General features: G+C 41.2%; 4 protein-coding genes across 5 annotated transcripts; 3 read left to right on the top strand and 1 right to left on the bottom strand.

Moving 5' to 3' along the window:
- Positions 1 to 27517: 27517 nt before the first annotated feature.
- On the top strand, positions 27518 to 28267 carry LOC139991897 (uncharacterized). Its single transcript, XM_072012296.1, has one exon. The coding sequence runs from the start codon at positions 27518 to 27520 to the stop codon at positions 28265 to 28267; it is 750 nt and encodes a 249-aa protein (XP_071868397.1).
- Positions 28268 to 28434: 167 nt separating this feature from the next.
- LOC139991894 (uncharacterized) lies at positions 28435 to 31962 on the top strand. The gene has a single exon (XM_072012293.1). The coding sequence runs from the start codon at positions 28525 to 28527 to the stop codon at positions 31573 to 31575; it is 3051 nt and encodes a 1016-aa protein (XP_071868394.1). The 5' UTR covers positions 28435 to 28524; the 3' UTR covers positions 31576 to 31962.
- Positions 31928 to 33108, top strand: LOC139991898 (uridine diphosphate glucose pyrophosphatase NUDT14). Its single transcript, XM_072012297.1, has 3 exons — positions 31928 to 32370; positions 32632 to 32705; positions 32873 to 33108. The coding sequence occupies exons 1-3, from the start codon at positions 31928 to 31930 to the stop codon at positions 33028 to 33030; spliced, it is 675 nt and encodes a 224-aa protein (XP_071868398.1). The 3' UTR covers positions 33031 to 33108.
- Atg6 (Beclin-1-like Atg6) lies at positions 33098 to 35049 on the bottom strand. Of its 2 annotated transcripts, none has more exons than XM_072012294.1 (5): positions 34828 to 35049; positions 34429 to 34589; positions 33957 to 34369; positions 33394 to 33882; positions 33098 to 33317 (listed from the first exon to the last, which is right to left on the bottom strand). In XM_072012294.1, exons 1-5 carry the CDS (start codon positions 34937 to 34939, stop codon positions 33200 to 33202), a joined length of 1293 nt encoding a protein of 430 aa, XP_071868395.1. In that variant the 5' UTR covers positions 34940 to 35049; the 3' UTR covers positions 33098 to 33199. The 2 variants fall into 2 exon arrangements, with proteins under 2 accessions (XP_071868395.1, XP_071868396.1); XM_072012295.1 differs by having other exon boundaries at positions 34824 to 34943.
- Positions 35050 to 72089: the final 37040 nt, after the last annotated feature.

The following is a 72089-nucleotide window of genomic DNA, read 5'->3' as shown; positions in this document are numbered from 1 at the left end:
TTTCTTCCCGTTTGTTCTCTTCCTCTCGTTGCTCCCTTTTTATCGTCACCTCCCGTTCGCTGAACATAAGACAGAGCCAACGGAGAACAGCTCGGAGAGCAGCCCAAGCAATCCGCCTTTCGTGTTGCGTCGATTCCACGGTGTTAGGCACGGGAACGGCCTTCTTGGACCGCCTAGCGTGATCCCGAATGCCCACAAAAAAGCACTCTCTATAACCGTGATACATGCTACAGATTTAATTGGACCGCCGGATACCTGGCCGGTTTTATTCTCTGTTCGTCGCGTTTCTGCCCGTCAATGCCATGCCGACGGTGATCCCTGGGAACTTTTAGCACGTTTTCCGACGGTTGAACGCTTTGGATTCTTTTCTTTCCACTCGAGACGACGAATCTTGTGGTTCGATAGGTTTTATCTGCGGATTGACGAGACAGGTATAACTGGACCCGAGAAGCAGAGATATAGATCGAAGAAAATCGAGGGAACTTGTTAAAAGTCTCTTATTTTCAATTAATATTCTGTAGGATTGAAATACTTGCTGTAGATTTCTTAACATCTTTGAAACACGCGATGAGAGCTTCTCCTATTACTTACTACTTATTATGGAGTTAAAATGTTGTTTACTTATATTCTCTTCTAATGACATGAAATGAAAAACAGTCTTCCAGTACATCATGCAAACTAACATTTAACTTCTTTCATTGTCAAACATACGCGCGCTGCTTACTGAGGCGACTTTCTATTTTCTCGACGTTAGAACTTAATAACTTTTAAACGATTAATACGATTCTAGGAAACTCTGATCATAAAGGAATAAGAAAAAGCAATCTGAATTTTTAGCAAGCATCCCTCATAAATCACTTCATTTCTCGAGCTTGCTTTCTAAGAATTCTAGAGCTGCGTGCTCGATATTGAAAGCCATGGAATAATATCCTTAATAGAGCAAGAATTTATCAGGAACGACGGAGCAGTGCGCGTTTCCGTGTTTCGTCTACAATACGCCTTAATTAATCAATTAAACGCCGGTATTATCCTACGCTGCGTCAACGGTAAGGCGAATTCAATTAAACGCCAACATAATACCTTGGAACCGGCCGAACAAAAGCAATCGCGACGGGAATACGACTTCGAATTTCCGTCCCTTTTGTTTGTAGAAATCCACTGCCAGTCCATCTCCCCTCGGGGATTAGCCTGTCGTCTGGTGAACGTCTAAGAGAGCCGTGTGTATAACGCGTAGGCATCCTCCTACGTGTTATCATTCAGTGGGAATTGGCCACGGTGAACAGGCTTGTTTGCTACAAACGCGGCACGCAGTGGCGCTTATTGTTACACACCGACTCGGCCAGCACGTAGTCGTACAGCTCGTGAATACCCATCGAAAGTGGATGGTGTACAGCGGCGGAGGCGTACGATCGAACAATGATTCCTCGGGTCTCCATAGTTAGATACGTGTTCATCGGCCACTCGAATTGGATTCAATCGACTTCGCTCGGCGGAGACGTTCATAAATCATTCGCGTGGCCGGCCTGGAAAAAGCAGGTAATCCACGAAACGAGGCGCGTTTAAATACAGGAAAATTAATGATCCAAGGAGATAATCCCGGCACGGTATCCAACGCGTCTTGGCCGCTTAACGAGACGATTAATTAATCGCTTACATAACGCGGCTGGAAAGTGGTCGGCTGTCTCTTTCGCCGACAATTTCATCATTCCAGCCGGCGGGCTTGACAAATAGTACACGAATTTCTTGCTAGTTACCTTCTACTTTGTAACCTCTATTGACACATCCGCGGGCCGAATGGCAGTCCTCGAGACCACGCATCAGTGCGGTTTGCTTTCTCCGATTTTTGGTTCGGGGATCTAGATAATTTGTGATTAATTAGACATTATAAGCGTTATTGATGGGAACAGCGGGGTCGGGGTGACCGAGAGCAAAGCAAAGTACCCCACGCGCGAGACGGACAGACGGACGAGCGTTACGAAGATCGGATCAGGAACGGTAGGTGGTCCATCGAGGTTTGCCAGTTTCGTTCTCTTTCTTCACTCTGCTTGAAAGACGGAGAAAAAGCTCTGGCATCTTCTCGAGAGCTCTCCCTCTTCAGGTATCTCCTTCTTTACCCATCTTCCTTTTCGTATTCCGATCGTCTCTTCTTTCTTTCCCCTTTCAACGTCGTTGCTCGTCTATCCTTCTTGAACTTCATCCTTCTTCCTCCATCGCGTCCACGTTCGTTCTTTTCTTCTTCCGTCTTCTCACAACCCTCGTTCCCTCTCTCTCCTACCTCGATCGATCGCGATACTCCTTTCCTCTTCTTCGCAGCACCTTCCCTTCCACCCAAGGTAAGCCACGGTACACGGAACTTCTCCTCGACTACCAACACACAACCACTCGACTACCATCGGGTACGCAGCGCGCCGAGAAAGAGTACCAGAGAGGGGTACATGCAACACACGAGGGTGATCCTGGTTGAGCTTCTTCGTCGCGACGATCCCTCGATACGGACAGACGGAAGAGCGGGACCACCGATCGAATCTCAGTCGAACATCTCCTTTTCCCTCCCTCGCCCAATCTTGCTCCGTGCCGATCCACGATCTTTGAGGCGCGACTCTGGCGTGCGCGAGCTTTCCCCCTCGACGTGCCTCGTCGCGAATGCTTGGGCTCGGGAGGATCCTTCTTGTGACCCCGTGGGTCGTTACCTCTCGACCGACCATCCCGGTGGCCCGTTGACGAGACACGACCGCCCCTGGTACGCTGGACGCAACGCGCCGATCAAAAAGACGACCAGAGACGATCGTCGATCCCTGCCTGGCTGGTGTATGGCCAGGAGGAGAGCCTGTCGCTATGTTTTCGTGTAATTCGACGTGAAACGACCACTGGCTTGGATGGAGTGTTCCTCCTCAATGTACAGAGATGCTTTCGTTGCTTGAAAGTAAGCTCGTCAAGGTGTTATCAGAAGGGTGGTTATATTGGCTGATTTGAAAGGATATGGTAAGACTAGAAATGCGGCTGTTGAAATTTTAACAATTAAAGGACATTATTAACGCTGCTATTGAAATTTTAACAATCGTATCGATATTCGTAAGCCTTTGTAAAGATATTTTAGAAACTTGTTCCTTTCTGTGAGATCTTTATTGGCAAAGATAGAAAAAAGAAGTGGATATATCCCGTGAAGATTTCGCAAGTTAAATACTTTTTCTAAATACATGTGGAAGGATTTATATAGAATGCCAAATTTTTACAATACGCCTTTATATATCTGTTGAAACGAGATATTATCGGAAATTACACTTTAATCGAACGGATATCGTTGGTAAATATAAATCGATTATCTTTCGTTAGGATAATTGAGTAAGATCTTATATGCACGCATATCCTCTCAACGAGAAGTGACGACCTTGGTGTTCGTAACTTGGTAACAAAACCCGACCTCGCGGGATGCACCGAGGAATTCCATTCAACAGGAATCCCAGCGATGCGCTCGCCTCTGAAAGAATCGAACGTTGCTTGTCCCGCGGCTATGTCCTCGACCCTGTTTCGCACCATTTTGTCGCCACTTAACCGTTGAAGTCATCGCTAAATCGAAACAATGAAGCTCTTATAAACATAGAAGAATAGTTACAAAAAAGAGCTATTAAATCACCATTGGATAAGAACAATACGAGTATAATTGTTTTGGAAGTTAATTGAAGGCTTCAGCTAGAATTATTTGACAAAGCGTCGCGACAGATGTTCCGACGAGTGAAACGAGCGACAGATTATCGGATCAGAGAGTCCCGTCGATTGGTATTTATTCCATTCGTTTGTCCCCTGTGTTTATCTCGATTGAACGACTGCTCCGTTGCTAATACGATAATTCTTATCGGGCGCCTCTCTCGAATGGACGAAAATTAGGCCCAGGCGCGCCGCAGCGAAATTTCGATCCTTGTACATACACGGTATCAGTCTGCATCGTTTGTGAACATGATCTCGGTAATCGAGACCGGTCCAAGTCCTGGTATTACTATTTTTAACGCAAAAAATCCATGGATCCGTACTGTAAGCGGACACTGGCAGTTTGCCGTTCGGACATTGAATGTGAAAGCTATCGTTAACGCGAAGAAAGGGGCGAGTTCGAAGAAACGAGAGGGAGTATTGAACGTTCACTTCTAGGAAAAGTTCATTTAATTCGACGTTCACTTTCGAGGAAGGTTTGATTCGCTTCATTTAAACTAAAATGGAGGAAATCGTAAGGAAGTCGTTTATTGATCGTCGCGAGGAACAAAGAATGATACAGGATGGAAATTTTGAGTGATCAGAGGAAGTTATGTTTTGTGCAGAGTTTCCCAAATTTGGAGACAACCTGTCTGCATCTAGGGGTTATATAAGAAATTCTACTAAAATCGATATGTAACATTTAACAGGAATATCATAATTAAAAATAAATAATATTAAATAAATAATAATATTAAAAATGCTCTAGAATATTAAAGATCTCTACGAAAGTAAAGAAAAATTTCAACACTCTATCGAAAAATGCACAAAATATGCGTAATATACAAAAATACATAACTATAGTATTTTCCATTATTTAGTACCTAGTTAAAATAATCTTCTATCTAAATTCGGTCTTTTTATTTATATTCCTAAAGTATGAACGTGCATACACATTCCCAGTCTAATAATTATAGGAACAAATAAAATCCCGCAGTTAGTTATCACTGTGTAATCTAGCGCATTAGACCTTCTGATAATAACAAAACTTAACGACACTGTCTCCAATTGCTCATCGTATTAATTAGTAGAAAGACTCGCCTGTATGAAGTCTCCATAACGTTCCAACCTTGACCCTAACCACCCCGTCTAAGACGTGTTTTTCCAAAGTTCCCTGATGGTCGATCGTGATGAGCCCGAGGGGAAAAGGCGGTTCCATCGACTGGATCGGATCCGTGTCACAAGCATTATACACGCGTGTACCCGCGTGCGGCGATCGCGCCTGATCTCCTCGGCTCGTTTTCCACGTGGATGGGCATGAGCATGAATCATCTGGTAGGTGGCCGAGCGTTCACACTAGTCGGAAGGACGAGGAAAGGTGGCCGGCTTTCGAGCTGGCGTGGAAGCGGCTAGTGGACAGCTTTCTCATTAGAGACGAGGCTAGTTGCACGGATCTCTGAAATTCCTCACAGAGATGTTACGATTATTGGCTGCCGTGGCGGCACGAGAAAAGAAGAGAAAAAAGGGGAAAACTAGACGATGGGATATGGGAAACTGAAACGAGGACTGAGCTCGGCTGTTTCATGGCAGACGTTCAGGTGCCGTCGTTTTAATATGAAAATATTGCATTTTGACGAGCGCCAGGCTCGCTGAGTCAGTTTTATCTGATTTTGCAACAGGACGTTTTGCAACATGTTATAACACGGCTGTGACTAAGATAGCTTAAAGCCAAGTAGTCGCTGATTTGCTTAAGAGTCGTTTTTACAGGTTTTAAGCGGGCCGTATTCGTATGTAGGAGAAATATTAGAAATTGTTGTTGGATCGCATACATGTGTGTGTTTGTGTGTGTGTATGTATATATATTTGATAGGCGACAGTTGAGAACTCCAAATACTTGATAATTCTTACAGATCTGCATATATATATGTATCGTATATATATACGTATATATACATAAATATATGTATACGTCTATCAAATTTCATGCACAGCATAAAATCAATTTTGAGCATTTAAATAATGTCCCTGCTTAGGTCGCCAAAATTAGAGCTTTCAAAATATCACAATTTATACACACATATTTCTACCAACAATATACAAGCCCTCTTTCTTGTTCCAATAATACAAAAATGTAAGATTTCAGAATTTTCAGATTTAGAAATTTCTTAAAAATGTTTACAGGTTTGCCTGTACTATAACAAATCTATTGTCAGACATCGTACAAATACTTAAAAAGGTGATGGTCTATTAACGATATACAATAAGTAAGAAAGACAAGAACGATAAACACGTTTCACAGTTCGATTTGTTCACCTTCTAAAAATTTAACTCTGATACAGGTGGGCGGTGTTATCGTGTAAATGTCGTTGGACTTTCCCGGCATATTAAAACTACTTGTCTAATACATCATCTTGTCAAATTTGTAGTACGTACCTATACAAAACTTTAAATTGTCAAATTGTCAATTGTCGTTGTCAAAAATCGCAATTTACACCCAGACAAGCAAATAAAGCAGAGCGAACGATCCCGAAGAGTCGAGAGGAAAGATAATGCGGAGTATTGTCCTGAGCGTGCAGGTTTCGCATCTGCTGGCCGGAATTCATCAGGATGGATGGCATGGTTATTGGCTGCAACGAGGGAAACAAGAAACGGCCGCAAAGGTGAATGTAACAAAGAGGGAATCAAGAGAACAAGTCACTCCTGGACTCGTAATTACCCATTGATCGTTTCGATCGACTCGTTTCGTCTATTTCGAGACCAACTTTTTTCACTTTGTGATTTCTGCTTTTCTTTGCCTGTGAATTTTTTCTTCCTTCCACCCCCTTGATCGGACCTCTCGCAATCGTCTTCGATTCCCACCTTCTTCACCTTGCTACGTGACCGTTCGTTCCGTAGTTCTCGCTCGACAGCTACATGTCGTCTATCTTTAGCCGACTTCGTGGTAATTACGAGGAGACGTTGAACCTCTGTCGCACGATTACGTGCGCCAAAAGTGCCGATTGTCTTCCCGGAGTTACGTGTGACGACGATCGTCAGTCGATCGAGAGTAAACTGAACTGAAATATCGATGCTTAAGGTACGATCGAGGGGAACAAAATAGCATGAATTGTGTGAGAAAAGGTAAACTATATGTTTTGTAAAATCAGGCTTATTGCTTTTAATGTTACGTGTCGTAGGCAGGTTAAGAATCTTGATAAATTCTTTCTGAATGATCGGTTTTGTAGATAGATGGTAATCTACAAGAGTTCTGATCAAGTTGTTCAATTTTAGAGCACCTTATTTTAATTTATATTCTGCATTTTACGTGACAATTGAATATGATATCGAATACAAATAATATTGAAATATAAATCCAAAATGAAGTAAGTTAAGTCTAATCCAAGCGCTTGTGATCACCTAGGATTCAACAATAATAGTTGAAAGTTACTCATATACTCGTTACTATATATTAAGAACATTGATTTGTATGTAAAAAATTTGATATTATATATTTTAGCAGCACTAAAACATTTCTTTTAAAATCACATCAATTACTATGTCTCTAATCTTCTTTAAAAATCTAACTGGAGTACCCTGTATGGAAGAATATATCTATTTCCTTAACTGACGATAGTTGTATCTTTCGTTTGTCACCGATAATGCGCAGAAACACTACTACTCATTATCAAAAATACATATCTCTTATATTTCCTTATCCTATAACGACAAAAGGGTCAAACTGAGAACCACTGCTCCCAACACTGCACGTTAACCAGGGACGTTAGTAGATCCTTAATGAGGCGTCGATTAGATCGAACCGATATCGAGGATCCGGAGGATCCACGAAGCATCGCGATGACGAATCGCGAAATACGACCTGGAGAATCTCTTTGTGGTGCAAAAAGATCACACTGAGTTCTGTCCTTCTTCCTCTTGCTCCAAACTCCGCATAGCTTTAAAAATCTTGTTCGAGCTTGTTCTCAAACAAAATTCATCGTTCCCGATCTCATAAAACCGTCAGCCCACGGTATATCGGAATCTCTATGCAACCTTGGCATCGCTGAAACAGGACCCTGAAACGATCGGTGGGCCAGGATCAAACGTGACAGATCATTAATTGCATTTATTGGAGCCGGCGATCGAAAGACCACTCTCGAAGCGTGGGTCCACGAGGATGAAACGTCGAGGAGGTCGGCGTAGGTCGAGTCAGGAGGAAAAGAAAAAGACGTCGGAGAAAGAGAAAAAGGAGTATCTCGAGGCCTCGAATCGGTTGGACCCGGTTTTCGTTCGGCAGCTTTTACGAGTCCGATCGCGGCGTTATTAGTAGGACGCTTTGTGGTACCTGTGTTCCTTGAGTTGGACCCTCCCTGCGGTCGGTGTTTCGCGTTTACAGGTGCACCTTATACGAGATAGTCTTTACACGATCATTCGAATAAATTAGACAATGGTCGGTTGGAGGGGATAAAACGGGTTTCAACGGTGAACGCCGAGATTGATCTTCGAGTTTCTCTTCATTACGCTCTGCATCCGATTAACCGACGATCGAACCTCTCGGGAATGCTACAGAGGATAGGAAACGCGTTAATCGTACGGAATGGTAATGGGAATGCATCGAATGGCGCTAGCATGGGGGAACCAAAGCGCGTTCAGACGTAAAGATTTTGTTTTCATATTTATAAACCCTTGGGATTGAGACCATGGGATATTTGTTGTAAAAGAAAGTTTTAAACCGACCTTCGGGTAAAACTCCTTGACGATGGATTCCCTATTTTATATTGACTAGGAGGCTTTTATAGGGCTCACCAGCAAATGTGTAAGAAATACAAATTTACATAACCGGTATTTCACGTTATGAATATTATTTTTGCAGTAATTGTTTTTAATACACAAATACAAACAAAGAAGGATGCATAATTGGTATGTGAAATTATTCGACGGATCTCTGAATGCTACAATCTTATAAACGAAGTAATATCAATAATCATGACTTGACATCTAAATTCGATTCGTTAAAATAATTTTTTTCGCAACTTTATGCACAATCCCACGGTTTATGAAGAAGTATTTATTAAGAGAATAATGTAATAGATATGTATACTAAACGAGATAAAGACTAGAACTTACTACAAAAATTATCATAAGAACCCTGTGTGAATGAATACTTCGAAATTTACAGTACGAGAATTAACTCCTAAAAATAGCTACTAGTTCAATAACATATGTACTATACCGAATTTTCTTCAATTTTAATTACACGAGCCTAATATGTACTTTATGCAAATAATAATTGCTATCAGTCAAACCAGTATGAGTTCCAGTGATCGTTTTCGACGTCCACATTCCTTATTTAATTACCCAAAAAACAAAACCAGCAGATAAATTCCAACAAGAGATAAAATAAAAAGAAATGGCGATTTAACCGCGAAATAAAGCAAGCTGTTGATCGTTTATACAGGGTAGACCCTTTCGCCGGTTCCATTCGTGGTTACTGTTATTGACATAACAGACGAACGAGCACGGGAAGTCGAGGCGGCTTTCGATTCGATTTCGAGGGCAAATCGACAGCCTGTACTGGAAGATTGCCCCTCGAAATAACGGGAACCAACTCGTCAATACTCCGCAACCGTTCCATCGACGACCGAGTAATTGGCGCCGTAAAGAAGGCGCGCGAAACGCGCCATGAAAAAGAATTCTCCCAGCGGACGGTCGAGAGTTTCGTGATAAAACAGCGAGATCACTTGTGCGGCGCGACAACGCGTCGTCCTCGTCATTCGCGGATTAGCCGGCAGGAAGAAACGGCCCGGATTTCGATCAAGTTCTCACGAGGCTGAGGCCATTTTGACGGACGCTGCAGGCACGTCGATACGGAGGAACGATCGGAACGGGCGTAAAACAATGCGGCAAGAACGTACTCAGAGAATTATAACTGTTTTCAAAATCGAACAGACAAAATCGTAATTTCCGCTGAATGTTGAAAGAAGAAGTGAAGAGAACGAAAAAAGGATCTGGTTTTTTGTCGAACAGTAGATTGCTTCAAGTTTAATCGAGTCGAGCAACAGTCTAAGACTATTTCTATGTAATTGTTTCTATGTATATCGAGTAGTTTGCAATTGGTTTAAAAAAATTTTTCCTGGATGAACTTCTCGGTTTTGGGATGTAGTTTTATACCTATACATATCCGAATTTTGCAGATGTGTGAAGAATATGGAATTATAGATCGTTGGAATTATTTTAGACTTATCTATTTCGCGATTGTCACAGCAAGTAGCCTTATTTAAGGAAATAACGATCACAATGAAATGTTAAAAAGTACGAGCTTGGGAAAATTTGTTTGCTTATCGTATTTATCTCTTCCTCTGACGTCTTACCTTGTGATTGAAAGTAAGGAAGTTAGGTGGAACACCGTGTAAAAAGAATAATTAGGTCCATTCACCAAGTACAAATTAAGCAATTTTTAAAACTATGCGATGGATGTCTGACTAGTACAAGAAAATTCCATTTCTAGATTTGAAAAGAATTTTTTTGAAGTTACTTATCTCCCATTACATTACTTTTATACAAATACACAAATTTGTTCGAAAGAATCATACGAAAAAAGTGAACAACTCGTACATGGCGAATTACACGCCTTCGCTCATTACATTTTCTCCGCCTCTTACAAACCTCGCCGAAAAACCAAAAGAAAAAGAACCCGGGAACGAAAAGAAAGACGAAAAAAAAAAAAAAAGAAAAAATGCAGTTGAACGAAGATCTTCGAAAGTATCTACGTAGTAATATTACTCACGGAGCCCCGCTGGAAAAGGTGTTTTAAATAAACGTTCGGGGCAGCATATCGGATACACCTTTGCCTGTACCAACCTGTACCTACCTGTCTGACTGGCCGACGTTCAGCCGAGAGCCAACGTACGCCGGTATCTGCGCTAGAATCGTAAAGGCACGAGTTTTACGAGCCGTCCCGTGAAATTAATACACGTGTCTCGCATTCTCTCGAATTCGGTGCCGATTATATACCCAAGGTTCCTAACTTCAGTCCACCGATGTTTCTCTCCTCTCGTAAGATATCCCCCTCTCACCCTTCTGGCTTTTATTTATTTTCCAGTTTCGGGTTACCTACTTCTCCTTGTCGTGGCCGGCTACTAATTGATCGCCGGCTAATCCGAAATGCAACAGGCAGGGCCGCTCATTACCGTAATGAACAATAAAAGAGGACCGTACCGCGTAATGAGCCACGTCTCGCTGTCCTGAGTCTGCTCTCGACGTAAAGGGTTTTCGAGGCGGAGACGACCGAACAAGAGGGTGGAACGGGGCTACGTTGGTAGGCGACTTCCATGTCGACCGGCTGAATAAATGAGCCGGTGATGTGGGTTCTTGCCACCGTGTTGGGAACGAGCGCGTCCGGATACGTTTTCGCTCGGCTCTTAAGATGCCTGGCGTTATCGTCGCGAATCAACGCGATCGTGCAACAGCTTCGATTCCGCGAACCGCGAGTCCCAGCTTGATGGCTTCTTCCTTTACCTCTAGTTATTGGAACGCGTCTAGTGGAATGTACAAGCTTGCTGAGAAACGGGACACCTAAACTTGTCTTGTTCGAATACAACGAAAAATGTGAAAAATAGAAAAGCTTCTCTATTTGAAATGGGAAATTAAGCCAACTTTGTGCTTGATTTTATCTTCGAAATTATTTGGAGGTGATAGATAGTATTTTAACTATGTAGCACTATATAGTTTTAGGCTCAAAGTATTATGGTTCGGGGCAAGACAATGTTCGATCGATGTAAACGTATATAATTTTTAAAGCAACAGCGAGTTGCTGAAAAGATTGGTTTATGATGGAATAGTGAATATCCTTGAAACAGTCAGCATGAAGAGAAGGTAATAATTTAAGCTGTACTTACGACTTTCCTAGGATTGACAATGTCATTATTTATACTAGCAATAAGTGCGCGTTAAGAAACGCATTTAAAGAATAGATTTTAGAATGTTCATAAAATTCTTTGAAAAAAGTCTACTTTAACATATAATAATGATATATCTGTCATCAATAAAGTTTATTGCGAAAATCTAACGCGTTTATTCATGCCCGCTTATTTCACACAGATATTAAACTAATTAGGAAGTGAAAATCGCGACGATATCTGTACAATAAGCATAACAAGAGTTCATTACCATATAGAAAGCCATACGATTCCTAATAACCAGGTAATAATGATTTGTACCTATAACTTACATGCTTATTATGATCCGGCAATTATGAGTATTATAGTTACGTGAAGATATCTGTAATTTATATACAACGATACCGTTTTCGAGGCACCGCTTCGAAGAAGAAGAAGAAGAGGAAGAAGGAGAAGAAGAAGAAGAAAAAGAAAAAGATGGAGAAGAAGAAGGAAAAGAAAAAGAAGAGAAAGGAAAGTATTTTTACGTAACGAGCCGATTACCGGATCGAGAGCGTAGCCGTGCCGGATCGTTCCGTTAATTTTCGATCGACGATCGTTTTATATCGAGCAACACGACGACTTACAGATGTAAGAAAGGGTATCGCAAAGATTTTCTGCACTATCTCTCAGGGGCCCCCGATGGGCTTTTATTGCCTTCAGATCGAGAACAGATAAAACAGTTTCCGAACCCTTTGTTAATCTCGCTGACCGATGATTTTGTAACCAGAACGATCGTAGGCGTAACCGAGCCGATTGGTGCCCGTAATTGTCTGGGACGCGGAATGCTCTGACGGTTGTTGCAACTTTTCCAGTCAGCAGACGCTGGACTTGGCCCGATGACGAAATTGATTCAACCGTACGATTCCCTGCGCCCGTTGTGAATCCTCGTCTTGTGAAACATTGATCAAGAATATATCGGTTCTTTGGTAAGAAATCGATCGTTCGAAGGAAAGAATCGTATCACATCGTATCGTTGCTAAAACGAAGAAAAATGGGAGCAACATTAGCAAACTTGTCGAACGCGCGGAAGCGTTTCGTAAGTCCTGTAATATGTGCCACGAGACGTCACAATGAGATAAAGCGTACGTCAACTACCTCGACGGTGAACGTGGATTCTTAAGGTTGCGTTTACACAGTCGGGTCTGTGTAAAGATCGCTACATTTTAATTAAAATGAATCACTGTTAAAAAGACACCAAAGATCAAATGTATGATGCTAAATATTATGTAGAATCGTGAGAGTTTACTTAGATAGGAGAATTGTAGAATCACGTACCCATCACGTACTGTATCTGTATAAGGTGTCTTATGAATTTTTCAAATTTCTAATTAGAATTGAAGAAGCTGATCGGAAGATAGTCAGACAAAAATTTTAGTTAGGTAGTTTTTATAGGATTTACTGCCTAACTATGTAAACAAACCTTAATAACCGGGTTCGAAGACAATGGCGGGACATTTCAGGGAACATAAAGTACCCACACAGTTCTCCTTGTAGAGAGTTTAAAATGGGTGGCGCAACGGATGCGCCTAGTCAGTTTCCGTCTTTTTAGATTTGCGTATTTTCTTCGCGATTAATTCCCAAGATTTAATAAATGTGTTGGACATAAATAGTGGCAATTGCAGGAAGTAAGATAAGGAGAGCGGTCTTCATGAAAGTAGAAAACGTGTAAGACGTTAGTTACTTTCGCGATGTTCTGGCATCTTGTACAAAATAACTGATACTTAATCTATGTACCATTCCCGAAGATGTTGAAATTAAGAAGATATAAGAAGGCAACCAGCAAGATACTCATGTACATAAATATATTGTCATAAAATTTTGTTCTTAATAACTCATGCAGGAATAGCAGCTAATAAAAGGACCCTGCTCATATTTCCATCTAATCGTTTCATCAAATTCATTCCTGATATTCTCCCAGATACCAGAATATCTCCTTATCTTCACCCTTTAACGAAACGCTTTCCTCTTATCCCATCATCCAAACTGTCTTCGAACGTCCATACGTCAGAATTTAGTGGCGATCACGATCATGCCGTAACACGTTCCCTCATAAACAGGCGTAAGCTTCTCGTTAACCCCATTACAGCGCGAATACAGGAACAAAGCGATCTTTAAACGAGAAGCCGATAATCCCTGTGTAGTTTTAAAAGCTCGGGTAAAGCTTCGTGAATATTAGACCGCTACAGATAAGCAGATATGGATATAATGACGCTCTGGTTCGTTTGAATGAGCTACGTACGCGTCTATTCGAGGATGCTAACTAAGATGCTATCTAATGACCCCCGCTGTGTCTCCATGATGTATCGATCCTATATGCCCCTGTCTCAACCCCATCGGTATTTGCTTCACCACGAATCGTTTCAGTTCGCTTAAATTCATTGGCCAGCTGCTGCTGGAACAGCGACATCGACACCACAGGTGCCTGTTCCAGAATCGTCTAACAGAGAGTCCCAAGACGAATCTGGAATTTGGAAGCGGGTCAACGACAAACGTCCGGGACTACCATTTATGGGACTCACAGATCCGATGAGAGATTGACTGATCGATGGGTGACGCGACCGATGATATCGAAGCCAGATAAAACTGGTATGACGGTCTGGTTGCGCGTGCAACGGTCCTGACGACCATTCAGGGATGTTGCATGATTAACGAGGAAGACGAATGAGGGAATCCGCGACGTTTAAAGAAACTTAAGTGAACGAGGATCAAATTTGAAGTCGTAAAGAATAATATCGCATGTTAGGATCTATGTTAGAAGAAATCTCAATAGGTTACCTCCTAGTGCTCTTTGACACATACGAGCTTGCGTTGTATACGTGATATCTGAGTAACTTTCTAGCAATCGCAAGAAATATCATTTATTCTTATATAAAAATAGAAACGTGTGAATTAGGCTTCTCATATCATGACAATGTATTCGCGTCAGTTAATTCTCGTTAACTGAAAGTATCGAAATGTTTGGAAGTTGAAAAGATAATTGGAGAATTGCAAAAGGGGTAAATAAAAATTAATCGAAAAAGGTTAATTGTGAGGTATCATTTAGAACAATGATCTACATGGTTCATGTTCTTCAGAAGGTCCCTTTAAACCTCTGGAGGGAGTCACGCATGATCAGAGCCATTAATGACTCGTTAATGGCCACGGTTCTTCTACTTCAAAATTATATCAACGACGAGAGTCACGATTGCGTTGCGTTCTATCGTTCCGTCGGTGGTCCACAGTCCCCGGAACACGTGAGACAGCGTGACACGATGAATTTGTCACGGGTTTGGGTCACGCTACGTGCTTCAAACTACTTGTTCCGTCTTTTTTCTTCGTAGCTCTCTACGATCCCTCTTTTCTCACCTCGACTACCCACCGCGAGCACGTGCGATAAATTTCTCAAATACAGTTGCTTTTTATCGTACCTGTGGAAAATACTAAGCTCAAGCTCATCCATGAAACTGTGAGATTGGAACGAGTTCGATTAAAGACTGCCGCGAACCGCGCGAAGAAACTCTGGCTCTTTCATCATTACTTTCTTTTTACTGAACAATTTCTTGCTACCTGAACAAAGTATATACAATCATAATGCTACAAAAAATATTCTTGCACTCATTAAGATTAGTTACAGATAAGAAAATATCTTTATGTCGAACTCACATTAAATCAGTTTATTTAATATTAAATTCTAAATATTTCTTAAAAATGGAGGGAAAGTGATTTATTTGCTATCACAAGCGACCAAAACGTCTTTTTTATACTCTGTGATACTTTTTTTCCTCGCTTAGTTATTAGTGCGTCGGTCTCTACTTCAACAGCTTCTAAGCATTTCCAATACGTATCATACTTATCGAATTACTTAACAGAAGACACCATCCGTCGTACCTTCCCTGAAAAGTAAAACATGTAGCTACTTGCGAAACTAATTTGTGGAAGCTGAAGACGTACAAGGTTCACGGGAAGGATGTTGAATATCTATACGACACACATCGCACTTAATGACCCGTGGAATCGTCCAGACACGATTCCATTTCCTACTTTTGACCAGCAATTAACAGTTCTCTTGGAGCGTGCTCCAGTCGTGTCTTCCGCTGGTGGATACTAAATTACAATCACCGATAATAAACAGGAGACCGTTCCTATTAATCCGACATTTAAAGCTAGTTTCAAACGAAAGATGTTGCAAAAGCGGCTCTAATTTGCCTCTGTAACATTCCCTGTATCCATGAACATTTGTAACGACGATCAACCGAACTCTTTCATCCAGAACACTCTCGATATCGCTTCAGCCTTCTGTGGAGCGCAATATTTAATGCGTTAATAGCGACATGGCTGCTAAACACAGTGCCTTTAACCTACGGTAGTTATTCTTGACCACTCGATCTTTAAATCGTCTTATCTTTATTTCGTTTAAAAGATCGCGTTAACTGGTCGCGAAATTATTTGAACGAAAGATGCGGACACGACATCGACTAATGGGAATGGGAAATTGCTGGCAGAAATCACGCTCAAAGCTGATCGTCTGTATGAAAGAAGCGTTAAATCAAAACCTCTTAAAGATCGTCACGGTTTGCGGATCGAGATGAACGGCTCGAAAATCGTTCCTTAACCTCAGCTTCTTTTTCACGGCGACAACGTTGATCGTACACGTGCTAGGGTAGGATCGAGTGTATCAGCTATCTCGGGGGCGATCGCCAAAAACGGAGAGAAAAAGAAACTACGAGCTGCAGAATATCGGGATACAAAGAAGAATCGCGGGCAAGGGCATGCGCGAATCCGCGCCTAATCACGAGTTTAACGCTTTTTACGACGTCTACGGACCTTCTTTTGCCGGAGTCGATCGTTTTCCCACAGTCAGCACGCTGGCTCCTCGCTCGGCTAGAATCGTGGCGGTTCTTATCGCTTTTTCGTCCGTTGCTCCTTTTTCTCTTACGTGTGTCTACGACCGTCGATCGTTCCACTTTACACGATTTCGCGGCAAACCACCGAAACACTATTGCTTACTAGGAAAGAAAGAATGATCGGGAAAAGAAGTTTCGTTGAACGATCCAAAAGTTATATTCTCGGCTTGTTAGAAGACACGCAAAGTCAATTTTATGATATCAGCAAAAAATTGTAAAAGTGAACTACGTATTAGTACGACAATGGTACACGTGTTTTCCCAATAAAATTATATTCTTTAATAAGAACAATGTTATAACCTAAAATAGAGCGGATTTAACTCTTTCTTTAATAGCAAAATTCAACCACTATTAGCTACACTGTTAAAAAAATTTGTTAATTGCTAAATAGTTAAGTACTTAACAAACTTTCTATTCCAACCCAGTTTCCCTATAAGTTTATTTTTCTTACAATTAGTTGTGTTATTCTTCTAGCAAATCGACGATACGGTTGCTTGATCGATCGCTTCGCGTGTCGAGCTATGACTCAAGCCAAGTAGAGATAAACATTTCGCAAGTTGAGGGGTTTTTGAACGATTCGATATTAAACCGTCCGATCGATGCCCTAGTTGCACCGAGCAAGACATAACCAGTTATATGTTCCGTATGATCCTGACTAAATTCTGCCCCACTAAATTCTATCTCTGTCATCCTATATCTTTTCTGTATCCTATACATGGATGTATATTTCAGACCAAACGTTGTTTTGATTCAAAGCTACTCCAACAGTACTGATCGAATTATGTAGCTATAATAGAGCTACCAGTACCTTACGCTTACGCTATCTTTCACTCCACATCTTCAGCGGCACTAATTAAAAGCTAACGCCGTCGTGTAATTGAAACCACCGATTAAATCGTATCACACTTTGAACAACCAAGAATTAGATCCAAAGGTGAGAATCGATTATACCAATCTATCGAACGTCCGGTAGCAAACTTCGATCTCTTCTCGAGTATGCACAGTCTGTCAAACGTCAGATACCCTATAATTATCACTTTACATGTTCTAATCATTGTCGTTGATATCGTATAATTAAAGATATAGAGAGTCGTTGTACAGGGGATCGATAGATAAAAATCGATCGAGAATCAGTGATCGCGTTGTTATCGAGCCTCTGGCAAATAATCCTTGCTTTTTCACTGAGATCTGCTTTTCTTGCACGCATTCATTCGTCCGCATGATCGAGTCCACGCCACCTTGATTTTATCGTAGACGCGTGGAAATAAATAGCTTACTCGAAAGAGAAAGAACGGTCTGTTTCAGATTATGTAAGTCCACCTTGATCATATCGTTCTGGAATCGTTGATTCGTATTTTAAACTCCTTTTTCTTTTCTGTCGTGGTTTTAGAAACGCGTACTGATCGGGGATACGTCGACTGTGAAAATAGGAACGATGAGGTTTCTAGAGTTCCACGAAGATCCATGGCCGTGGTAGACAGCCGCGTCTAAATCGTAGGATACGGCGTCTGAAATTTTATGCGATCGCGTGATCACGCCTCCTCCACGTTTTCACGAGTCCTGACTTGGATGCAGCGAAACCGCTGGCTTCCTTATCGCTATTAGAATTACCATTTCGCGCGAGTTACATGAAGAATCTCGTTCCAACTATTTTTAATCATGTTTCAGGCATATCTTACATTGAAGTGCCACTTTTTGCAAACTTAATAATAATGATATAATGGTAATGTGTATATTAGTTTAAAAATATTGCAGTTCATATCAAATGAAATAAAGAAAATATCCGAGGAAGTAATTAAATCTAAAAAAATCTTTCACTTGAAACTTTTTAATGAAATTTGCGTGTTGCACGAAAGGCGACCTAGTTATTTTTAAGAAAATTAATATAGAATATCGAACTATTTTTGTTGTTAAAGAATATATAATGAATCAAGAATGTTCAAGAGTGAATGAGAAAGTAGAAGTGCCAAATACAGCAGCAGACTGAGTCGGAAGTTAAGGAGGCAATGCGATCATTCTCTATGGTTCTTAAGCATTAGCAACAAGCAAAAATGTTCTCACACCGACCACCGTACCGTGTTTGTAGACACTGGTCCTGTGAACGTATTATAGTCAAGTACATGGTGCGGAGGACCACGGGCTGTATAACACATAAAACGGGCGCATAAACGAGATGCTATCGGAGTTGGAGGAGGTTCCGCGTAATCTATCCAATTATCGTTCGATCAGAGCTGTATTCGTGATTGTTCGGACCCTCAGCCACCGGGAGAGACTTGACTGCTATGAAGAACTAGGGTTGTCTGTGCAAGAAATGAACACTCTATGCAAAACGACGTTGGAGAATGCTATTATTTTTATGGGAACTTTAACCTTAGGTGATAAAATATAGATTCTACGTTTAGAAAATAAATTAGTACTTCGTTGCTGAGATACCTTGTCGACTTATCTATCCTACAAATTTTTACATTATATATAAAATAATATCGAAACATTTTTAAAAATACTTATGTTAAATAACGAAACGCTATATTTCGGAAATAAATTAGTCTTTCGTTAGTTGGCTATACTATTTTCTTACTATCTTCTATATTTTTCGCTGTATAATTACTACAATGAAGACAGGAAATAGAAGCTTACTTAAGTCGAAGCACGATTACATAAATTAGATGTTATAGTAATACCACTAATCATATCTGTTCCCTTGTAATTAAAAATGCTGAAAAATAATTCTGCTACTAATAACCGTGGCTACTAAATTTACAAACAACTCTCCCTCTTTCCTCAAATACATTAATCATCCACATCGTCCCTATTACAAATCTCCTGTACAACGTAGCCAGCCACTCGTCGCCATCTAGTTATCAGCAATTTATTAGTTATCGAACATAGAACCACTTGCTTCTTCATAGGTCTCGATTCGCGATGTGGTTTCACAGGGTGGGGTCACCGAAGGTTGCGCAACTCGTGGCTATTGCGCGGCGGTGCTGCCTTCCACACGATTGCCACTTTAAGTGCGCCATAATGGCAGTGGGCTCGCTAAGAAGAACGCGATCTTAAGAAACGGCTCACGGTGCCTCGGCACAGGACTCGCCGTTCGTCTCGGTTTCGCTTGGTCTCTCGTGAGGTTGCCTGTCTCGATTGCTCAGGGCCCCGCGGATGCGGATCGCCGTTGGGCCTTTCACTAAGGCCTGCGGGCTACGGGTCGCGACCTCAACGTGGTCCACTCCCTCTTCCCTTCCCACCCCCTGTTCGTTCTCCTCTTGCCTCCTTCGCCTCCTTCACCTCACTTCATCTTTCTCCGTCTTCTTCTCTTTCCTATCTTCCCGCTTTTTCTTTTTCTCCAAACATTTTTACCTCCCTTCTCTCTTACCTTTGTGCTTTACCTAACCCGGCTCCCTTTGCCTACTCGTTCTTCTCCGGCTTCACTCCGGCGGCGCGGCGGCGTCTCGTTGCCTCTCCTCGCGTCTCGTCTCAACTGTCCAGGATCCTTCGTAGTCGTCTATTCTTAGTCATTCTCGTTAGTAAAACCCAAGACGATGACCAATAGGAGTTCCCGACGGCTTAACTTCACCCGCTGGATAGATGCATCTCTCGCGGCTATCCGGATAGATTTGGGTTATCGGCGGTTAGGAGGTTCGGATCGGAGGTTGACATCGCGGCAAAGAACGGGTTCTTGGGAATATAAGAGAGGAGGACGATATACTGTTCGTGAGGTAGATGTCGACGTAAGTTCCCGCGACGTTCCCGCGAGAAGAAGTAGCTTGCCCTGATTTTCGAGGCGAGCGCATACATAGATCGAGCGGCTCGTGATCACGACCTCCGCGATCGGAAGAGCTTAATCATGCGGGAACGTGTAGAGTCCTATGCGACGAGTGGTATAACTCCGCGGAGAGAGAAGAATCGATCGTTCCACCGTAGGAATCAGGTACCCGGTCAAGCCACTTAATTTCTCCTGACTACGATTAACCCACGTTCCACTTCTATTCAGTAACCGGAATTTAATCGCGCGTTCATCGACGAACGCACAGGATTACGTGAATTTCTTAGCTACCGGCACCGTACTTCGACTTTACTTGCGCTTCGTCGCTGTTGCCTCGTTAGGGGAAACACTTGCGGCTGTAATTAACTTTCCGCCAGCCGCGGACAGAAGAATTCATGACGCTGCGCGATATGATTTTTGTCATCAGCTCCGCTACTACTTCCTAACTGATGTACGTATCCATCGATGAGCTCCGTTATCGTTGCGTAACGAGCTTGAAAACGCGCGAGAATACGCTTCGTCTGTAGCCAGCCCGACCGCAATTTCTTCAAATAATCCGAACGCATCGGATATATTAATTTCACGCGGCTGAAGGGTACCGCGGTAATTTTCAAATTACAAGTTGCCCGCAGGCGAAGTTACAGGCTGTGGCCGTTCGAGGCACCGGCCTTTAAGACATTGTCTAAATAATAGTCTAATGGATAAGGTATTCCATGGCTGAGGCCCAGTCGGTGGTGCCGTTTCCAAGACTTGCACCACTGGTGGTTACACTGGCAACGATAGTCTATATTCCCTTACGACTAGTTTCATTCCCCTTTAAAGTGTTTTAGAGGTTCTCGAAGTGGGTGCTCGGCCGTTTTCTCTAGCAAACTGCCTCTCGTCTCTGGATCCCGGCTTGCACTTCACTGGCCGCTCAACGGTCGTTGCTAACCCGGTTCTTGAAGATTCATCCCGTGTCTCGTGCCGACGTGGCTGGAGCTCTTATGGTTCCTGGTAACGATCTTTTCCGATAGGTTACACGATTTAAACGCGAGCTGCACGTGCATACACGGCCCAGTGCGGCCGCATAATTTCTAGAACGTATTATATTTACGCGAGAAACTCGAACGATCGTTGAACGGAAGTCCTTGGTTTCTGGAAAAAGTGTTCGTATGCAAAAAGTGTTAATTTCATTACGAGATCCTTGAAATCTCGTTGGCTGTCGAGGATCGAAAGGTCTCTCAATACAAGGAAGCTCAAAGCAAGGAAGCTCAAAGTCGAAAGAATTGACACTAGCCATCGTTGGTGAAGCAAATAATCATCTTCTCGATATTCTTTCGATGGTACGAAAAGAAACGCGACGCTTCTCTGCTGAAGAAGCACGGTAACGACGAGTGGAAATCATAACAGTTACCTTCCAGGAATCAATTGGATCGCCGTGGTAAAAACGGATTTGTGGTATCGAATGACGCCAAACCGCCTAAAAGAAATTCAAACATTTTCTATCCGCCTTTCTTTGGATTGAACAGTTATTCCAATGCCATTCTCTGTCCTAAACAATCGTACTTGACAGCATGTTACAGCGATTGCAATGATTTCTTATCCAAGGTTGTTCGATTTTTCCCCCTACATTTCTTTCACTACAGCCGATAGTCCAATTAAAATTTCTGGAAAAATATCAGGAAACCTATGGAGTTCGTTCACATCCGTGTCTTTAGCGGCCGAACAAAATTTCCCTTTAGAGGCGAGGCTGAACGAATTGACCTTGAGATAAAAACTGCCCAATTCATTTCGCCGATAACTTTTTTCGAGCGTTCCGACGAAAACAATTGTTACACGTCCGAGTTAACCGGTTACGAGAGATCGTCGTAAAATAAACGTCGGGGTTAACGCGATCATCCTTTCATCTCTCGAATATTGTAGTGACTGTTGTCACGAGTCACGGTCGTGACTTTGCTCATTAATTCTGTTAATTTGTGACGCAATCGAATGAGAATCTGGAAGTGTTATCTCCAGATGGATATATCCTACACACATCATAGCGTTGCTCTTTCCACGACTACTGTGTATGAATGGATCCAACAGTCGGAGAGAGCGAGTCGGTGAGAATTGCATAACGATTTCTCTCACTTTTTTACTCCTCTTTTTCCTCTCCACATTTCGTGAAGGATTACCATACAATGAAGTACACCGGTGAACGTCTAGAATGGTAGCGGGCTCAGGTTTATGACGTTGAACAGTGTCAAGCGGTAAATAACTGGCTGTTAATTTGTAGCGGCCATCTGACGCGCGGCTTAGCGCGTTTACTTACGGTTTCCGGCGAGCAAGAAATTGCGCCGTCCGATAATCATCTGCAACGTTATCTGGCTTACGATCACGGACCGTGTCCCCCGTCCGATACGGCTAAATTAGTTCTGGGAACGCGATTACCCGCCACCATGCAAATTGAAATAACATGGCGCGTTACGCCCTCCGTATCTTCCTTTATATGTATATGTATACGTCCGTATGTATAATATTCCCTTGGTTAACGTTATTTTCGTCGCCTAATTACGCTTGATAACGTCATGATTTTAATCGAGCTACTCGGATCTTGATTAAACGGTGTGCGATAAAAATAGATACATGACGTGGACTTTGACGTTGATTCTTAATTCGTTTCACGGTAGCACGTGTCTTTTTGTACAGAACAAAGGAACCAATCGATATCGGAAGATTTATAAATGTATCGAACGAGTCAGAGACACGATATTAATCCTCGAGCTTTTAATAACCTAATAAGATCATTGGTAGCAACGATAACGACCATCCACCGATCGTGCTGCGAAAGGATCTCAGAGAACCACCTACGGCTCTTTCATCGTGGTAAAGACACGCAGCAGAACAAATTGGGGTCCGCTGGGTTGTTTGACAAATTTCGTCTAGCGCCGCGGGAGAGTGCCTTCTAATATCCTCCCGGTTGATTCTTCCTTGTTCTCCGGCATCTCCCACCCCCCTCGCGCCTTCTTCCCTGCCCTCTGTTCCAGCACAGTTGGTTCGCCGCCGCCGGCCATCCTTTAGCATTCGTTGCACGACCACTTTTCTCCTGCTCTATGAACAGGTCCGTGTATTTCGTCTGTACTTGTGTGCAGAAGAATCTGCATGTGCATGTGTATATGGATGCGCGCGAGCACGAGCTCGAGGAACGTTCGTACTGGAGCGTGCAATGCATACTAGCACGATAGGTGGTAGGACGTGGAGGATGAGGCCTTCCTTGGCTCTGAAGAAGGTACCGCTATCACCCTCTGACCTCTGGAGGCGAGCGAACGAGGCCTCCTTCCACTGGCACCGGTAATTTTGCCTTCGGTCCTGGCTTCCTGGTGCTACCCAGATCTAGATCATCGAAAATCGGAGAAGAGGGTCTCCCTGATCTCGCGAACCTAGCTCTTCACGCTGAAGATCAACGTAGTAGATCGATTTAACCAAAGAGACTCCCTTGAAACTCTCTTGTGCACGCGATATTTCGATCGCCAAACAGATTCGGAGAGTCGATAGTTTGCTTCTGTCCTTTTATTTTTCTCTTGCCATTTGTCTGGGATATTTTAGGAGGCACTACATTGTTCTGTAGACAACTCTTCTATTAGGTCACTTTACGGATGTTACATAAAGGAAGTAAATGTTCGTTGGTCTTAATGAAAGGTGGACCCTGAATGGGGACACTCACGGACTTTTACTTGGAAAACGGAAATCGGATGGCAGAACCAGGGAGTTGCTTCGCGGACTTTTCTCCGTGGGAATGGAACATTTACGAAGTGGCGTGGAGCAGAAGCACTCGCATTCCGAGGTAAATAGCGAGCGAGCCGACCGGTGCAACAAAAACATCGGACGTTAGGCGAATTCGAGATGAGAAACCGTTCCTTTCGAGAAAGAATTATTCAAATTGCCGATGAACCCGCCAGTTGGAACAGTATTCCGCGGCGAGCACAGTAACAAGTACGTAGAAGCGGTGGGCGCGCGCGCGCGAGCAAGCCCAAGAACAACTGGAAACGGGGAGCTCTGCAGAGGAAATAATGTCGTGGGATTGTTTCGCGCGCTATCAAGGTTTCAACGAGTTGCTTCGAGGCCACGCGTCCCTCTGAATGCTGAATAAATGAATGCACCGCTGGATATCGGACGACAAATGATTCGATGGATTATAAAATATAAATTGAATAAACGAACGTGAATAAGTATCGAGGCAAAAATGTTTAAGCTGTTGCTAACTGCATTGCAATGAAATAAAGATTCTGTAAGAAAATACGATAAAATACTAGATATATAAAATTCTCCTAACTGAAAAGTGGAAATATAAACAGAAAGAAAAATTTCTATTAATGTAAGAAACTATATATGCTTCATGTAAATAACTAGCTATAGACGCTACAGCAACATTCCGCAGTGCGCAATATTTTCTGAAATACCCTAATATAATACTATATCCTCCATGTTAAAATTAGTAGCAATATGTTAACCAAATAATGTTGACTTACCAATCATAAACATGTATTGAATGTACAAATCATGCCTACGGTGTTCGGATCGAAAATCGATATGTTCGAGGATAATGATCAACATCATCCATGTATATTATCCATGTATGTATAAATGAGCGAATCGTTTGCGTGTACAGGCTCATCATGGATTAGCAAGATGACTAATCCCAATACCGGACATCGGGACAAGGGTAACCGCTTTCGAGCAATACCGAAATAACGGTTATCGGCGAGAAGGCAAATTAACCTGACTGGATTCGAGACCGCTACCGTGGAAAAAATCGCAAATCACAATGGTCGATCCTTAAGTGGCCGCACAGCATTTAATTTCACTCGAGCTCGCCGTTTTCGCTATATAATTCTGATCGTTGATACCGAGCCGCGAACAAAAGCAATCCCGCGAGAATCTTGAGTAAATAGCAGGCGTGCACGTCCTCCGGTTTCTACCACGATTTAATGGGAGTCAACATTATAACCAGGACAGCGATCATGTGTAATTTCTTTATAGAGTCCGGAACAGACTAAAATGTGTCAAGGAATTCGAATCGTATGGTTGCGGAAACTGTTACTTATCGTTTTCAAAGTTGTTGGATATATGAAGTTATGATCCTGTTTCACGATGTGTTGCAGAACTTTTTGTGTAAATTTTATAAACGCACGGTGCTATTTATTACGGAACAAACGCTGAAATCTCTCCTGGCATCGCATTTAAAATCGTGCAAAAGTTTAAGATTATAAAGAGAGAAAACGAGTATCTTATATAATCCCTAACAAGACTTCGGCAGCTTGTATTATCGAAGCGTAAAATGTGTTTTTACTTCGAACCAATTAACTCTTCAATTTATATACTGTACAAACTCTCTTATATATTACAGACAGAATATTACCCGAAGCACCCTTCTTTAAACACTCCATATACCTGCTGTACCGATGCAAAAATAAATACTATTATTTTTTTTTGGAAACAAGCCGATAGTAGAACCGATACCATGAGAATTTTAATACCGTTCTAAAAAGCAGCATGAAAATTAATAACCGTGGCCATAAAACGCAATTAAAAACAGTGGACGTCTGGCGACCAATTTTCGGCTTAACAAGCCCCCTTTTGAGGCTAAATACGATCAAATTAGTGTCCAGCCAGTTCGGTATTTATTTCCGGTCATCCGGATGCCGGTAACCGTTCGCGCGGATTGCGGCCCGCTTGGATTCCCAAGCAAGCGAGCAAGAAATGTCTCCCAATCCCGTCCGGAAAGTGATCATCGTTGCCTCGAGTCGCACGATTAAGGACGCCATTCCCCGTCTCCCTGGTCTCGCGACCGGAGAAAAGAAGCTTCAAAAACGGCCTGGTCGAGTGTCATCGTTGCCAGGTAGAAGATAAAATCGGCCAATCTACACAGAGACCTCTTTTCTTGTCTCTTTTTCTCCTTTTCTAAGGTGAGTCGATAAAAGGCGCTTTATACGAACGTTACTCTGTCCACGCGGTCGGGGACAGTGAAGAAAAGAGCAGTGACAAGAAGACGACGCGTTTCGAACGGTGTAGAAAGAGAGAAAGAGATGTTCGTTCGTTTTAATCGCTAATCGCCAATTACCTGGAGCGTCCCGCGTCCGAAACCCCCAGAAGCATTTTAACGAGCCGCCGTGTCGCCCGGTCCGGAATTTTACTTCTGCCTGGTCGGCTTCCAGAGCGTCTTCCGAACCAGAGGCCACAGCGCATTCACGATATCTCTTCTCTCTCAGCTCTCGCTTTACAAGCCTTCCTCGACCATACGACTGGGTCGCCCCTTTCCGGCTGCCTCGATCTTTACGTAGGATTCGAGTCTTCTTTCACGTGTGTGCGTGCGTGCGCCCGTACCAATTAGCGCATATTTCGGCCCTCGGTGTTCGGCTGGTCCTAACGTTGGCCCAGTCGGTCGCTTTCGGTGGTCAGAGTCCAAAACAGAAACCGCGGCCACGGAATGGAACGAATCGTTCCAAGGTTGTTGTTTCACATTTCGGCATCTTCTGAAAGTCTTAGCTTCCGAGGAGAAAGGAAACTATCGCGCGGTTCCTATGGCTGCAGGTTGTAACGGACGTAAATGGTCAGCTTGTTCGTGAATAGGCGGCGATTACGGATTATCACGGACTGATGAGAAAGAATAGGGATGTAAAAGGTGTAGAGCTACCTGGGATTACGCGATGTTTCGGATACATTCGACGACACCGAGTAGCGGGATTATCACGCGGCTAGCAAAAAAAGTGACGGTTTTGCGACGAGGCTTCCCTTTAGATTTTCGTAACGGTTCTGGCAAGCTGTTTCACGGCGCAAGATTAAGTATACACCACTGTGGGAGCTAAGTAATAACTGCCAATGGAATTAGAGACGCTGTACGGTCGCGTATGCTAGATGGGATATACGTGACTATACGTCGACGCGATTTTTATCGGTAGACTGATGATGGGATATCTATAGACACGGAAGCGAAGTATAGGAAGAGAGTCATTGGTGTATCGGTGTTTAGATTCCCCTTGGAGAAAATTGTCGTAAGAGATAATCCATCGACGCGCTAACTCGATGATGCTGAGAATTTGTAGGAATAAATAGATACATGTATAAATTCACCGATGTCATCAATCATACATCGTACTCGCGATTCGATTGTTATGCATTCGATCTGCCATTCACTTTCGACGTACTGAACCTCCAAAAATTGCCGGTATGAAAATTATTATATACATATAAAATATCATCCTACCTCCTGGATCTTCCGTTGATGCTAATTATTTTCAACACCATCCAATTCCAAGATGTCCTGTTTCGGTGGTAGCGACGATCAAATCTACATGGTCGAAATCCTGATTCACAAGTTGACGTTGACAAAGAGTAAAATCAAAGACATCGGTGAATATCCAGTTACGGTGAAGGTCTCGTTCCTTGATTTCCCCACATTTGAGATTACGCGGGATGACTTTTACTCGGTAAAACCACCACCACCAACCGAGGATGGAACCTTATACTTCATGATAGGCAGAAGTTGTCTGTTTATCAAGCAACCGAAACACCTGGTAGCAGAATTACAATCAACTGCGATGAAAGTCGGTGTGTTTCGCCTTGGGGACACATATCCCATTGCTGAAACCGAAATAACGTTACCTGGTTGTTTATGCGATCAAGTAGCGATGGCTCAAAACGATCCAGAAAATCTGCCAAAACCGTTCAAGGTAAAAGGTAGTTTCAATCTGCTGGATCCTGGCGAAAATCCTTCAGGAACATTGGAAATGGAAATGAGGATGTCGTGTTTCGGTAGCTCGATCATGACTCACTATGAACTACATCCTAAGTTCTTCGCCTTTAGGAATAAGGACCGGGAAAGAGAGTTCTGCGTTAGACGCTTAGTACCATCTAGTTATCAGGAAGGCGTTGCTAAGAATATTTCGGAGTATCCGGATAGAACGACTCTTGATGAACTGAAAGGAAAGGCAAAAGAACAACCATCAAAAAAGAAGAAAGGAAAAGGAAAGGGGAAAGGTGCAGAGGACAGAGGGCGAGCCAGATAACGGCTTTTAAGGAATTATTTATAAGATGATCACCTGATATAGGAATTCTGTTAATATGGGTTGCCATGGTAATCATAAGAGGCACATTAAATACAAAACTGACCGATTGGCGTGGTTAGGTACATAAATTTATTGGCCATAAAACGACCACAAAATTAATGGCGCGTTTCGGCTAGTCTCTCCAGAATTTCCCGCGGGTTCGCGATTCTTTTCTAAATTCCCGTGTGCACCGAACATCGAGCAAGACAAAACGGAAAATGGCTCTAAAAAGAAAGATTGCAAAATCGAATGAGGAACAGCTCTATATGCTCGAGGTGTTCGTCGACCAAGTGACTTTAAGTCCCGAAATTATAGACATCAATAAGGATAATTTACTCGTATGCGTGAGATTCGTCGATTTGCCCGAGTATGAGATAAGTGTCCCACAAAGTAAAGAAAGTGATAATAATAAATCACCTGGAGATTCTAAATTTGGAAAATCGTGTTTGTTCGCCAAGACTCCTAATTCCCTGATTAGAGCTATAAGATGGTCACCTATGTATTTAGACCTGTATCGTAAAGACGTTGCTTGCTCAAACAAAAATGGTGCTTTTTTGGGAACCGCAAAAGTGTCTTTGCCTACTTGCATGTGTAAGCATGTGGTTGCTTCACAAAATGACACTAACGGTTTATTTACGCCATGTACAATAAAAGATTCGTTCGATGTAACCGATTCTAGTGGGAAAACGTCTGGTAACATAGCCGTAGTTTTAAGATTATCGTGTTTCGGAAGCAGTATCATTGAGCAATTTTCTCTGAGCGGCAAATCTTTTATGCTGGAGGACTCACCACTTCAAAAATTTCTATGTCCTTATATTCTTCCAGAAAGTTCAAAGGTCGAAAAAGATCCGAAAGATGAAAGTGGTTTGGATAAATCATTACTGAAGCGACCAGGCTCTTCTCCACGTATTCCAATGGACCATCCCGCTTTTAAGACTCTAACAATGGCCGAAAAGCTTAACGATCCTAAATATAGAGAACTGATATACAAAGCCTATCCAGATGAACCAACGTGTAGCTGCTTGCCCAAGGATCGTTCGATACATCCTATGATATGTCCATCAGGCTGTACTTATCCTTGCTGCATGAAATTAAGAAATCCAGATATACTACTCAAGGACGAGAACAAACGTGTAGAGGATCCATTAGTCAATACTTACTGCGTGGACGATACCCTGCCTGCGTTGTACGTTCTGAAACAGGATTCTTCATCTAGTAAACCAACTAGATTGAAAGGCGGCGGAGAAGTAGAGCAGATTTATCTGGGTCCGTCTAGTTTCAGATGGATTAATTACGATACTGATCATCCCTGGTACAATGAAAAGCATAATATGGAAAGTCGACTAGAAGGTGGCGGCGAGGATAGAGATATGTCTAGCTGCAGCTGTTCCGGTGGCCCGGTTATGGTTTCGGCACAAGCAACTTCTCGAGATAACGACGTAATTCCCATCTTCGACGCTTGCACGCCTCGTATAACGTCGACTGGGGCGACTCCTGGTTGCATTTGTCCTGGAAAAGATGCCAAATTTCCTAAAGGAGCTGCTAAATGTATGAAATCACCGTGTTTGGGGATAGATTGCTTGATTCGAGCTTTCAAAGATGCACAAGACTTTGTGGATTCCATTGGGAAAGTACCAGGATTGCCAGGACTCGGTTTAATGGATCCATCAGAGAGTCCTTATTTTGGTAGAGATATCAACAAAGACTACGTGCCTCCAGATCGACTAGCGTCGAAGAGGAAGATACCACCGGGGACTTCGCAACCAGCAGTAGCAACAACGGCTCCTACTTGCACCGCTCCCTGTAGTATCAAACCTATGGACGATATGCGTTCTCATGTTGTTGCTTACTCGCCTTCGATTGTACGAGGAATCGTGCCGCCTCGGTTGGGAATCGTCCGCGAGGCTATACCTGTTTTACCGGAGGCCGGTTTACCAACCGCGCCTGTAAAACATAGGAAGAAGGAGGAGAAGAAGGACGAGAAAACGGACAAACAGAAGGAGCTCGAAGCCACGTCGTCCGCGCTGATGGACTCGGAGGTGGGTCCTTGCGGTGAACCGAGATGCAAATCGAGGAGAAAGAAGCCACCAGATAATGGCAGCGCGACCCAGAGTAGCACTCATGTCTTTTCTAAAACGCGGACCGGTGTAAAGCGTGCCACCGCTACCGCGCCAAAATCTCGTCGTAAAACGAAGAAAGGATCCAAACGGGACTTGAAACGCCGTAGTCCGCACTCAAAGCAGGACAATCTGACGGTACACGCATCAGTGCATGATCAGCACCATGATGCTAAAACGGTGACTCGACAAAGTGCAAGGGAAAGATCTCTAGGACCTGGCGGTGATCGCTATGTAGCTGGATCAGGTATTATGACCTCGCAACCGGCATTTCCAGTCAGCAGACGAGTAATGCGATACGTCTATTTCGTCGGTGATTATTATCCTGGGATTCACTTCGGTCACAGAGACTGTATCGACATACCCATGAGAGTCCCGGCTAACATGGGTTGGTTATGGAACACGATGGACACGGCGGGAAAATTGAAGCCGCGCATTGGTTGGAGACCGGGTGCAATTGGGCGCTATTTGTACGAAATGCTGCAAGATGCGAAGGATATTTCTATGGATGAAATAGAAGAAGAAAAAGCAGGAATAGAACGAACTGATCGTGCTCGAGCTGACCGAGGAAAAGTCGATCGTGGAAAAGCTGATCGTGGCAGAACCGATCGTGGAAGATTCGATCGCGTAAAAGTCGATCGTGGAAAAACTGATCGCACAAGAATAATAGAACGCGCGAGATCAGCACCTTCGCGGCCAAAGAGTGGCACAAGAAGACAGAGAGCCGGAAGAACTATGAGTTACCAGTCGATGCAGAAGCAATCGAAGATGGAGGGAGAAGATGAAGGATCGGGATCTCCACCGACTTTACATATTCATAGGAAAGATGGCACTTACTATGTAACGATGTATCCCATTAGGCAAGAGACATCTGCCGAGCCTCGTTTGTCTGAGCCAATGAAACCGCTGCAGTTTAAAATCGTGAAGAACAAGGACGATGCTTCTATCACGTCTAGCTCGACGGCGTCTGATATGGAGATCGAATTCTCTCCTCCCGCAGCTGTAACCAGGTATCGTAAAAAGCCTGATGTTGTTCATGTTGATACTCAGGTTCGTCAGCAGGAAATTATAGACGCGTACAAAGCGGAAGAGTTTAGGAGAAAGGCTAGAAGAGGACCTAGGAGAGAAAAGAAGTTGAAAAAAGAGTCATAAAAGAGTGAAAAAGAATTCGTCTAAAACCGACCATTGAATAGTGAAATTTGGAACGAACGATATGATTACAGCATAGAATAGATAGGAACTATTTGAACAGTGGTAAAGAGTGTTAGAAAGAATACATTAATACCGCTTGATATATTCTTATCTTACCTAACACAGATAGTGGAATGATTTATAAATGTTACTTGAACGAAGCTATTCTAATGCAAGTTTGAGACTGCGCATTTCAGTTTGGTATCGAGTGCGGCATCTGCAGGTCTTTAGCGCGCATGTTCATCGAAATATTACCGACAGGAGTTAAACGGTTGAATTAAATAGAATAATCAGTTTCTATAGCGCGTAAGAAATGGATATAAAAGCACAAGAGAAGCAAAATAAAAATATACGTCGAAGAATACTCGATGTGCAACAATTACGTATAGCAGACTGTCCGTCGGATTCACCGTGGATCAGACCCGTTCGGATATATTACCAACAAGATGGCGAACAGAAAGATTGGGATGTGGTAAGAGCACATGATGGTGTGAGTATAATTATCTTCAACATCAGCCGAAAGAAACTAGTGTTTGTTCGACAATATCGCCCAGCGTTCTTTTATACGTTTCTTCCGGAGAAACAAGGTCCGGTAGATCTTAAACAATATCCACCGTCACTGGGTTTAACTTTGGAACTTTGCGCCGGTATTGTGGATAAAGATAAACCACTTGTCGAGATTGCGAAAGATGAAGTAAGAGAAGAATGTGGATACGAAGTGCCAACAGAAGCCTTTAAATATGTCATTACTTTCAGGTGTGTTAATGGCAAGCATTTATTGAAATGTTAAAATTTTGTTGAGTAAGTTGTAGAATAAAAAGTTGTCAATACTTCATTTCGTGATGTAAGAAATAAGTGAAATGTCATAGTGTCTGTATACGCTCATGTGCTGTACCTTTTTATTCTGTCCATATGTAGAAAATGTTTTATTAAAAATAATAATAGTAATAACCATAAATATATGTCATTTGTAATTTGTTATATTTAGTTATTTATTTTATTATGGGTTGATTATAGGTATGTTTCCACTTCAGTCTGCAAACATACACTGTTTTATGTGGAAGTTACAGATGAGATGCATACACATCCTGGTAAGCTTAATTATAAATATATTTGTTTTCAATATTCCTCTATTTTTAAAATTATACTAGAAACAACGATACAAGCTTTAAATAAATTTATAATGTTCAATAAAATGTTTTTGAAAAGATCTTATGTCTTTTATCCTTATAAGTTTGAGTAATTCGTCAAATTAAAGGAGGGGGTGCTGCATCTGAAGGTGAACTGATCGAAGTGGTGGAACTAAGCATCCCAGAAGTAAAAGAATACATCAATTCTGAGGAAGTTCAAAGTCCACCTTGTTTATTATATGGTGTCACCTGGTTTTTAGCTAACAAATCTCAACACTGTTCTTAACTTAGAATCAAATATCTTTCAAACTTGTTCAAAATAAGTATTACTGATTGGACTCTAAATAAAAGGATTATCCTTTAACTGAGTTTATTTACAAATAACGTGTATGTACATAAATGAATGTAAGAGAGATGTATCAAGACTGGATGAATTTGCATAAATTAACATGAAGCTAATGCTCAGCCTCATCTTTTGTGAATTGGGAACTAACCCAAGCAAGGCCCCATTTTAAATTCGTTAACAGAAATTTCAATGCCTTGGTCCATTGTTCTTCTGAATTAAATTGTATTCTGAAATGCAAAACATAGAATACATTCATCAAATAGATATAATTTAAAAAATCATATTGATATAAGCATTAGTTACTTGATGGAGTAAGAGTTTCCTGTTGCAGAATCTTCTATCTTTCCACGATCCATTCTATATGGAAGACAGAATCCACTGTCTCCTTTTTCCACTTGTTCTTTAAATTGTTGCAAACAATCAAGAAACGCGACCATTGCTGCATCAAATTTTGTATCCCATAGAAATTTAAATCCTCCACTTCCATATAATGGTAGTTCTCTGTGTTGATCTAAAGCTTCAATATAACTGTGATTACCAAATGGCACTAAACGAAAACGTTTAAATGTGAGATTCATTTTTCTAGCAAGAGCTGTTAATAGCAAAGTGGTCTGTCCCCAAGCAGCGTTTATTTCACTCCAATCTACTGGTGCACTTGGTAATCTACCTAACCGGAAGGAATTTATAGTTCCAAAGTGTCCTGAGTGCCAAATATGAAATGTAGCGTTGAAAACGTTTGTTTTCTTCAGTCTCTCTAGTTGTGAAGCAGCATAAGCTAACTGACACTCCAAGCTAAACAAAATTATTACTGTTAATGAAATAGAAATATGAAAGGTATATTTAATGCAACAACATGTCATTATTACCTACGGTATTCATCTTCTGCTAATATGAGATCTCTTTTGTGTTTTGAATATTCCTTCCAATACCTTTCTTCTTCGCTTTGTAACCTTTCCCTTTCTCTTTCTTGTTGAGCTATAGCATTTCTAGTTGCAATTTCTTCCTTTCTCAATGCCTCTAATTCGCGTATCATTCTTTCTTCTTCAGATTTCACATCTTGCAATTCTTTTGTGAGAGTTTCCATTTCTATATCTTCATGACCCTGATGTTGTTGCTCTATTTCTAATTTCTTTAAGTACTCATTATAATCTGACCATTCCCCTTCAGTCATTCTCAGTTGTTGATCCATTAATAATAAAAGACTATCCGTACATTCATCACAGAGTGGATGATCAGCACAACTACTACTACTAAGGATATCAAACAATGTTGCCCGTACCTTCAACAAATAAATTCCATTAATATTTCTTGTAACTAAGTAGTATAAATTTTAAATACCTTTAAATGATGACTTAAACTTTCTGTTTCCCCAGAGTCCCCAACTAACATGAATCCATTTGTTCCATTTGCAGATTCAGTTAATTTAAATGGTGGCACTAAATGTTCCATACTTCCACTTTGGGGCTCTAGCTCACCCACCACATGTTGTTGAATGGGAACTATATTAAATTAAATTAATATAAATAAAATATTGATGGTATATCAATTGTTTTAAATAATTGAAAGGGATGAATATAATCACTCTTAAGATATAAATAAATCATGAAAAGTCGTAGAATAGCATAATTTAAAAATACTATTAAGGGGAAAAAATGTTATCTCATTTTTGCTCTTAATAGAGATAAAATAAGCAATGAAACTTATAAAGTCATATAGTTCGAAATAGAAATTACCTACGTGAAAGTTCGGCTAGCGTGTGTTCTCCGAGATGATAAAAACTTGGATCTAGTCTGAGAGGTTGTAGACATCGTTGACACGCAAAACTCACATTACTTTTCATATCAACCATTTTGATGTTTGGTTATTGAAAAGTAACTTCGGCTTCCGATGAACTCGGTACACTATTTATAAATACGCATTTGACGCTTGGAAGACAGGGTCAGCTGATTTTACTTCTAGAATCTTCCGTAAGGAGGCGCTGGTATCTGCATGTATTTTCTGTTTGGCTTATAGAATTTTGTTTTTACAAATAAAATTAAAACAAAAAATGCTGGAGAAAATTATTAATTATAAATTATATTAAGAGAAATATAGAAAGAAGCACACAAATTACGTATACTTTATACAACAAACTTTTATTGTACACAAATATCACAGGAAATTAACATTTAACAATAAAAGAGGTAAAATTAATATTTTTATAATTTTTAATTTAAATTTTTTGTCTTAATATTATTATAATGTAAAATAAATTTAACAATTTTCAAGAAAATACCCCTTATTGAACTTTAAGTAACCAGGTTAGCCAACGTTTCCAATATTATTCTAAAAATTAGAACTGGCCGGAACAAAATATGTGCGTCATCTAGCGGTAATTCATAGAGTAGTACGAAATTGGTAAATTAAACTGGTAAAAATATAAAGAAAGATTCTCTTGCTATGTCCTATGCTGTATTTAATTATTAGGTTGTATCGTTGGAAAGAAAATTACTGGTTACTGCATCTCATTGCAACAAAAAAATAATATAAACATATGTATAAAGTACAATTACAATTTCCTACTAATAAATAATTTTATTTCATATCAAAAAGAATATCGTTTTTAATTGTCTTCTCTGTTCATTATTCAACTTCATTTTTTTTAGTTTTAAACAATGCACTACGAAAATATTGGGTATATTTCTGATCTTTTTCAGGAAATCCTTTATTCGTGTACGTGTATGCATCTTCTAATGAGGAAAAAGGGAAATGTTGAATATTTGTCATCGCTCCTAGTCCCAAACTTTCATAATTCGTTGACTATTAGAATATTTATGACGTTAATATTTCAATTTTTCGCGCGTTTGTGCGAAAGCAGTCGCGTGCCATCCAGCCAATAAGGATCGTCTAGGCGAAACTCTAACGCGGCCAATCACTTTGCTCATGAAAATTGATGCGTCAATGTGTTATTCCGTTTGAGGTAATTTCGACTGCATAGTATTTTTCTGGATATTTTATTACTGTTTATTGTCTATTATTATCCTTGTTTAATTAGTACATGTTTATATAATAGTTTATTGGACATTGTTATCACAAAGTTATACATGTATATGTATAGTTTCTCGTTCCTTTTCCCTTAAGCATGTCTTTCATACTTTTATTTTTCAATAGCTTCTGTCATATGGTTCCGAGACAGAATTTGAGTTCGTCTATTGTTTCTTTTTTTTTGTGTAATTAATTTCGCTCTTATACATTTGTTTTAAATCTTTGATTTTCTTTCCCATTATACGATTTAAAAAATTATTTTGAAGATGTAGAGGGCGCCCTGACAATTAACAGTCAATTCGGTGATTTTGAATACAGATTTGCTGACGCCATGATTTATTGTAATAAAGGCAAGAGGTATAACGTATATGAATTACTTTTATTTAATTAATAATTATTTTTAATGAACAAACATGTAATATATTTTATATACAATTGATATATGTACATACATACCAAATATGCTTTTCATGACACATAATTCACATATAATATAGTTAAATTATAAATAATTTTATATTTCATTCAAAACGTTAAGATGAAAGTGGAAAAGGTTAAAGAAATCATCTTTATAGTTCGAAAATATTGAATCATTTCTTTATTTTAAATTATTTTTTCGTTTCAATCTATATTGTAAAGTAAAATTTTGAATAGTTTAAATACAGTAGATTTTTATACATTATAGATTTTGCTACGTTACAACACGAAAACCATATAACTTTCTCGTTTTGCTCCGTTTCACACGTAAATTCTCTAGTGTAACATTGCCACTGATACTTTATCAACAATCCTTTTAAATGCTCAGACACAAACATTGTCGAATATTTATAGAATATCACATAGCTTATTTCTGAAAAACACGTTTCGCTAAAAACAAGCAGGTGCAGTACAATTTTTGAAATCAGTTATGTTATCTTTACGCTGTTCTTATATATTTCACGCTATACAAAGATATTTTATAATATTTACAAATAGTATTTTATATCTATTTATATCTATTTTAAATGCATGTAACATTGGTTATGTTAGTTCGTAAAATAAATAATAGTTAGTTTTGATAGTTTTAGGAAAAATAGCAATACTTTTCTAAATAAAGGTTAAATTACTAAGTCCTTGTTATTTTCAGAGAATTTTTATGATCTTGCGCGGTCAGTAGAATCAGTGTTTGCTGCCTAATAATATTTTCAATTATATAATTTATATAATTAATGATTTTTTTAAAGAATTTATAATTTCTTTAAATACATTTTAGTAATTGTAAATTTAATTAGAATTCATACGCGAAATTAGAGTCAGTGTTTGCCGATTTGTATAAATATTTCTTTTAAATGTTCGCTTTCGGTATTAGAATGAAAAAGTTAAAAGTAAACATTTTGTATAGTTGCTACTTCTATCATGAGGCCAATGAGTCCTTTGTGATGACAACCTTTCTGCTACGAGATCCAAAGATGTGAGTATTTTTTAATATTGTACTTTAATTAATTCTATTTTATTACTATTAGGATTTCAATTTTCATTATTATTATCATCATTAAAATTTAGTTGTCACAAATTCTCAACTAAAATTTAATTTTCAAGTAATTAATATTAGTTTGAGAATAGATTGTAATATTCTATGTTTTGTTAAAGATTTTCCACAACCACTACCACGAGAATGGGCGGTTTCTCTTTGATGATGGTCTGCGCGATATTTGCTCATGGGCTATTGCAGTATTGAAGGCAACGTTCTTCGTATCTAATCATGAGTTGCATACATTTTTATTCCTCCGATCGTACAATCATAACGTACAATAAAAAGTCCAAATCAGTACGGATGATTGGTTAAATCATGTAGATTTTATGATTTTATGATGAACAGAATTTTAATGAGTATAGTGATTGTGGGACTAGAGAAACAGAAAACATTATGTAAGCGATTTATCATGTACCATCGCGAAATGCAATTCAATTACTAATTAATTAATTTTTATGCCATTCGTGAGATAAAAGTGTTTATGTATGTATATTGTGTTACAATTTTCGATTTTAATGCATATAGTTCCAACGTGTTCATAATATGAAACGGTAAAGTTAAACTGTGGTAAGGTCAATGGTTGATATAGTAGGGAACTGGGAACTGGGAACCGGCTTAGATATACGGGGCAGCACAGATGATGTATAGAAGTGTGGTGATCGGCGAAATACATACGAATCGATTCGAAACTAGGAATTAATAAATTTTGTTATATCTATATAACAGAAGATCTTAATAGTATCTCCATTATTAATAATTTATCTTTGTGCGTGTTAGTTCTCATTATTTTTTAATCATTTATTTTATTATATTAATAGTACTGGTAATATTTATTAGTATTATATTATCGTGTTATTATGATTTTTTATTATTTATTAATAATTTATTTAAATTAATCATTTCGAAAATAAGAAATTTTCAAACAATATACATATTATAGCGTTCGTCGGTATGGTAGAAAGTAGGTTGGTACCACACACGAGTTATGTTGGTACCATCCTCACAATAGACATATCGACGCACTGTTTTTCACGAATTTTATAAGAGGGCAGTAACAGAGTTCCTGGCTGCTTCTGCCCTCTGTACGCGAGATCTTTGAATACTTTTAATTGAGAGAAACAAAACAGATGATAAAATTTAGCATACATTTTTTAAATTCATCATTAATTCCATTATTTCAATTATTGTATAAAATTCATGTTTCCCATAATGGAAAGTGGTATTTTAACTCCGAACTGCTTGTTCCAAAGATTTTTCCATTTCATCCATTTCAACAGACAATTCTCCTCATTCTAAGCAGACATCCAAACAATTACTTGACCATTCTTCTAACTACCATAGTCTATCACGCAATTCATGAAATCTCTCAAGAAAGAATTCTGCAAAAATGCAACGAATCTGCCTACGGTTAATCTCCGTGTTTTCCAAACTCTTTAAACTTAGCGAAAAAAGAAAAGAACATGAAAGGAGAAAGAAAGAACAAGCTAAATCCCGAACATGTCCACGAATCCAGCGGCGTTTAAAAAGAAGCACGATATCTGTCGGTAGGGCCACGCCCGGTCGCCAATCACAGCCAGTACCGAGCTTCGACGTGGATCCTTTGTGTCCTCCGGACCCTTTTAAGTCCCTCTTTCTGACTCTCGGGAGCCCAGGGACTCGGTGGCCATCTCTGGACGTCCATTAAATACAGAAATGAGCCTTCCAAGAGCGCCACGAACGGGTCGAACCAGATCCTCTGGTCGGGGCCCCGACCATCGTAGGAAAGAACGAACCGGCAGAAAATAAGAAAGTGCAAAAGAGAAAGGCTATAGGATGAAGAAGGATAGAGCCGGGTCAGACCGGGCCACGTTTAGCTGAGGTCGCCCCGGGCCCCCAGACCATTAACAAGGAGCGGAGCAATTTATGGACCGGCTCGCTCATTTCCACTTTATTATTATTTTCTCATCTCATAGATGGTCTTCTGCATCGTTTTGTTCCGTTCGTTCCCTCGGCATGCTGTTCCTCTCCACGTCGTAGCGGTCGTTCCCTCTTCTGTTTCCGTTTGGCCCTCTCCTTCTCTCCCGGAATTAATACCCACGGCGGAACCGGGAGAGCCGGTGGCGCAACACCGGAGTCGTCGATGAGCCTCGAATGGAACTCACAGCCGGGCAAAAAATTGCGGAACGCGAAATATTATTGCCCGGGACCGCCTCTGCTCCCTCTGCCCCGACCAACCGTCGATAATACCGTATAGCCGGCCGTTCCTCTCTTTCGCTAATTCCACCGAGTCTTCCACTCTCTACCCCCGGAAGTCTTCCATTTTTATCTTTCTTCGACGACCGCGATATCGCAATTATAACGAATCATTCGTTATATCCGATACAATACGGAATGTAATAAGCATCATGAGCTACATACTTGTTTAAAAAGCAATATCCTCTAATCGTTAACAATCAACTTCTTTTTACCATTACTGTAAGAGGGCTATATGTGCTAGTCGATTTGTAACATTCGTTTGTTCAATGTCAATCGTAATGATTAAACGTTTGCTGTCCCAACGATACCCAAGAGTACGCAACCGAAGGAAAGGATCAAAGGGGTCAATTCGGAGTCGGCGTATACGATCGTCGAACACCGTGGCTGGCGAGGTACAGAGCCAGCTCGACGACCGTGCACGTCGTTCTAAGTAAGTAACGTTTCTCGGTGATATAACCTCGCGTGACGGTGTGCCAACACTCGCCCCGATAAATCCTCGGTGCGCGAGTTAATTTTAAACGGTCACGACTTCCAGCGGCGATGACAACGCGGTATACGCCAACCTTTCCCTACCGATAGTATACCGTCAGCATCACCCGCGGCCCGTTCAACTTCTATCGGCCACAAGCTCGAAGATGAGCTCTCCATTTTACGACTGGGGGCCACGGTGAACGCGCGGACGCACGGTTGCTGAACGAAATAGGCGGCTTTCGTTGCCTCTTCACCGGAATGGAGGTGGACCGAGTCTCGCAAAGGCTCCGATCTCCTTTACCCTTATTTCTACTTCTTTTTTTTTTTTGTGTGTTATTTGTTCAGTCCCTCGCGGCCAGTCGAGCCTTCGTTTTCGCTGTTTTCTATAGCTGGCTCGCCCATTGGCGCAAGGGTAGTTGTTATGAAATTAGCATGAGCGATCGGGCCGAGGCTACGTAGGTAATCGCTTGCAAGGCTCCACGTTGGGATTGGATAAGCCGGTTGGAACCGGATGCTTTGCCCTGTGCCGCCAATCGTGAGCCCGAGACGGTACCATCGCCACGTCCCATTGGCCTGCAACGATTTACGAGCCTTTTGCCCCCAACGTCTTTGCCCCGTCGATGAAGAAGATCTTCCACTCTTTCCACGCACCCCCGTGTGTTCCGTTTCGGCTTCTTCTTCATTCCACGTACGCCGTTGCAATTAAGAGTTCCGATGTCTCAATGGAAGCTGCGTGCCGAGATTACACCGCGGTCCCGAGCTGTGCATCTCTGAAAGACCAGCTCGTTCGGTTAACTAATTGCGTTCATTAGGCGATGTCACTTATTGAAGGATTCTTTCGATCGCGGCGGGATTGTATCGCGCCGGGCGAGAATTTTTTGAGACTTTGACTGACGCACCCGATATCCGTGTGTTATGGTTCTTAGGTTAAGGATATTACAATAGACGCGTGTTCCGCTGAACTATGGTTTTGACGAATAAACCAAAACGATGAAATACGAAGATTACGGAGGAAGAATACGATGAGTCATATTTCCTATTTTTCTTTACAGAGAAGCAGCTTTTAAATTTCGTTCGTTTTTAATGTTATGTCGTCGTGTTTCTTCGAATTTTTTAAAACATTGTTTGTTATAAAATTAAGATATCAGAAACGTTAAAACGTTGCTTATGTTAATAAGTATGCTTTTGACTTCTGCAAAATTTCGTCAACTTTTCAGCTATTTTTAACATTCGTTTAATTTTTAAGCTACGTCTTTAGGCCAGAACAGACTTAAATTTCTGATAAATTCATAAAGTCAGTTCATCGGAACACGCATCCACTGTAACCACAGCCTTAGAAACGAATGTTGATCATTTAAGAAGCATGATGCGTATTAATGCAATATCTGGCCTGTTTTTAATTAACCCTCTGCCACGATGTTAAGGGCGGGGAAAGTATTTCGATTCGGACAGAATTCCTCGAAGTTCGTCGCATATATTTGCATACAGAAAGATTCAATTACGAACACAGAAACGCTGCATCTGTTAATTTTTTTCCCAACTGGTGGCAATTTTATTGAGACGTGTATTTATGCCTCCTATAATTAAAGCAACGATGGGCGACCGTGTATTCTTCCTTATAAATTACGTAACACGTTCATTTGTTACTCGTTTCTTATTCCATGTCGTACCACCTATGCTATATATTACTTTGCTGTATTGTATTAATTGATAAACCAGTTAGGGCAACTTGCCAACCCTATATACATTCTATCGTACAATATCCATATTGGTTCTTCGTAGAAAAGAAATAGGAAACTTTCTTGCAGCTACACATCATACCTTCTTAATAAAAGGGCACACAACTCGAGAAACGTATTTTTCCAACACGAAGTACTTCTCTAACATTCTCGTTCAAAAGATTTTTCTCCCTGATAAATTCTACGCACCAAATGGTATGACATTACGTTTAAATGTAAATACGTTTCTTAATCGTGTCCGTTTCGGAGCAACGCATTCACTAGGAATCCGATTTTCATCATCTACGATGTTGTATGTTAACAAATAAGTTTTATACGACACCTATCTGTTTCTATCTTATAAAACTTCGCATATGCAGGGCATAGGGAAAAACGTAAGTGTGACACTCCTTGTCTTCCAGAATGTTAAGTCAAATACAATAATCTAAACCAAATAACTTGCAGCTTGTAAAGTTTGTTTCCGCTTTATAAGTCTGTCATCGTTGTACAAGAGGAATGTAATATCGAAAGTTTGTATCTTGCGACTCGTCAAATTCCACTAACGACATTACTTAGATTGTGCAAGAGGCTCCAGCTAGTCACGATCTTTCTACTTACAAAAATGCCGAACTTTCTCAAATAAAGCGATACGTTTATCAATCTCTCGGCAATTAAAAGGCAAAATCACGAAGGAACGTTGCTCTCGCCCCTCTCGAATTCCCATCGTTCGTATTTAATTACATACATATCAATAATTAGAGGGCAGGGATGGCGAGCGCGCGACGCTCGATATCGGTCCCGTGCATCGGCCCTCATCGTCCGATATTATCGTCCAACGAAACTAATTACACGCGCCGTGGCCCGCAATTAATACGCGTCGCGGGCCTCGCGAATCCTCCCGTCGGAATTGAGTCGTCGGCCCTGAACGGATTCGTTCCAGCGCTCTCGTTTCGAACGAGAGCCGAGATCGGTTCGTCCGGTGTTGCAGGCCTGTATTCGACCCTTTTTTTGCGCGGTCCCCGGTGAAATTTTGTGGCGCGGTCCATGAATGGAATCCAGGGGCCGAACGACAGTAGCTTGAGCTGCTGGAGCGACAGAGAAAGTCGTTTGACGTTTGACATGACTCGAACTGACAGCCGCCTTGTGTAAGACAGGAATCGTGCATCGTGAAACCGACACTCTCGGGGTCCGTGGCGCGCCCGTCAGGGGACCAAGATGCGATTTTGGGACCGTCGGGGATGATGGATTCCCGTCACGCGTACCATCCTCTCGCGGCCACAGTGGAAAGCTTCTGCTGGGCGCTGTTGGTTCTTCTTCTTGAGTTTGGTCAACGATGGAACTCGTCAAACTCGTCACAGCGGCGCACTTTACATTTTCTCTTTTACTATTAGTAAAAACGTGAGGGCATTTTTGATAAAATGAATGGCAATGCTTACTTAGGAACAGTTATATAATTATATATAGAGTGGTTGCAGAGAGTATTTTATATTAAGTATTACGTTATATTGTATTACGTTATAATATATCACGTTATTTTATATTACGTTATATTATATTGCATTATATTATACTACATTATATTAAATAACGTTATAATATACGACGTTATATTATAATACGTTATATTCTATTACGTTATAATATATTACGTTATATTATATAACGTTATATTATACAACGTTATATTAAATAACGTTATGTTATATTACGTTATATTATATTACGTTATATTATATATAGTTATAATGTATCATGTTATAATGTATCACGTTATATTGTATTACGTTATATTGTATTATATTATGTTGTATTACGTTATAATGTATCACATTATATTACATTAAGTTATATTATATTACGTTATAAAGAGTATTATATACTTTTACTTTTCAATGAAGGTTTTTTTACTATGTTGCAACATTTCACCTTCATAGTATTTAATTAAACTTTTGTAGTTGTATGAAAGTATATAATGCTAGATGGTTTGAAATTTAATATAGTCGAATCTAATTGATCAGCATGTAAACGTCTTAATAAATGCAATTGAATGCAACTACTTTTTTAATGTTTTCATTGTAGATTTATATTTTTCTTAATTAGAAAAATGAGTGATTGATCTTGATGCATTTTTGAGATATAGTAAGAGCTAGTTCTGTGATACTATGTGTACTTTCTGCGTAGTTGGGGCCGGGTGATATACGAGGTATTGAAAAGCATGAAAACGGTGGAAAGCTGCGCAATAATAATTGCATTTGATATTTTAATGAATTATCATATTATTGCATATATGCACCGCATGTATCAGGTAGAACTTGAATAAGAGGATTCTCTAATAAGATCGTGCGATAACAGCGAATTGAATAAGCGCAAATGACATGCAATAGTACTTCGTCACCGGAGAACGTATTCCAAATAAACGTCGTACAAGAAATTGCACTTCGTGTGTTCGTATCTAGACGTCGATCTCACAGGTGTTTATATGATAAATTCATTGGATCATAGGTGTCCAAGAAGGAAAATTGGTGTAACGTTCACACCAATCGTTGAGAATAACGTAATTCCTGGTGAAACCGGGATTCTGCATGGTGTGACGTTATCTGAGCGTAGATCGATTAATTTCATGCTACAAGTTCTACGTTTGACAGCTGACACGACTGGAAGTGACACCCGTTGTTGGTGCACGCGTATACCCGTTCACGCAACATGCGTAAGGAGAGGGAAACATACGGACACGCACAGACAAAAAGAGAAAGAGATAGAAACGAAACGGTAGGGATTGTTTTTTTCCGTCTGTTTGGGACCCCTGGTTGGAACAAGGCCCGACTCGGATGATGGATTCCCGTCACGTAGCTCGTTCGCTAAACGTCTCCGGAGAAATTCCCTCGATACGTCTGATGTGCGTATACGTGCCGCTATAAATGACGTTATTATCGATAATCTTTTATGTAATTCCTTGGCGAATCATTGACTTGCGACTAACAGCTCGTGCGATCTACGACTTCCATGGTGAACGACCAATCGATGTTTCTTTTCCTGCTTTAGGCGCTGTGATATTTAGAAAATGATCTTCCGCAGGTATCCTGCGATACTTTTAATTCGTTTGGATAAGCTACGTTAGAATACTTACTGAGAGGGAAATGACATTTTTATCGAAGTCGTCGTATCTCGGTCTGTTCTTGCGCTTCTTCAGCAATGTAACACGCGATATTTTCACTCGTGCAAGGAAAACTTCTTTTTATATGTTACGCTACAACTTATTACGCTACAACGCTAGTTATTTTTGTTGAGAATTGTGGATATTGGTCGCCGAAATAAATGTATAACACTCACATTACACGTAGAAACGATATTAAAATAGTTTCATATTTATTTAATATGTGATTTACAAGATGTTCGTAGATACACATTGCACGTGTCTCAGCACTCTTTTCGTCTCACCATCTTTTTTACCACCGTGCGTACGGAACAGTTGCATTCTTCTGTTCTACGAGACGCTGCGCACACACGTACTCCCACACACACTCATACTCATATATGTGTGTTACTATTACGCGGCTAATCCAGTGTAGCACGGAAAATTACATATATCGCAATAATTTTATTTAAGTAATATGATAAACGCGCGTTATTTTTATTCATTTAACGAAAATTTGATTCCTTCGGTCACGCAGCTATATTTCAATGAGCGCGATATACTTAATTCGACACGACATATTTAAAAGATTTTTTGTAGCGCAAGAAGTCTCCACACCCTCCAATCTTCCGACCTAATCCTCGCTTCTTCTGACAAACCCTTGACGATCATCAAGATCAAGATTCCTAACGGTTCCAATTCAAACATCGTTCACCTCCTGTCCAGTGATCCACCAAGTATCCCCGTTGATCCTCGAACAGGACGTGGTGGAAGCGGATGTTTACACAGGAGACAAAAAGCCGGCCACAATGATGACGTTACGGTTCCGTTGTCGATCTGTCAGCCTCGCTTACAAGCCATAACGTGCCCCCTCGAATGATTAACCGGTCTTTGGTGATCGGATCGGTCTCGTCGATCGGATGAAGACCCAGTCAGTAAAAAGGAGGCAGAAGATCAAGACGAAGAGAAAGAGGGAAGAAAAAAAAGTCAGAGAGCTGATGGTCGAGTCGTTTTCTCTGCTGAAGGAGCGAGGAGATGGTGAAACGAGACCGAAAACTGGCTCTGGTGGCGAAGATAAAGCGCGAAAGAGCGAATCGTCGAGCTTCCGACGGTGTTCCTGGTACGTGTAAGCATAACGCCGCGAAGGAAAGGTCAACGAACGAAGGAGGAACACGACCAGAACCCCGTGGCGCGACGCCGCTCGATCCAATCGCCCGACAAGATTGATGGTTTCTTAATAACCGAGAAAAACCGGCGAAACGATCGACGCAACGCAGCACTCCAGGTGGTCACAATACGCGTTACCACTGGAACGACATGGTTTTTCGCCGCTGACAAGGACCATTTTCTCTGCCCACGTCTCTTGCTCTCTGGACACCTTTCACAGTTATACTCGCGGTGGTATAACTCTTCGGTTATGCGAAATGGAGATCAATGGACTCGTCGCGTGATAGATTAACGTGCTCTTTCTTCAGAGAACCGTTGTAGATAAAATAGTTTTCAAGTTCTCTTTCTGTCTGTTTCAAGTGGCTAGATACATACGTGTTTCAGAAACGGAGGCTTTTAGGTGTTCCGATACGTCAGTAGTTTGAATAACCCGATGTTAATATCGTGTTTTCTGATAAACTTACACGAGAGATACTATCTTATTATGTAAATTCGTTTCGTAGCTTCGTACTTCGCGTGTCATCGATAATCGTTGGTAATAAATCGAAAAAATTGAATAAGCGGATCAAGTAGATACATTCTCTAAACAGGTAACGTGTTTAAAATCTTTAGAAGCGCGTAGATTCTTTTATTTCAGTGGATTTCTTCCATCTGTTTTACCTATCCTATTTTACCTATCGCTAAAAAGTTAAACTTGAACAGAAATTTGTTTTACCTTCTAAATATCACAAGTATTTTATTCTTGACATTTTCTCCATTCTTAAAAGAACAATTAACCCATTTGTATCGTACAGAGCTACATTAAATTTGTCCTTATCGCAAAATATATTTCTTCTATTGCATATCACAGACACCCTGTACATTTTTCTATATTCAACAACCTACAGTTAGAACATTAAAATGCTTATAAATCTTGCGAAGAATTCAAGCTCGTGTTCTTCGTGTTCACAAGCTGATTATCTCAAGATTATAATCGAAACCATATCTCAGTTTCTGCAAGATTATCGAATCCTGGAAATGAAACTCGGCGACACAAGAGGGATTTCTCGGTGAGATCGTCGCCAAGATCGTGCGAATAATTCGTGGCGCTGGACACCGTGGCCAGGCTGAGGCGCGCACTGTGTTACCCTTTTTTTCGATGGGCGCCGGGGGAATAAGAAGAACGAGCAATTTCGCCACGGCCGCCGCCTACGTCGGTGCTCGAAACGAGCGGGACAGCGAAGTCAGTTTGGTTCTTGTCACATTCTTGTCAAGCGGGACAGCGTGCCACGTCAATCTCCAGCTCGCTACGCTCCACCACGTTGTCCGCCTTCTTCGTCTTCGTGCGGCTCCACAGCACGAGAGAAAGAGAGGCTGAAGCCACGAAGCCTCTCTCGGACGGATGGATGGACGGACAGTCGGACAAGCGCTCGATGCGTCAAAGAAAAATATAACCGGCGCCCCTGACGCAGCCAAACTGCCTCATTAGCCCGGTTTACCCGCGAAAGCGTACCGTTCTGAGACGCCCGGTCGGACACTTGACTCTCCTCGATTCTTCTCTTTTCATTGGTTCTCAATCGTTTGCTTTCGCGTAATCAACAGAGATGAAGATGAGTCGAGTTGTTGAGAGATAGATTAGTGTTCTTGAGGAGCAAGTATAACGAGGATAAAGGAAATGCTTTTAAAAGATATTGCTTCCAATTGAAAGCTGAAGAATTTCCAGTTAGAAAGTTTCCTGACTGCTATTGTCGGAAACGTTCTTTCCATTATGTGCATCTTTCGTAAATTTAATTAAGTAATATCGATATATTCGAAAGTATCCTATTAATTATGCACGAGTCGCCAGGATAAAATGGGAGTTATATCTTTCTAAAAGTAACGATCATATCGTTCTACATATAAATAACAACACGGTGTTTTCGATATTATTCTTCAACGATTATTTGTCACCTGGTATCAAAAAAATTAATCGTTAGTATAAATACCATCGACCGAAGTATCTATCAAAGTAGAGACATCGAGGCTGCACGCGAAACGACCGACAATTATCGAGGCATCGTTTGCTCGATGAAATGGAGCGCGAGATGGTGGAAGTTCGACCGCCAGCTCGTCGCTTTGGACAACCTTCATCGACGAGTCGGGCGTGTAGGGAGCGGAGTGGAAGAGGCCGCCGAAAAATACGGCGGCGAATGGGCCCAATTCATCGCGGCCACCGCGGCCATCGATCAATCCGTACCAAAGAGGGAAAAGGGGCAAAGGGAGAGGCGACTGGAAGAAGGAAGCGACACGATGCGGCGAAGGTAGCCGCTCGATGTTGCATACGGAGGGACATTAATTGACACGAGGTGGAGGCGGGGTAGGGAAGAGCGAAGGAACAGGGTCCCGAATGCTAGCGAAACGAAGGGACCCCGTTCTCTTCATCGACGTGTGGTAACAGAAAGGATACGCTGGAAGGGACGAAAACAACGGGTGGTGGCTGTCGAGGAGGTAGCGATGCAACAGCAACAACGCCAGGAGCAACAGCAACAACGAAGAAGAGGATGAGCACGTAGGCGAAGCTCGTGCTTTGGTTCGCCGCTTAGGTTCGCATTGGTCGCGTTCGAAACGAACTTCCGAAGCAAAGATTGTCTTCCGTCAGGAACGTGATCGTCGATTGTTTTCCTCGTCGATTCAGCTACTGCTGGTGGTTCGTTCATGCGAATTCCATGCCTGTCGCTTCTTTGTTTCTTTTAGCGTCTCTTCCTCTTCTTCTTTTTCTTCTCGTGTTTTATTTTCGTCCTCTTCTTCTATCTCTTCTTCTTCTTCGTCTTATGGCACTGGCTGTGCGTTGTCGTTGTCGTCGTCGTTCACCTTGCTTCTTAGGCACACTGGCTCTTCTGAGGCTGAACTAAGATTTATGCCTGCCGCCAGTTGAGACGTTTGCGCGAAGAGATTGGACGAGATACAGGGGAGGGCCGCTACGCCGTGTGCGCAGCAGAGACACCGCCGGTAACTGGACGATGATAGTGAAATATGTACGGGATCCGTTCGCCAGAGAATCGCTTCTGTACACCTGTAACGCTTTGTAATCGAACCAGTCCGCTGACTCTCCATCTTGCTGAAGGTATCGATGCGAGACGTTGATCGCCGACAGCGAAATTTTGATGCACGACCGACCATAGTTTTTAGGAGCAAGGGATTTGTTTGTTGAAGAATGGTGAATTACAGAGAATTTCCGACCCGTAGCTTAATTATGGTCTTTTATGGGTTATTAAGTAGTAACGATTTATTTTTGAAGTAGTAATGATTACGAACGTTCATGTTGCTACTGTTTCGTGATTTTAGAATAATCTCTACGAGAACGGAGGAAATCATTAAAGAAAAAACATAGTTGTAACACTGTTATAATAAGAACCAACTGCTATGGTACTCATAATAACGTGACTAGAGAATTTATCGTTGCAATTAACTGATTGCTGTAATTTGTCTGCCTCTCTTACTCATGTTGGCATAAATAATTTATAATGCAAATGCAATTCTGAAAATGAAAATACAAATTTTATATATAGTGCAAACTTCACGACTCATAAAGACTAAAATTTATCAGAAACTTGGAAAGTATAAAATTTTAACTCCAGTATGGGAATGATGATTGCATAGTTAAATATTATTATGACCTATATCTATATCTACCTTTCTCGTGGGTGAATCTAGCTTAACCCATCTACAAATATAGCTGAAATAAACCCGTATCGAAGCTTCAAATGTTTAGTTAAAAGAAAAGAAAGAAAAAAGTAGATTCAACGTTGTTCGAGCGATTTCTAACGAAAGTAAATAAAGCTATGATTTTGAAAGCAGGATAAAAATTGTTTATTTAAAACATTAGGAGTATATTAGGATTTTCGAGTCACACAGGTTTTCAGCATTTCTACCGTACGCTGCTAGAAAATATTAAAGGATTATGTATGATCGCCTAGGGCGATCGGTACCCGGCGCGCCCGTCAGGACCGTCCAAATAACACGTTTCTGTTTAATTTCACTTTACTACTGTAAAATTGCCCGGTAATAACGAAAATGAAACTGCTCCAGCGTGCCCACTAATAATGGTGATCCGTCTCCCGTTTCTTTCTTCCGTGGTACTGTCTCGAGATCTTGCCGACTAGTTGCGGTTTTAAAAAACCCTACCTTGGCTGGAAACTATCGCCGTTCCTCTTTTAAAAGAACGCTTCAACTTTTATCCCCATAATTTATCTCTTCACCGAATCTATCAAGCTTCTGTTCACGAATCTTTCATCGATTTCAAATCTTAACTTACGTGTCCCCGTATGTTATTCCATAATGTTATCTTCGAAGCTCCACAATTTCTAATCTAAAACGTTTCATCGGTTTACAACAGTACATATCCATGTAGAATTTAGCTACAAGAAGAAGAAAAAGGAGATCATGCAACTGGTCTGGGAATGGATCCGCGGAAACGGAACGAAGATTCATGCAACGAGGGACGATCGTCGTGACAAGCTGCCAGCATTCATCAGCGAGCTGCCTCCACGCAGAACGACGCGATTTTCATTAAGATCCGCGCGTGCCGTCGCGTCGCCTTTCCTCTGCACTCGTCGTAACGAACTACACACTCCGCCCAAGCGGTTATTAAATCAGATCCACGGTAAATAACGCGTTTCATCGTTTTCCCTTTCCCATTCCCAGGGCCGTCCACCGTCTCGTTTCATCTCTTTTTCCCCCTCGTCTCTATCCGCCCATCGATCTCTTTCCCTCGCTGTATCTGTATCTATAATCGCACGGTGAACCCGGTCTCGTTCGTTTCGTCGCTAATTATTTTAATTGGCCGGCGCACATTCAAAAGAGATACTAAGAAGAGGAAGGTGGAAGGTTCCCCAGCGGTGAGTCCACTTCGATTACCGATCAGACTCTCTCTTCCTTCTGTTCGTTCTTCTTCTCTCTGTTATTCCAAGTCACCCCCACCTCCCACCTCGTCGGTTCTGTCTCACCCCGTTCCGAGCCACGGAATCGCTCGTTAGCATATTGATTGGCGATGACGGGATTTCTCGCTGCGGTGGGCCCGCCTCGAGAAAATTAAATGGAATCGCGAATTAATATCGCCGTTCTAGTCTCCGCGATCGCGATAACCGAAGAAGGCGTCCTTGGAGCCCGATCGTAATGGCTGAAACACGGCGACAGCCGACTCGTGGAATCTTCGCTTCCTTTTGAAAGGCGAGAGTCTGACACGTGTTGCTTCCTTCTAATCGTTTCGAGTGTAGAGAAGAAGGGAGAAAAGAAATTTCGGTGCACTAGTTTCCGACGTTCATTTTCTCTCTAGAGTTTACTCGTGCCGAGGTGGCGTTGGATAGCGAATTTAGAGGATGCTGCTTCTTTTCGTTCATTGTATTTTTCAGTGCACCTGTCGTACTGGAAATTTCCTTCCAGTTTTCGTCTCTCGTCAGTTTCGCCTGCGGTTCTAAAGATAAGCGAAAGTTTCCCAGAAAATTTCATGTTCCTTTCTAACACCGAGCCTCCTAACATTTTAGGAAACTAATTTAAGGAAAGTTATTCAGTTTAATAAGTTGGAGGAAAGCAAAGACGAATAGGTAAATTGGTTTTTATTAGCCCTTTAAATGTCTTCGATGAGTGAAGATATAAGATTGTAGCCATAATGATATCGTATTTAGCTTTGTCGTCCTTCTCGTTTGGAGAGAACAATTTATGAAAATGTGCCCATACTTGAATTATTAATTTCCAGCTCAAGATCTAGAAACGAGTTGGATTGCAGTTTCTATATTAAACTACCTATTTATCCACTCTTTTTCCTCCAATCTATTACTTCAATAACTACTGCAATTGCCGAAACGAGTGTAACGTAATTCTCGAAGAAAGTTACAGATTCTTTGAAAATATTATGTTTTCCACTTGGAAAATTTGAACACGCATTACCTCGATCTTGATTACTCGTTAAGCACACTCTTTTACGCGAATGGTCGACGCATCACTGTCTGTTGATCGAAATCGATTCGAGAGTCGCCGCGGTGGTACACGTAGGAGATAGGAAAAAGAAGCAGCGAAACGATCGGGGACGCGGAGACGTGAACGAAGGGAGGAGGGAAGGGGGTGAAAAGCGGCGAACTCCCTTTAGGCTTCGTTAGTCAGCCAGCGACTTATCAAAGAGCAGGCCTCGGCCGATACAATGGCTGAAAATCCTGCAGCGTTGCTCTTCTGTAAAAGATGGCCCGGCTGTCTCGTAAATTCACCAAAGACCCGCACGGTCTGTTTCTACTTTGACAGGCAGCGCGGCTCTATACGTAAATCTGGCGCTGCAAACTTCGACGCTATTATGTTTCGACAGGGCTCTCCGTTCGACAGTAATCGATTACGCAAGCAGCAGACACGATTATCGCGTTTCTTTGTTTCGCCTCTGGTCGCCATCCTTGTATTTCTAATGAGAAACAACACTCTGCTAGGTGATTGTACGTTGTACGATGGTGAAAGGTACGTTTGGTATGCAGAGTTTCTATAAATGCCTTTATCGAGATACGAGTTATTAAAATGGAAATTTTTAATTCAAGTAAAAGTCGTCTGAATAGGTTCGTTCCTATCGGTGAACTCGTGTAAGGTTTTTGATTTCAATTTTGTAAAAATATCGTATCCTTGTTGTGTTTCGATGTGCTTTTGTTAAGCTTATATTCTTAAAAAATGGTTCAAGATTATGTTTCTGTACGTGCTACTTCGAGAGGAGTAATTATTTCAAGAATATTATTAAATCAGTGAAAAGTAGTTATGTGTGCTTAAAGTTTAAAGCGTAAAAAATGTGGATTGGGATAGGATTATTTATTATTTGGTTGAGCAAGAAAATGGTATGTTTCATAATAATACGTTTGTTTATAACCGAAACATTTGGAGAATTAGAAAGGAATATTTCTTTATGGTATGCTGAGCATCGCACGTGTCTGCGTATGAAGGTACGGAATCTACTTGCGTTATATGTTTCAAGCGTAGAGCAATCGTATAGGAACGAATCTTGGAACATTAATCGTTTCTAATTAATTTAGAAAACATTCTAAGCTGACTAACAAAGATTAAAAACCGAATTACATTTGCATCCTAAACGGAACATTCAGATTCACAAAATCTTCTTTTTATCTATGTTTTACTCCTATTTTCTTCTAAAGTCGCTACTCATCGCGCGTCCCTTTGCCAACGGGTCAATTCGACAAAAAATGCAGTTGTCTCGAAAGAAAAAGGAAAGAGAATAAATAAAAGAAAGAAGACGACACGTGGAGAAAAATCTGGGATCGATGCTATTTTATGTCGTATCCGGACAGATACTGGTGTCACTAGGAGTTGTGTCCGGTCGCAGGTCAGTCGCCGGAGACGTTAGAGGGGATATCCTAGATCGGGAACGACGTTGACAGGGCTGGAAGCCTGGAGGGCGGGTGGATCGGGCCGCGGCGTCGTTTCGCGAGCGTCGTCGTTTATTTTGGCGAACGCTTAAAACATTGTCCCGTTGAAGGACTGCTGCCGCTCGTCCGGCGAAACCTGACTCGCGTTCGAAACGGCCGCGCGCGGCGTTTCATTTATTCAAAGTAAGTTATTGCGATCAGCCCGGCCACTATATTACCGGCCAAAGACTCCTCTCCTCCGCCGTCCATTTCTCTTTCCACCGTTTCCGTCTCTGTCCGACAACCAATCCCGCTTTCACGGTCGGCCTCTCCTGATTTCCAGGTAAGATATTCATCTAATTCCCCCCCGATTAGCTGGCCCCGCGGACGACCGAATGGCGATCCCTGGTCGCCGCCTATATAAGCTTCTCAACCGTTTGGACAGCTACCACTAACTTCTGCGTGGCTGGTCAATCCGTTATATCCCTCGCACACGAACGCGATCCTCGACTCTAGGACGCATCATCGTCCCCTTACCAAGCGACGGATGTCTGTTTTTCTGCACACACTTCGTTAACGCAGCCTCCCCTGTTTACTTCTCTGTCGTTGATTGATCCGCGGATAGATTTGTCCTCGCAGCTTGTAATTTCTGAATTCCCTGGTGTTCCTGGGTGGTTTATACGGTTCCGTGGCGGAAGGAGACGAAGGTTTCAATGGACGATGGCAGGTTGAAGTTGACAGAGTCTTGTAGGAATCCTATTGATGACAAGAAACTTTTTGTTGGAGGAGTAGAAGGTTCTACATGTTATGGAATATGAAAATATTTCTCACATGTAAATAATATAATTTTAGTGGATGAAGGTTGCCTTTGATGACCGACGACTTTTATTGAAACAGTAGTAAACTGCGCGCTTTTATAATGAGAATCTAAAATAACTGGAATATATTGAAGCACACAATACAATATCCTATAATTAGTCAGCTGATCACTTAACCTAACTTGTTACCAAAAAATGATTCGTGACATACAATGGTACCAGATACACGACAGTTTCGCTATATCTGTTGATCTTCTGGAGAACCTGCAATGCTGATGAACACGTCTTACACGCTAAATCGTCAACTGGCCTTAACGACATATGATCAAACGTGAGAGCTTCAAATTCTTCGTTCTTACGATTAATCCAAGGTCAAAATTCCGAAATCTTCAACGACTCCGTTAAACAGTTTCTAAGGCTTCGAGCGATGGACGGACGATGATCCTGGAGAACATCAGGAACGGAAACACAATGGTGAGCCGGACGGAGAACGGAGTCGTTGGAAGTTGTCGGATCTGGCCGCTCAGTATGCCGGTGCGCGTTGGTGGAGGACCCCTGGGAAATTTCTTGACAACGGCTGCCGCGCAACGTGGGAACAATTTGCAAGCCCATGGCGGTTCCGAGCCACGGTTCGTAACATTCCTAAGCTGAACGGTAAACGGTTATTCGGGACGCGTCCTCGTACGTGCATCTACCGCGTATAGAAAGAGAAAGAGAAAGAGAGAGAGAGAGAGAGAGAGAGAGAGAGAGAGAGAGAGACAGGCTTTGTATCCCTCGTGTGACGCCGAAGACGCTGGCTGGAATTCCGGAATTCGTCGGCGAAATTCCATTCCCCGCCAAGCGTCTCGTGCGTTCCGGGCTCGTTCGTCTTTCGCCACGGAAGACGCTTCTCTCTTTTGTCCGCGCCTCGCGTTACGGAACTATGCTGACGTACTCGGAAGAAGAATTCTCCGGCAAGGTACTATTTCTCTCAAAGCCGGTAAAATGGCGCCCCCCTGTCCCTGCTTTGTCGAGTTTCCGCGTGATTGCTGTCAGAAAGATGAGAGGAGATGAGAATCATTTTCGGAAGTTATGATGTCTCGGCTGGACATCAAGGTACTTTAATTTTGAGAGAAAATTGAACACCAGCGCTGGCCTTGGAAGTTTGTTGGAAGAGATTTTGAAGTTTCTTCGTACCACGTTTGTTACGTCCTGATGTTAACGTATTGTAACATACGGTAGGAGCAGGAACTTTTCTTAAAGAATTGATCGAGTCAGGATGTTTTTCATACGCGATGGGACAAAGTATGACGCGAAAGATGCATCAATGAGTTTGTTCAGAGTTTGTAGTCTGATTAAAATAAGAATTTACAGGTCCAACTCGAGGTGATTTGTTATTGAATCTCGGAAAGAGACTGAAGGGAACAGGGGATCCAGTTTAGATGAGAGAAAGATGAAAAAATCGAAATTCTTTGGAATGGATATCTTTTGGGTAGTGACGTTATCAATTTGAAAATTGTAGGTTCGAATGTTTTCTTTCTACGAAGAGTTTCTTCTCCTTAACCTTGTTAACGAAGCAAAACGTGAATTTGTCGATAGATCTACATGAACATCGTCAATGGAAATATATTTCACTCAGAGTTCTATACATTTCTGATTGTCTTCTTTAACTTCTCGATGCAGGAATTGATAATAACGACGATCGGAACCACGATAGCTAAATTGGAAGGAAATGAGAATAACATGCAATATCGTATAGGTGACAACGATCTTCATGATACCTGACAATTATAGTGATAAATTTTACACGTATAATACCTGGTAAACAAACTCTGTCAGCGATAAATAACCCATTCTTCCAAGAATGTAACCAGTGTTCACGCGATAGATCACATTATCATTCCTGACTCGCATCAGAAATACGATCTTTGATTCGGTGTTATCCGAAGAAAGGAGCAGATTTTAGGCTGACGGTTACGCGTGGATAACATGCGGGAAACGGAAAAAGAGGTCTGAGATGTCGCCGTTGCCGTTGGCTAGGAGAATTGTAAACGTCGACGCGGCTGACACGCGTATTTCGAGCACGCGGCAACGAAATCCCGTCGGTTCTATTTGTGGGGTGGCACGGTGATGTTTCACATTGACGGGACGACGAGTCTGTTCGGTTGTACGCGGTCGCGCACGTTGAATCTTCATAGCCGAGGAAAACTCGCCCCTTTTTGCTATTCGAACGTCTCCCGCTAGACGTTCCGCGAATTTATTCCGGACCCGCGCGATCTATCGCCTGGCATCCTCGTAAATTCTGTTCCCGTCGTAGGGGGAATCACGGCCTGATACGATCCTGTTATCGCGGTGATTAAGCGTTCGTCGTGTCTTTCCCGTTTTCCGTGGTTTTCGTTTCGAATAAAGGTAATATTTACACTGGAATTTAAGTTGGTTGTACGTTTGATAAGATAACATCTTAGGAACATTAAAACGAATTTTTTTACTGAAGAGCAACGAAGTTTTTGTTTTTTCGAATGGTAGAAATAATTCGGCCCCGTAAAAATATTAGAATCGAAGGAAATATTACGTTTATAATATTTGATAGTTTTAGCGGAAATCAATTATCGTCAAACGTGACTAGGTCGTTACTATAGTGATCAAGCCAAGAATCAAGTGAAAATGTCTTTTATTTTAGAAAATATAAACAGCAATGTAGTTTGATAAAGTAATAATGATAAAATGTAACGTAGAAAGTAACAAGCGTGATTATTGATTTAACCTTCGCCGTTCGATGGTTAGAAAACCGTATCTTGAGTGCATGCAGCGTTTAATTATTTCTGTGATTGAAGATTGGTAAAACCAAGTTGCGGAAATAATGGCAGGCCATATGATTCCACTGGACGATAAACTATCCACTTAACTGTCAGCTAAACATACTACTATGATAACATTATCACCGTATTATTTTCACGCTTTGAAAAATCTCATAAAACCTGAACGTTACCTTGTAATTTGAGAATTAACACGAGTGATAAATCTTCGCACGTTTTGAAGCAGACTTGTTTTAACGATTCTTTTTAGAATCATGGCTGCGTTTTTAATTGGAGGAGTATCAAAAGAATCGTCACCACGCTAGACCTCGAGAGGGGTGTCGACTATTTCTATGGGAATAGGGTTGGAGGCGATTGTTTCAGGAGAGTCGACCAACCAAAGCAATCATATGCTCGTTACCAGGCTCATATGGGAAGCCATGGTGAATTCACCGTTTGTATATCAGTTTGTGTGAGTGACAGATAATGCACACCACCTGCGTGGCCATCGTTTGCGTCTATGCACGCGGTTAGTTTGGTCAAGATGGCGATCGTCAGGCCTCTCGTGCCACGAGCGTGTTCATTATAGCGACCGTGTACCTGTCTTGTTACGCGAAAAATAACGCGTGAATAATAATCTCTCATCGTTGTTACGCGTGAAAGTGCTCTGTCCTTTGAACGTTAATTAAACGGCGTCTCTCTGCTATTCTAGCGGTTATTAAACCAAATTGAACTACGTAGATTTACTCGGCAAATATTATAAATTACAAGTTCCGTATCTTTAATGTTTTTTTAAATGTGTTTTGGCTGTTTGATTATTGCGGATGGAATAGTGATTAAACAATTATGATGATCCAAAGGCAATGCCTTTTAAAATTTTTTAATTTTGATACATGCGAGGGAAGTAACCCTTATGAGTCTGATAGAATATGTTTTGAACCAATTTTTAAGAAGATTGTTAGGTTGCTACAATTTTTTTTATCGTTAAAAGCCATTGAAAGATAAGATCTCGTTATAAATGGAACGACATACGAAAAAATAAAATTAATCAATATTTTTGTAAATTCAAGTCTATCATAGTTTTTATTATTATACATTTAGATGCGTTACTATCGCCTTATTGTATTTCTTCCTTTAAATCTCTACAAATCGTGAAGACACGATAAAATAGTATTCCCAGTACAGCTTATCCATTTTTATTCACATTCAAGGTAAAAAAATCTCGGACGATCGAGCGAGTATCGGTGCTCTCGAAAGTATAAAACCTCACCCAGCCCTTGACAGACGAACAAATTGCAACGAAACCTCGAAGCACATTTAAAACGACTTGAATGGCGAAACCCACATCGATCACGCGAATAGTCACGCGAACGTTGGGTGGGGTTCTCGAGAAAAGTGGCGGGCCCTTCGTAACCAATGCGTTGTTACCGTGCCTCGAATTGTTACCGTAATCCGCAACCATTATGGCGGGCGTTCGTAAACCCTCGACCATGTGAACGGTCAACTCGAAGAACTCAGGTACACCCACTTGTTCGTTTTGAAGTTCGCGCTTGATTTGCGAGGAATCGCGGTGTCCCAGTTAGATGTTGCTCGATAGGAATTTATGGGAACGATTCAGCGGCCGGATACGAGCGAACACTGGAATGGTTTTCGGGAAATGTCGTCAGTGACGCTGGAAATATGGAAAACGACACGCCGATGCAACTCGAGTAGAAGTTGTCAACTTTCGGTGCATCGATCGAATTTTTGTTATCAGAAAGGACTTCGTGGTTTCGTTTGCAATATTTATCGATATTATACAGAATTTATATAATATCAATACGTTTTTTAACTATAGTATATATTTCTATATACCGAACACGGGAATAACTTGAACTTCGTGTAAGTTTCTCTTAATGATGTAGAAATTTTCTTTTTTAAAAATGTCTACGAGAAGTGGAGTCTAATAATACTTGTATTTTCGCTACTTTTTAAGATAGTTTTACCTTAATGAGATTTCCAAACATAGTTACGATTTAATCTTCTCTCCAGTACACATGATTAAATGTCAATTGTAATTTCATTTTCTACACCGTACATATCTTATTCTTCAATTGACTGTACACAGAATATTACTTAAATTCCTAATTTACATGAACTTTTATTTCTGACCAAATCTACGCTTCTAATGCGTTCTTCGTATAATAAAAACGTTTACGGCGTACGATCTGCTGATTAATTTAAACACTGGAACCGTCAACCGCTGGCGAAAGTCGAACATAAAAGGCAAATATATCGGCGGCCAGCCGAGAATACGAGGATCCAAAGTTTCGACATCGCGCAGCGATTAAAACAGGCCGACAAACCATCCCCGGGCCATCAGCGCCGGGTGAAATTACTGCGGGGCCATTAAACGAACTTTAGCAGCGGCGTTTCACGAATAATCGTGGCGCGTGCGAAGAAGGTAACGGTGCCGGCTTCATAAATCCGCCGCTTTTTCATCAGCGCGCCGCCATCGTAATTTCGTGGGAAGGGTGGATACGCGCGGGGCGGAAGAAAAATTCGGGCAGATGCTTCCACGACGAGCCTCGCTGAATATGATGGCCTCTTTCGCGGGTTCCTCGTCCGCTATCGGTTTCGAGGAACTCGCAAGGAAAGCAGAGACGGGGGCCGCCGACAGAAAGGGAAACAACGGCCGAGGGTGTAAGTAACGAGTTCAGAATTTCATTAGCGGACGAGCGGCGAGATTATTTTAAAGAGATACGGAATTACCTGATTAGCGGGGAAAAAGTCATTAACTCAGGCGAAACTAATTAACGCTAGGCCCGAGAGAAGCCGCTGTTGGAGCAAGAGCGAGCCTTCGAGACCGCGACAGAACTTTCTCGCTTCTCTTTCTTCGCCCTTTTTCTACTTCGGTTCGTGGATACTTCGAGATACGTAGAGATTGTCCTCGCGATGGAGACTGATTCTCTTGTTCGTAGGTGATATCTAGATGAAAACGAAAGAAGTAATTTATCCACGCGAATGAGTTATTTATATAGTTTTATAATATATTTGACATGTAGATGGAACGTTGATTTAATTCAAATTAATCTGGTGATAATTCCGAACTTTCTTGGTGGTCTGCAGGTCACGATCAGTTAATGTTTCAACGCAACGTATTAAGAGAACATTTACGATCCCGCAGGAAGGCATGGTCCGTGGAGCACTTCGTCAGAACGCTTGCTTAAAGGAAAACGTGTAACTATGCGTCCATTATTGCAGGTCGGTGTGAATTACGCAGAACGCGTGGTTTCGTGCGTTTATCGAGAACTAGAATGTTGAAGAACCCTTGTTGTTCCATACAGTAACGTGCCAATGATATCACGATTGTTACATTGTATATAAAAACTCACTGAGATCAGACTTAATTTCCTGCTGGTTACTTTATGATTTCCCCATGATTCAGATAATCAGAGGCAACAGACAGCGGCGTGGCTCACGCCTCGACGATCCAATTAGTGGGAAAACAAATACGTTACGCTTATAATTAGAGTATCGACCGCGACGAGATTTTTCAATCGAGATCTCCTGTTATCTCGAAGGGACTGTATCATTGAAGAAACAATAATGCTCACTCAACGCTTTTATTCGAAGGAACTAGCGCGATAATCGGTCTACTAGGGTAATTATCAAGTTCCAAGCGGATCCTCGCGAGACGAAGCATATCAAGGCATATTAAAGCACAAGGAAAGACTTCATCGGTTGGACGGGGCGAGAATAAAATTAACCCGCGTCCCTGAGTAGACAGCATTATCCTGAGTACGGCGATTCATAACCGTAACAAGATTAGCCGGGCTCAACCCTACCGTCCGGCTTTTATTGTTTACACTTCCCTTCTTATCCTACTTCCGTCAGGACCCTCTTCCTTTTGTCTTCCTTCGTGGTTCCTCGCTGTCTCCGCTCACCAGGGATCCTAGGTGTTCATCGAATCGAGTTACGAATTAAGAGAAATGATCACGCAGATGATACATAGCAACGTGAACGAAGGTGACTGGAGAATTTAATGTTGGTAGTTTAGAAACGCTTCCTGTACGATCCTCTTGCACGATAATTTACCAAGTAATAATATTGGTAAACTGACAAGTTATAAAAGTTTCTAGATTTCCCTTCCTGAATTTTATAATTTTTCGTCGAATAAGATAATTACGGAATTTGTAATTTGTAAATGAAGTAAAATGAAGCAGTTGGTCGACTATTTACAACCTTTCAGAACCACATTTTTTGACTTTGAGAAAAATTTGTTCTGATCAATTATTCGTATAATAAGAACATACCTATCTCTTCTGATATGTTTGTAAGAAGGACATAATGAAAAAAAATTTGCAATCTTATTAAAAACAAATAAGTTTATTATGTGGTTAGTTAACAATCTACAAAGCACAATGTTAGGCATACGCAATATCAAAACATAGAAACATAGACAATAGAATAGTCAGCGTATTTAAATGGGAATTTGAACAGGACTGAATGTAATGGTACATACATTCGTATAAATGCAACGAAGTATAATACACGCTAGCTTCATCATATCTCGCTTCCGTCTGTTAATAGTGAAAATATGTAGATCTGTAATGTTCTAATTCCTGGGCATTAATAAGGTATTCCTGAACTCTTAGCAACGAGTGATTCCAGACGTTCGAACAGTAGTACGCATTGCCAGCAGTTCATTTCCATAAATTGTGATCCATTAACGATGTTGCGTAGTATCTGATGCTAAACGGGAGGAATAATTAATCAGTTGCCTCCTTTTGCCTCTGCTCCTAATTACCAGTCGCGTTTTTGAAAAAGGTAAAGCAAGAGAGGAGAAGAACGTCGTACATCTTGAAGTTGGGAATTACACGAAAGCTCGCGTTTCTCAACATTCAGCACGACATTCAAGATCTTTCACTAATTATCCCTTAATCACGGTTTAACGAAACTATTGTTTTGCTCCCTTTTTCATGGGATAAATCTGAAACGATCCCACGATCATGTTGAGAAGCATTGTTAAGTTTCAAGTTAAACGCTATCACTTTTTCTAATAGTAAAATATGTAGTTATTTTTCTGACGATTATAATAATGATGGTATTTGTGATGATAAGTTTTTCTTTATGAATAGTTTGATACGAAGTTAAGGACTCTGAAAAGCGTTATGAATTCATTCATTAATGTTTGTTACCCTTTCAAAAAATTCACCATGTTAAAAAGTGATGCAATGGTCCTAAATATTCTTGATTCAGATTTTTGTTTACTATTTTTTCGTTACAATGACGATCTCCCGGAAACTTGCATTTATTAACTTGCATTTATTTATTATTACTTGTATTTATTATTAAGTACTAATTAAGGAAACATACGACTAGAAAACAATTATTTTAATAGTTAGAAAATACTTGGTAAAAAATCTAAAATGAAAGAATAACAGAACCTACGAAACGATTTAATACAAATTGTATTATAAACTGTGTTTTTAAAGAAGAACTATTGAAAGGAGGTCTGGCGAACAATAAGGCATATGTTATACATTCGTATTATCGTTAAATATTTATTCGTTTTGCGACCGTAAACGAGGAAGTATATTGCCCGCCAGTCAGGTTTCGTAATTCTTCGACCAGTCACATCCGTTTCGTATAAATATCTGCTATCTGATTGAAAAACGACTGTTTCCATTGCTTTTGAACGCGTGTAATTCGCTAATTAAATAAAGATACGGGCCACCGCTCGTGCCGGGGAACTGCACAATTTCGCGCCGTATATCGCACTGCTCTGCTTGCACCGATAAAAGCAGCTGCGATAACAGGAGTACGAACATCATGGCTGACACCCGACACAACAGCCGCACGTCCATCGTGATCGCGATTGTCGAGAACGTTGAATCGTTTCCGTGGTTGGTCCTTGTTCCTTTCTTGTCTCTCTTTGTCAGAGCTGGTTTTTGTAGCGAATTAAGACATCCGTGGTTCGCAGGTGTGAAAAAAAGGTAAAGCATACTTTATCAAGGACTTTGAGAGAAATGATTACTTCCTTCGAAACCTACATCCAACCTTAGAAACTCTCGCATTAACGCTCGAACCTGTCTGGGAAAGTTGCGATCCTCGTTTCTTTTTCGTGGTAACGTGGAAATGGATATACAATGTAGAATTTGGTCGCTGTTATCACGATCAAAGTCGATGGTGCTTTCCTAGACGGGGATCCGCACAACGCTACCTAATTATACGAGGTCGTAATGAATCGCGGGGCGTCATCAGGAATACGTTCGTTAACGCAACGAAAAGAACTCGCTTCTTCACGCGAGGCAATTATCGCGTTAATAATTTATCCGGCTGAAATATTCATAGATGGTTGTTCGATGCAAAGATGTTAGCTCGAGGCGGTGGAGAACGAGAGACGAGAGAAATAGAGGGTGGGTCTCACCTTCTTCTTTCGCTTTGCCACTCGGTTCGAGGGTTCCACCAGGAACCACCTTTTACCAAGCTAATGCTCGAATAAAATTCCGCGCTGGCCGTAAGGTCAGCTACTGATCATCCCCTCTAGGGGTGTTCGTTAAGCGAGAAATTTTTCGAATCTCTTCGTCGCACCCTCATAAAGTTTGCGACTAAAGCCGGCGACAAAAATCCTCGGAGTTATGGCTGAGCCGTTTTAACGTGCAAAGCATGCAGCTCGTTTTTAGCCGTTCGTGGAAGCTCGAGAGGGTTGTTCTCCATCTCTCCTCTGTTCTAACCCCTGTCTGCTTTCTTCTTTTTTTTTTCTTTGCTCCTGTCTATTTTACGCCGCTCCTCTTTCTACGGAATTCGCTCTCTTTCTCGTGGTCGCCTTCGTTTCTCCCGCGCATGCAATTCCCATGCATATTTGCGCTGTTCTTTACGAGGTACATTTTTTCTCCCTGTCATCGTCTTGCTGGATATTCGGGAAGGGATACTGCAGCAGCCAAGAAACGTACCTTGCTCTACCTTTCATGCTTTTAATCGTAGCGGATCTTACCAGAGAGCGAGTAGTAAAACGTGATGATTATTAGTTGAAACATTGACTGCGAATATTTGATAATCATAAAGGATTTATTTATATTTTGTGAAATCTCTTTCTAAAACTTTTTCGAAGTCTTTATACTTTGCGAAGTATAATTCTATAAAATCGATATTCAGATTTACAAGCATTCAGATTAAATAACATGTTTCGTACCAAGTAGTGTTTATGTTATTTGACAAAAGTAAAACATTTCACAGAGGCGAATGAAAATATTGTTCGACGTGTTGTTCAAGATGTCAGATATTTACCCAATCAAATATTTTAACACTGACTTTTCTGGTAGATTTAATATTGCTACAATTTTGCTATTATTAAGACAATCACTTAATACGCGTTACATGAGCGAGCATAGATTGTTCTCAATTTACTCAATTATTTAAAACATTGATTCTCGTGGATTCAGGCTACAATACATTATGCGTACACAAATATATTACGCGGCCATTTTCGTGTCTTTTATTACAAAGACACTTAATCGTGTTCGCTATTAAAGCGAGTAAAAATTTGCGTACTGAGAGGTTAATCACCTGAAAGAGCCAACTCGAGACGATTGATTCTGCACATTGACCATAACGAATACCATTAACAGGAATCACGTTCAACTACGTCGTTCACCATGAATTACTGACTTTGATCCTGAAAGTACACGTAGTATATCAACGAACAAGCTCTCTGATGATCTGCATCCCTCACGGTTCACGCGATGGTCGATCGACGGCGACGATGATCGTGATAGTTGAGCGTGATCGTTATGCATCGATGAACTCGAGAATGTAACTTCATCGTGGCTGGCAGGCAGCCGGGCATTCCGGGCTGCGTTCCGAACCGGTTTCGCTTTACAATATAACTTACGACGGCAGAAACGGACGGTCGATAAGCTGATAAACAAATCTGCTCGCTACCGAAGGAACGATTATTCTTCGACCCGGTCACGAGTAGGAGGGAATCGTTACCACGCGAAACTGCCTTTTAATCGCGCCAATTTATTGCCCGGTCGCGTTCCATTTTAATTAATAAAAACGTAGATCCGCTGAAAATGCTTGATATCGAGCGGTAGTTGAAACAGACCGAGAACCAACAAGGGTACAAACAATTTCGTCTGGCTATCCACGTTTGTATCGTAATCCGGCTTTCGTGGCAGGGATTAATTAAAAACGGATTAACCGGTGTCTTGCGAATTCGTGATGTATTCCTGGCTATCGGTAACTACAGCCGCTCCATGCCTACGATATAATTTTATATCGCGTTCGTGTAGACGTTAATGTTCGCATTTAGAACCGTACGTTTGTTATGTACGTAATAAATAAGGCAGTTCGTTGCGCGTTGTACGACGAAATTGCCACGACTTAGTGCCTAGATTTTTCGGTTCCCAGTACGACGGTGAAAGCTTGTGGAAAAATGAGCGAGTAATCGAGACGAAGCCGATGCGATTTCTCAAACGATGGTGTTGCGCAAAGTGGAACGAATACCTCGTATAAAACTAGTCGAGAAATATTAAGACTCTTGTTTTATTTGTTCAAATTCCTCCGGACGAAATGTGTTTTCTTTTATTAACAAAATACACGTGCCTCGGTGAGAGTATCAATTTTCTCGAGCCCCGATCTTTTCGCAGTCTCGACAGGTATACCGCGGTAGTCAGTACGCCACTAAGTACATAAGAGCGCGAGCCACTGGTGTTGCAGATCGATACGAAAGGAACCGGGGTCGAAGAAACTCGTTACGCCGAAGGGACCACAAAAATCGAGAAAAATCCTTGCGACGAAAGCCGACTACGTCCGGCAGACGGTTAAGGGCCAGTAAATATCAGGCCGCGTCGGCTGCACGGAACACGATGCAAGTTTACGCTCGGTCATATACGAACCGGCACGTGTAACAGGAAACTTACCTTAACCTCTTCACCCTGCCACACTTATTTCGTGGCTGCAGCCGTTTTCATGGTCTTGGCTAGTAAGCGATTTCGAGAGAGACTACCGGAAGGTACTATACCGCGGGTGTACGAGCCATGTGAGCACTCAGAAATAGAAGCCGCCGCGCTGTCACTGTCAACGCCTAATGAACAATATATATAAGGCGGCGAACAGCCGGCTAAGAATCCAAGATGGCCACCTGCATCCCGAAGGATCGCTAGGGAATCCTGTGATTACATTCCATGCCTCTACCTCTACACGGCTTGCCAGCATCCCCGTCTCGCACGCTTCCTTCGAAACCATCCTCCAACCCGTAAGAGCTTCGGATCTCCCTGGGACGTTATTTCAAGGGAGCCGAGCGTCTTGGATAGTTTTAGAACATCCTGGAGTGACACAGACACAAGGCTACTGGGTTCGCAGGAAGGGAGAGGTTTAATAAGACTCGCCAAGCTCGATTTTACGTACACGTGTAATAGCGAAGAAGTTGTACTTTGATCAGAGATATTTGCTGTGAACAGTGTTTGTTAGAGATTCGCAGTTATTTAGTTCGTTGTTTGTTAGGTCCGGGTTAGGTTTTCTTCATTTCTACGTTTCCGTCTATCATCGAAATTTGTTGTCCTAGGATAATAAAAGCTCCAGCTTCAAAATTCCAGTATTTTTCGAGCGCTGTCTTAACTTAATGCTTCTTTATTTTGGAAGAATTTATTCTCATTGAATAAGTCTAAATATTTGGAAATAGGACAATTCGTAAGTCTACGTTGTAAAATTCGAGAATTCGTCATGTTCATCTTTCTTAATTTCTTTTATTTTGTCCCAGAGTTCGAGTAATCAGAAAATAACTTAGTTTTGTTTCGTGTATTATCCTCTTTACTACTTGTCAATGAAATAATACCGTCGGTAGCACTTTCTAATACTCTAGTATCCCGTATATTCTCCAATAAAAAATCATTAGTTTTGAATTATACGAATCGACTTTAAACTGTCTTAACACTTGAACATTCCAAATTTGAAGTCGTAAAAAGAATTATATAAATATCTGAAATAATATCGTGTTAATTCTTCTCGTTTAATATGTATAACGTTCGATAAAAATTTGAGACAAAACAAGTAATTCTGCGGATAGTAAAGATTTCGAAGTGGTATTTAAATGTCAGGGAACAACCTATTTTATTGCATTTTTATCGCACAGTTACATAGAATTATACCTGTCACAGCTGTTCACGAGCGATCGTGGTCTAGCGATAGAAACCTCGCGCACGAACTCTGTGACAGCGTCGGGGTCGAGGATCCATCGATCATCAGGGCATTACGATCATTTCGACGTTTCCGTCCCACGTTATACACGCGGGACAATATATTCCCATGTACCTTATTCGATCACGACTCTCGTCGATCGCAAATCGTATACGTTGATCGCGGCACGTTTAAATATCTAACTATCTGACAGTCTCGACTTTCGAAAAATAATTTCCACTACGAAATCTTAATATAAATACATAAGAATAATACATTTTCGTGTTATCGACCGACTCGTTTTATTAGAAAAATATTAACAAACCTTCAACATTAGCAAGCAATCGTTCAACAAACGACTCTTTTACGACCGGTCGATAAATTTTCATGCTCTATTGAACGCGATGGTTATTGGATCGTAATTATACGCGCAGGTTCATACATTCTTTATACTGATGGAAGGTTCGCGGCTGTATAAACGACATAATCCTCTGAAAAACAGTAGATAAGACGTCACATGAACCTGATAACGATAATCATGCATTAACATAAAATTATTGCGAGTCGAGCTGTTTCTCTAAACTGTCTGGTAATAAACCGTATAACGTAGTATTTAACAGCGAATAAGGAAATTAAGAGCGGAACGGTAAGTCGATATAACCGATTAAAAAGCGTAACAGAGACGTGTATTTTAACGAGGACGCGTTTCACGCTGCGACGAAATAATCGATTTCAATTTTCCATCGAGTGGGAAAGAGTGCGCGTAAGAAACGGTTGTTGCGTAATTTAAGTCGAATCTATTTCACGTTTTATTGACATTGGCGTCGATGCCGATTCCGTAGCCGCGTAACGTTTAATTTAATGAACTGTCAATAACCGACTCAAATCGACAGTCAACTGCGGTTCTTTTTTTTTCTTTTTTTCTCCCTCTCTGGCTGGCGGAATCTGCGAACATCGAGCGTTGTTTATGCACCAACGAGAGGTAGATTACATCTGCAATGGAAAAAGATATTCGATGCTGCAAATTACGTGTCAGTGTGAGCAATAATTACTCGTTTGATGAGCATCGTTCGGAAACGAAAGCGCGCGTTTTATTTCCAGACAATCGAGAATTATTATTTTATCTTCGTTGATTGTTACATCGATATGTTGTAATAAAAGTATCGTTGTTTTGCTCACTTAATTTAGTCATTCCTTGGTGGGTAATTGATTGGTCGGCTACATAGAAGAATTTTCGGAACGAGTTCCATTACGGAAGGCGTTGTTCGATTTACGGGTTCCGCATCGAACGCGCGATATTTAATTTCACGTATATAATAACAAATATAAAGCCAGATCGCGGTTTCGAGTCATCGTTGCCACTGTCACGCATGATGAAGCTTTTCAATTTCACTCAACAGATAACACCGCTATAAATATTTCGTATCGATTAAAACGGAGGAAGGAAAACTGCAATCAAAAAAAAAAAAAAAAAAAAGAAAAAAAATGAAACGTAGGAAAAAGAGAGGGAAAAAGAATAAAAAAATTACATTACTCATGATAATCACGGGCGTATCGACGTACCACTTTGCAAATTGCGTTCATAAATATTCATCGATAACGTTGGTCCCGTATCGAAAGCGGGAACCGTCGAAAGCGCACGAAATTTATCGATCAGCCTGCTCGATCTCGAATCGACTCGAGATCGAAACGTTTTATCCCAGTCTTTCTTAATGCCCCCGAGATTAATATCGGGACAGTAGAATGGAGAGAAATTTTCATCGTTGGAATAATTCAGATCGAATAACGTTAATAACTCAATAACCGTATAATTTTGCAAGTCGCAACGCATCGAAATCTTTGGGAGTTAATCGATTAAGCAATTAAAATCCTATTTGTCTCCTGACTTCGGAAATTCTAAAACTCACACAATGATATTTGAAGCGTCTGCATTTTTTAATTTTCCAAGGTACTTATCCGCGCATACAAATCTATAGGAGCTATAACATTTTCCAATTCAAAATTATCAATTACCAGTTCTATCTTTCTCGGATTTCACAAATTCCGAGGTATAATACTCGAAACATTCGAATCCAATACTCTAGTTGAAAATTTTACGACTCTCTAAAAAAAAAAAAAGAAAAAAAAAAGAAAGAAGAAAGAAGGATAGCGTGCCATTCAATGCATACGAATTGACAGTAATTTAAATCAATACCACAGCAGTCGCGAAATACTTCAACTTTAAATCAACGAAGATTAGCATATCGAATCGCTATTTTCTATGCTCCAACTAAACCCAAAGAACTTGAACGCCGGCGCACAGTCTACCAGTTTTCATTCATATCAAAGACGTTGCATTATTGCGTTGAAGCGACGGTTGACTTTTGCAAACTGTGTAACCCAACAGCATAGCGAGAGAGAGAAAGAGAGAGAGAGAGAAAGAGAGTGAGAGAGAGAGAGAGAGAGAGAGAGAGAGAGAGAGAGAGAGAGAGAGGGAAGAAAGGAGTGACGAAGAAATGAAAAAAGAAAAAAAAAAATACGTCGATTGCGCAAGGAATCCGTTCGCTGTGGCATCGACTGCATGCGAAAGTCGGTTTCGAACTGTCCGCGCGTTTTACGCAATACTAATTATGCAAACGAGAAAGGAACTCACTGGAAAAATGCACGCCGGGAATAATAATGCTGTCGATCATGCTAATGGCGGAAGTGAAGGCGAGGATAATCGTGGAGGTAATAACAATGGCGTACGCGTCTCGCCGCGACCGCTGACTGAGAGCGTAGAGGTGATAAGGTTGACGTTAATGCATTGCGATCGGAACGGTACACGATCGCAAACAGTTTCGTCGTCTTTTCTAGAGTTTGGTCTGCCGGCGATTTCGTAATTTTGAGCAGACACTGGGGAAATGGTTGTATGGCTGTCGTTAGCTACGACTCCGAGTTGACAGTGACACCATTACCCAGGGAATTGGCGTCGTTAATACGCGCCGCCGCTAAATCATGGAAATATCATCGGCGATATTAATCATCCGACTTTTACGCGATTACCTATACGACTATTTCCGATATTTCTAATCTTTGAAGAGGAATGTGGTTGAATGATGGCAATATCAAGGTAGTTTTTATAGGAAACTCAGAGAAAGATCGTTGCTTGCGTCTTGTCATATATCAGAGGTTATTAAACTGACCGAATACGACGCACGCTTAGGAAGAAAATACGAACGCGGTAAAAAGTGGTAAAATTTTAGCGAGGATATTAGAAACTTTAATTAACTTTCGACCCGAACCATCGAGACCTTGTCGTACGTTGAGTGATTTTTCAAGTGTATGCAATTCTTCCGAAGGCGATAGAAATTGCTGTAGTTTTGCTAAGCGTGGGCTGAAGAGTAGTTCGATTAACGCGATCACGTCGCAAAGCTTCACGTTCAGGAATAAATAAGCACCACGTTCCTTTCGTTCACCGTGGCGTTTATTTTACGTTTTCGAGGTAGACGTTATTAGAAAATTCCGGGCGGCGCGCGACTACGCGAAACAACGCGAACAATTGGCCAACTTGGTTTTTGCCCGGCGCCCAGATTAAAGTCGACTTTACGAGCGAGCTTCGCGAGGTAGAACAACGGATCCGAGGAAGTTCATCATCATCAAGTCGCGAGGCACGCTGCGTGACCAGTACGGGACACGAACGTAAAGCGAATTTATACCTTTTACGGCTACCGCTCGTTAGGTCCACGATTCAATGACCTTCGTCCCCAGTTTTCTGCCTCGAAGTTGCCTTTCGACGCGGAAAGCTTCATTGCCTTGGTATCAACGTGACCAGATCGCTAGATATTTTTTGAATGATTTGTGGACTTGTACTGTTCACTCTGATAACCAAGTTTGAATATTCATGGGCGTATCCTGAGCTCCATAATGGACGCAAAGCTCCGATAAATATGGATCACCATTATGATGGTTACTAAAGATCGGTGACTTTTATTACCAGAATATTCGTTGAAATAGTTGCGAAGCTTATTAGATTTTTGATATGTTTTTACAGCAAGTAAACCTTAATTCAATAAACCTTTCGTTTCTGAAATACAATTACCTTAGTTTATGCTAGAAAAGGTAGAATTTACAATATTTCGTACGCTCGTAAGATGTTACGCATCACAATATGTTAATTCATTGCTCTATAATATCGTTACGTATCTTTGGAAATGCAGCGAGATTGCTGGAACGCGTGTACGTGTCAATGGAGAACGCTTAATACGACATAATTCAATAACTTCAAGTGGCCGTATTTCAGAAACGTAAGGTTCGTGAATATCGGTTTATTAAAACATGGAACACGTGTAAATCTTTCTACTACAATATATTATCGAATATTATCTGTATATTCCCTTCGACGTTAACTTTTGTACGGTCGCTCACACCGTTTTAAAGATTCCATTTATATTATATATATGTATACATAACACCATTCTCTCAACTTTTATGTACCTTTTTACAATTTATGGAGTAATTTGTACATACAACATGAATTTAACCATTATCTAGTGCCTAACAACTCGAACATTAGCTTATGTTCTTGCCTAAGGAAATTATTCCTAGTAACAAGCTCTTTGTCACTGATCAATTAAATTAGATATTCGCAGATATTTTATGGTTTTCAAAGACAATA

The sequence above is a fragment of the Bombus fervidus genome, chromosome 11, assembly GCF_041682495.2.
Source record: "Bombus fervidus isolate BK054 chromosome 11, iyBomFerv1, whole genome shotgun sequence".
Classification (NCBI taxonomy): domain Eukaryota; kingdom Metazoa; phylum Arthropoda; class Insecta; order Hymenoptera; family Apidae; genus Bombus; species Bombus fervidus.
Note: the sequence above shows the minus strand (reverse complement) of the source record. Positions and strands in the feature narration are given on the sequence as shown.

Bases quoted from the DNA above. Each gene is read 5' to 3' on its own strand.
- LOC139991898 (XM_072012297.1), top strand. From the start codon at position 31,928: ATGGATATAAAAGCACAAGAGAAGCAAAATAAAAATATACGTCGAAGA. The intron at 32,371-32,631 runs GTGTGTTAATGG...GGTTGATTATAG, and splicing joins AAATATGTCATTACTTTCAG to GTATGTTTCCACTTCAGTCT. The intron at 32,706-32,872 runs GTAAGCTTAATT...GTCAAATTAAAG, and splicing joins TGAGATGCATACACATCCTG to GAGGGGGTGCTGCATCTGAA.
- Atg6 (XM_072012294.1), bottom strand. From the start codon at position 34,939: ATGGTTGATATGAAAAGTAATGTGAGTTTTGCGTGTCAACGATGTCTA. The intron at 34,370-34,428 runs GTATTTAAAATT...TATTTGTTGAAG, and splicing joins GTTTAAGTCATCATTTAAAG to GTACGGGCAACATTGTTTGA. The intron at 33,883-33,956 runs GTAATAATGACA...AATTTTGTTTAG, and splicing joins GCAGAAGATGAATACCGTAG to CTTGGAGTGTCAGTTAGCTT.
- LOC139991894 (XM_072012293.1), top strand. From the start codon at position 28,525: ATGGCTCTAAAAAGAAAGATTGCAAAATCGAATGAGGAACAGCTCTAT.
- LOC139991897 (XM_072012296.1), top strand. From the start codon at position 27,518: ATGTCCTGTTTCGGTGGTAGCGACGATCAAATCTACATGGTCGAAATC.